This window comes from Neopelma chrysocephalum, unplaced genomic scaffold (assembly GCF_003984885.1).
Source record: "Neopelma chrysocephalum unplaced genomic scaffold, ASM398488v2 Primary Assembly neopelma1_63, whole genome shotgun sequence".
Lineage (NCBI taxonomy): Eukaryota > Metazoa > Chordata > Aves > Passeriformes > Pipridae > Neopelma > Neopelma chrysocephalum.
Genome location: NW_020897720.1, coordinates 10968698 through 11037514, shown reverse-complemented (window position 1 = coordinate 11037514; position 68817 = coordinate 10968698). Strand labels below are relative to the sequence as shown.

At 48.0% G+C, this 68817-nt stretch overlaps 3 protein-coding genes and 1 pseudogene across 5 annotated transcripts in view; 3 read left to right on the top strand and 1 right to left on the bottom strand.

The window, feature by feature from the left end:
- LOC113967250 (neuropeptide Y receptor type 2-like) overlaps positions 1-7252 on the top strand; it is a 7886-nt gene extending 634 nt beyond the window's left edge. Inside the window, exons 1-2 of one of the 2 annotated variants that reach the window (XM_027682696.1) lie at positions 4192-4356; positions 5886-7252. In XM_027682696.1, the coding sequence (XP_027538497.1) occupies positions 4242-4356; positions 5886-7084 (1314 nt within the window). In that variant the 5' untranslated portion in view covers positions 4192-4241 and the 3' untranslated portion in view covers positions 7085-7252. Of the gene's footprint in view, positions 1-4191; positions 4357-5885 lie in introns of those variants that run through there. The other variant, XM_027682697.1, reaches the window with a different exon arrangement.
- Positions 7253-11570: 4318 nt separating this feature from the next.
- LOC113967307 lies at positions 11571-16277 on the top strand (annotated as a pseudogene).
- A 7584-nt stretch (positions 16278-23861) lies between these two features.
- On the top strand, positions 23862-44709 carry HMGXB3 (HMG-box containing 3). Of its 2 annotated transcripts, none has more exons than XM_027682480.1 (20): positions 23862-23932; positions 25447-25594; positions 26026-26200; positions 26623-27186; positions 27875-27973; positions 29508-29639; positions 31721-32127; positions 32486-32661; positions 32961-33058; positions 33617-33715; positions 34231-34380; positions 36032-36333; positions 37683-37810; positions 38377-38508; positions 38774-38958; positions 39526-39745; positions 40803-40936; positions 41330-41446; positions 41852-42061; positions 42757-44709. In XM_027682480.1, exons 1-20 carry the CDS (start codon positions 23875-23877, stop codon positions 43225-43227), a joined length of 4005 nt encoding a protein of 1334 aa, XP_027538281.1. In that variant the 5' UTR covers positions 23862-23874; the 3' UTR covers positions 43228-44709. The 2 variants fall into 2 exon arrangements, with proteins under 2 accessions (XP_027538281.1, XP_027538282.1); XM_027682481.1 differs by lacking the exon at positions 23862-23932 and adding an exon at positions 24158-24320.
- Positions 44710-45072: 363 nt separating this feature from the next.
- Positions 45073-64412, bottom strand: CSF1R (colony stimulating factor 1 receptor). The gene is made up of 21 exons (XM_027682482.1): positions 64214-64412; positions 59397-59642; positions 58320-58604; positions 57445-57581; positions 56601-56760; positions 55551-55740; positions 54419-54534; positions 54046-54166; positions 53228-53418; positions 52518-52630; positions 50965-51091; positions 50374-50478; positions 49934-50044; positions 49572-49734; positions 48948-49048; positions 48685-48803; positions 47821-47943; positions 47588-47699; positions 47177-47276; positions 46957-47062; positions 45073-46470 (listed from the first exon to the last, which is right to left on the bottom strand). The coding sequence occupies exons 1-21, from the start codon at positions 64260-64262 to the stop codon at positions 46339-46341; spliced, it is 2907 nt and encodes a 968-aa protein (XP_027538283.1). The 5' UTR covers positions 64263-64412; the 3' UTR covers positions 45073-46338.
- Between the last annotated feature and the right edge of the window lie 4405 nt (positions 64413-68817).

Genomic DNA, 68817 nt, shown 5'->3' with positions numbered 1-68817 from the left:
AGAACAGTCAGGAGAGCAGGTTGCTCCGGGGGGCTGCAGAACCCAGGCACGTACAGCTCCAGAGCAGTGCACTGCAGGTGTGGGGCTGAGTGTGTGGCTGTCCGAGAAATCCTGATCTCTCCCGCAATTTGCCTCCTCGTGGCTTGGTACAAACCTCCCGTAGCTGCTCCGTGCTGGGACTGCACACACTGCTGACACTCAGTGCTGCCACAGAGCAGTGCCCTCAGAGAGGGAGATGCAAAGGGAGATAGGGGACTGCAGGAGGAAAATCGGTGAGTGCTTTCTCTTTGCACTCATTGATGTTAACCGTTGAAAAGAGAAATCCTCTTATAGTCCCGTTGCAGCTGCATTTCACCTACAGAGTTTTTGGTCTGTCCCAAAGCAGGATACTGGGTTTTCTCTGTGTTAATGAGACATTATTTCCCTCTGCTCCCTTGTCTCATCCAAATTTCAGGAGGTAACAGGCTCCCCAGGTTAACCAGGATCCATCCACCAAGGTGTCTCTGCCTTTCTGCATCCCCAACAACTAGTGTGTCTCCATCACAGTGTCACCTGCTGAGCCTTGTCTCCCAGCCAGCCTTGCTCTGCTCCCGTGGCACGTCCCACAGGGCAGAGGGCCCTGCACTGTTCCCCCCTGCTTTCTGTAGGATAAATTCCCATGAGAAAGCATGCATCCCTGCCAAACAGATCTCTTCTCACCCTCTTCTTTTTCATCCTGTCCTGAGCTGGGTCCTTGCCTCGTCTCCTTCAGAGTCTTCCATGGCTCCAGCCTAGGCAGGGATGCAAAAATATTTAGTGTGAGGAACCACAAGAAATCCCTGGTGCTTCTCCTTCTCCTTGCACTTTGTCTCCCAGTGCCAGTTCTATGCTGGGGCTCTCCGGGAGCAGTTCTGGGTGGCAATCAGTGTCTGATGCCATGAAGTTTCTGTGCCAGTGGGCTTGAGCTGGATAGATAATTTGCAAAGCTGGAACAGATGCTGGGCAGATTAGAGGGTCTTCCCTTCTGCCATAGTGTTGTAACAGGACAATCACCCCTTTACTGGAGATGGAAGGTCCTGGGACGATTTCTATGTGCTCTTTGGCTACAGAAAATCATCCCAGAGCTGCTGTTTGTCCTGAAACCTGCCCATTACACAGAGAAGGCAAAACCCACTCCCCTTCCTCAGTCACATATTCCATTTTCACGTAGTTCCTGAAATCTACGTTCAGGTTTTATGCTGAGAGATGCAGAGTCTTCTCTGGTGGTGAATGCAGGAGGCTGGAGTTAGAAAACTTGGGCTCTGTTCCCAGCCCTGCCGTGGATGTGCTGTGTGGTCTCTGGCAGGCTGGTTAACCTCCATATCTCAGTTTATTGTGTTCTCCTCCCTTAAGTGCTGTGGGGTGCAGGGCTGAATTTTGCTGCCTCTCAAGTGCTGGAGGGGAATGTGAAGGTGGTAAAGGTGGCTTGTCCTAGGGTGACTACCAGGTTCTGGAGGTGAGGGATGGTCTCAGACCTCCTTGCCACGGACACCTGTCTGAATATGGGTCTGGGGATGAGATGAGTCAGTGCTCCTGACTGGGATGGTGGAGATGAAGGGATTTCGTGGAGCTGAGCTGCTTTGGAGGAAGGACACAGCATGGAAGAAACCAGTGAGCCAAGTGATGGAAGTATCCACCAGCCTCAGCCCTTGCACTCCAGCTCTGCTGCAGAAGGTTGTAGCTGTCATTAGCCAGAGAGCAGAGGCTGGCCCAAGTCCCTCCACTGTCTCCTTTCAAATCAAACCAATCAGTCTTGCTATTTGGACAAAAAGGGAAATTCTAATTAACGAGCTCTGTTTTCTCCAGCCCTCTGCCCACCCCTCCAGCCCTGCTTTCCGAACCCTGCCAGGCTTTGCAGGTGGCCCTTCCAGGCCTGGATGTGCCCTGACGGACCTGCACCAGGCTGGCTGTGTGCCTGGGGCTGCAGCGGGGACATGGAGGGAGCTGGGGCATCCCAGGAAGCAGAGGTGCATGAGTCCCAGGGCACCTACTGTAGGCCCCCTGTAGGAATGGATTTTGGACCTGTCACACTGGTCACTGTCCCTCTCAGTCATTGACAGCAGAGTGCTGAGTGAATGGCTCCTCTGTGCTTCTCCCCTTCCCAAATGCTGAAGCCTGCTGGCACAGCCCTCTGCCTCATTGGGAGCCACCCTTGAGCCCCAGTCCTGCCTCAGGCTGAACCTCAGATGGAGGAGAGGGTGACAATTACGGTTATCCTGATACAGGCAGGGCCCTGTTTCTGCATCCCTTCACGGCAGCTCAGCACAGAGGAAAGGGCTTAGGGTAGAATTTCTGCCTCCTCATGGTCTGTCCTGCTGCTTTGTTGTCCCAAAAGTAGTTAGCTCTCAGCTCCAAGGATTTTTCCATCTAGCCTGGCAGGCCTGTTAGGCAGGGGAGCGTGTGCCTGACAGCAGCCTACACATATGCCAGGACTTCCATTACTTGCTGGAACAGACCTCAGTCCACTCCTAGCAGCATCCCAGCGACCTCCAGGCAGCCTCTGGAGTGGGAACATTTATTATGACCATTTTGTCTCTTAATTAAAATGTCTTAATTGATTTGCAATAGTTCCCCTTTAGAAAAAAAAACAAAACAAACCAAATCAAATAGTAACTCCATTAAGGCCATTTTGTTAGGAAGCGAAACAGCTCCAATAATCATGATGTTCCTGGCTCCTCTCAGATGGTGGGTAACTGCCAGTCTCCAGTGAAAGGAAATAGGCAGTGGTGGGTGAGATGGGAAAAAAGGGAAGGCAGTGCCCACTGGTGTTGGGCCAGGACTTGGGTACTGAAGACAAATGGGATGGGCAAGCCACAGAAAAGGGGATAACAAGTGATAAAGTAGTGCTGGGCAATCTGGAAGATATAAAACCCAGACAGAGAGCAAGCAGGGAAAGCACAGCCACTGAAAGTGTGCCCAGCACTTGCTCTGTTTCCTTCCCCAACCTTGCTCTCCTGGCAGTAGGGTTTGCTCTGCCCCAGCTGCAGCACAGGTGGCTGAGGGGTGCTGCTGCTGGGGGTTAGGCTCTGATGAAAAGGCTGTCGCTGTGCCACCTTCCCAGCCTGCTCCCTGGCTCCCCTTTCCACTGCATCCACTGCATGGCATGGCTCTGAAATCCTCTCTCCCTTCTTAGAAGTTCAGGACCTCTCTTTGGTCTTTAGGGTTACCTTTCCAGGGCTGTTGCAGTGATGTTGTGGAGGTCTGAGATCACCCTTTAAGCAAACCCTCACCCCAGAAGATCCACCCATTTCCCCCCCAGCTTTCTACTTCCCTAGTGGTCTCCACTGTTGTGGTATCTGAGCCCAACAACCTCATTTACAGGAACCACTGGCATAAACTGGTCTGCAGAGTGAGATGTTAGGCAAGCAATCAGACACTGGGGGGGGCAGGAGAAAGGGTGCAAACAGTGGTGGTTTTACTGCAGGCAGCTCTTCTTCTGGGCCTCTGCAGGGTCTCAGCTTTGCAGCTGGCTGGGCAGATTTCTGGAAGCAGGTCCTGAGGGGGAATCCCAACCCATGCTCTGAGGAGCAAAGACAGAACAAGCAGCCATTTGTTTTTTATTGCAATGTAATTGCTGTCACCCCCAGTACCTCATCATCATTATTTTAAGCAATTTGTTTAAGTAACCAGCTGAAATGCAGGTGTTCTGCACGGAAAGTGTTCTCCCTTCCCAAGGACAGGCTGTCCTTAAAATTTTGGCTTGCAGGGCACGAGACTTGCGGGAAGGCCACCAGCACTCAGTCAGCAGTGCTCCTGTTCCTCGTGGTGCAAACCCAGACCAGTTCTTCCTCAAGGAGGCTGAGAAGGTATCGAGCAGTCTGCCTCTAATTCCCACTTCATTTAAGCTCTTTGCCTCCCTCCCTCAGTTGAAGGGCATTTTCTTCCCTCTCTGCAAACACATGATGCTCTGCAAATGTCCCTGTTTGGGCAGAGTGATGACTTTTGCTCACTTTTGTTCAAGTCTGCAGTGGGAACGGGGGCCCCACTCACAGTGCGGGGGACAGAGGATATGTGAGGGGCCATTTCCACCCCTTCCACATATCCCAGCAGCAGCTCTGAGCCACAGAGAATGAGGAGCAGCCAGTAACAAAGCTGGCTTTTCTCCTGCTGTGTTTGGATTCGATGGAAACCCAGCCATGACAACACTCTGCTGTTCCAATGGCACCAGGGGTTCCAGGCAGAGTCAGTTCCGGCTCTCAGGCTCCTGCTCCCAAAGCCATCTCATGCAGGCATTTGAGCACCAGGAGGATGATGGATGCTGGGGCTCTGGGTCTCGGGCCTGTCTGTGCCTGGATGCTCAGCGGCAGCTCCACTGGAGGCTTGTTCACAGCTTCAGTGGTTTGTGCCCTGCACGTGCATGTCCCTGCAGAAGCTCCCTCCTCTTCAAAGCCAGCAGATGCCTGGGTGTCACCAACAGTGAGGGGACAGAGAGGTTCTTTTAGGGATCCTTGGCACAGTGGTGATGGCACTAAACTGTGGTTACAACTAAAGCTTTATTTCCTTATCAGGCTATTAGGATTAGTATAGAATAGAATTCATGTTTGGAGCAGCACAGGATTTCTACAAGCAGAATCAGTATAGTACAGTCTATAAGTAGCAAAATACAGAATTTATAAACAACTTAACTTATGATTTCTAATCACTTAAGTAATACAGAATTTATAATACAACTTATTATTTATAATCAACTGGACCCTCTTCAGATTGGGCCAAATCCTAGTACACTTTTGTATCAATATAGACTCAAAAATCCTATAAAAGAAATGAGTCACTCACTGAATCCTCGAAGGAAGCAGAGGACAGTGGAGGTGTCCTTAACCACAGGGTTCATGGGTCTCACTGTCCAGTAGTTCCCTACTTAGGCCTTGTAACTGTGCTCTGTGTGGTCTCACACTTCCCTGTTCTGTGATGGGGACATCGACACCACCTGCCTGGCCGGGTGCCTGTGACCTTCAAGGTCAGCAAGGAAGGGAATAATTGCCTGGTGCTCAGGAACCTTGAGACTGCCAGGGGAAGGAAAAAGAAAACTGATATGTCTACTTGGTTCACAGGACCTTGAGAGCCTGATAATGAGGGTCAGGGAATGAGTATGTGACACCTTTGGTCAAAGAGGGAGGCTGATAAAATGGTGTCAGCTATGCTACCCATATTATCAGGAGAGCAGGCAGTACTGGGTTGATTGGGTGGCAGCATTACTATCAGGAGCAGTGGCAGACTCATGCAGAGACAGGGGAACAGATATTTTCACCTTGAGAGGTGAGAAATAAGAGGCTGAAAAAAACTGGTGCACAATCTGGAAACAAATTGTTATGGGGAGATGGAGAAGAACACCTTGAATTTGAGAGCATCTTGTTGTTTTTCTCCTTTCCTAGTTCTCAAGGAGTTAGAACTCAGGGCATTTTTGTTGGCAAGTAAATCTCATCAAAGATGAGTGACACTATCATTAAGTTTTTCTGTCAGCCCCAAGAGGTTCCAAATGTTTGGCCTGTTTTGCAAAGGCTGGCTTGAAGAACAGGAAAGGCAGTGTGCAAAGAGGCTCCATGCAGGCAATCTTTCCAGTTTGGCCCTGGCTGGTTGAGGGTTTTTTCCCTGTCCAATTCAAACAAACAGAATCTCAGAAACTTGCATGAAAAGTTGCATTTTTTGCTGACATTTCCTTGGGGAACCGGCATTCAGCTCATCATAGGCTCTAACAGGAGGTGTAAGAGAACTGAGGGGCCATTCAGTGTGAAGGGAGAAGGAGGGAGGATGCCACTGCTGCTGCTGTTTAGCCCAAAATGCCATGTGGGACATGCCCTTTGAGTCTCAGTTCTTGCAGATTCTCTCCTATCTCCCGTGCTCTCAATTCTGCTGTGTTTGTGTTCCAGACCTCCTTCTCCTCCCGATGAAAAGTCTCAGGCCAGGCATGGGACCATTTGAGGGAGCCAACAGCACTTTCACATTGGAGACAGCATTAGATGAGAAGCTGCCAGAGGGCTGGCATGACAAGGACTTTGTCACTCCTACCCAGGCTCTCTCTGGGTCCCGCAGTGTTATGATGGACAGCACCAAGATCCTGGGGGTCCAGGTTGTCCTGATCGCTGCCTACTCCCTCATCATTCTGCTGGGGTTCATCGGCAACTCCCTGGTCATCTACATCATAGTCAAGTACAAGACCATGAGGACTGTCACCAACTTCTTCATAGCTAACCTGGCCCTGGCAGACCTGATGGTGGACACGCTCTGTCTGCCCTTCACCCTGGTGTACACCCTGCTGGACGAGTGGAAGTTTGGAGCTGTTCTTTGTCACCTGGTCCCTTATGCTCAAGCTCTGAGTGTCCACGTGTCCACTCTCACCCTGACTGTGATTGCCCTGGACAGGTATCGGTGTATCGTGTTCCACCTGGACAGCAGGATTTCCAAGAGGCTCAGCTTCACCATCATAGCTGTCATGTGGCTGGCAGCAGCTGTCCTGGCAGGCCCTCTGGCCATCTTCAGAGAGTATAGGTATGAGGAAATCCCATCCATCAACCTCAAGATGGCTGTCTGCTCAGAGAAATGGCCCTCTGGTAACAACAGAGATGCCACCATCTACAGTCTGTCCATGCTCCTCCTGCAGTATGTTCTTCCTCTGGCAATTATTTGTTATGCTTACACCAGGATCTGGTTCAAGCTGAAAAACCATGTCAGTCCCACTTCTAGGAATGAAAACCAGTGCCGGAGGAGGAAGACCACCAAAATGCTAGTGATGGTAGTTGTGGTATTTGCAGTCTGCTGGCTCCCCTTCCACATATTCCAGCTTGCCATTGATCTTGATCTGGTTCTTATCTTCCATGAGTACAAACTCCTCTACACTGTCTTCCACGTTGGGGCCATGTGCTCTACATTTGTCAACCCCCTGCTCTATGGATGGATGAACAAGAACTACCGGAATGGCTTCCTGATGTTCTTCCGTTGCCAGGACAAGCCAGAAAGCTTCCACACTGAAGGCTCAGTCAGAGGGAGGTCGTACATCTTCAGAGCCAATACCCTAAATGGGAGCATCAAACAGACTCCTGGCAATGGATCACTGCCCACAGAGGTTTAGGGATGGGTCATCCACCTTCAGGACTGAGGCTCCGGGACTGAGCCCACAGACATTCTTGGGTGAATGCTTTTTTTTTGGACAGAATGTTGTGCTGCCAATTGTAGCTACCACAGCCACATAGAAATACCCCCTGTACCTCTCAGAACAATAAATCTGGCGTATTTCTGTCTGAACAACAGAACAAACAAATGAATTTTTCCTTTCTGTGCGTTCAAGTTACGCACGCAGACGCATGAAAAAAAATAACACGGAGAGAAGGCTTTCATTTAGCCACAAAAATACGCCCTTTTCACTATTTCCACTTGCCAAAGTGGGTTGTTCAGCCTTTCACCCCCTGACACATTACATATTATAAATGTGGAATTGTTATTGTGTGTGATTGTTCATCTGTACCTCTCCTACCCAAAAGCCTTAATGACCCATCTTTAGCTAATGCCTCCAGGGGGAGGGAGACCTGCAAACGCCAGCTGGTGATTGCCATCACTCTGCCGGCCTGGGAAGGGGGAGGGCTGGCACAGGTTGAAGCCGGGCAATCCATGATCTCTTGCCCAGCATTGGCATGAATCTGCATTTGCAACTCACGGGATGAGCTCTAGTCCTCAGAAAGCCCAGGAGGTGGCAGTGGCACTACTTACCACTGTCTCCTTCACAAATGCCGAAGCAGGGCTTTGGGAATATCTCATTAGCCAGGGCTTGTGAGCCAGTGCCCTGGATTTAGCGAGGAGGAGAGCAGGCAGAGAAGCAGATAGGAAAGGAAAGAGCTGGGCCAGCTGATCAAGAGGACTGAAACTGAACCTTAGGGATTGGCAAAGGCAATTTGCTCCAGACCCTAAGATGTGGCTCCTGCCACGCAATAACTTGATAGGTGCCAACATGACCAGAGTGGCAAAATTGCCAATGACACCATTCTCTGAGGCATTCAGAGGGTTCACAGCTTTCCTCTTGCTGAGGCTGGAGGTTGTATGGGTCTGTACATGGGTGCTGCAGTTCAGAAGACAGATGTAACCTGCTTGCATGGTGGCCACAGATGTGGTGTCCTCTGCCAGAAGAAGACACGGAGACAAAGGAAGATGTTTTCTTTCAAACCAAACTATATGTTCTCCTCCTGAAGGCTCTGTCAGCTGGGGAGTGTATTTTTAGCTCTGCCATCAAAGGAGCCTTGATTGCTACTGTGATCTCGGCAGCCAGTCATTGGTGTTGTCTCTAAAAGTCAGTGTTCATCAGATTGGAAAGTAACTCCCAGATGCAGGAAAGAAGCTCAACAGACCTCTTCATTAAAAATAAAAAGAAAAGAAAAACTTTGATTTGTGGGTCTTCACTGGAGCAAGGAGAAGAAGTAAGAGGACCTCCAGTACTGAGTACATCAGCCCAGATCAGGCTGCTGGGCTGTCACATCTGTGTCCTCAAGAGATCAACTGCCAAAGGGTTTATTTGAAAATCTGTCTCTCCTGCCTCCTCCCCAGCTTGACCTGCCTCTGGCCCTTGTTCTCCAGCTCAGCTTCCAACTGCCACACTAGATTTTAATCTCTCTGTTTATTTCTGCTCTCTGATCCTCTGCTCCATTTTCCCAAATAGGTACAAGAAAGTGGTTTCTGGTTCCTTCCTGAAAGACATCCATGCCAAGCAAGGGCTGCAGACCCCACTCCACACTGATTACTAATAACACAGTGGGTACAGTGATTACTAATAACCTCCTCAGCACCTGATGCTGCAGATCACAGCCTGTCTTTCTTCTCAGGGAGCTTCAGGATCTACGAAGATCCTGTCAGGAAGTCATTGATGTTCCAGTAAAAGGGTGATCTGCTTCCTGATGGGAGAACCAAGACACAAGTTAACCTTCCTCGTGTGAGTGCTGTGGAGTGGAAGTGGGAGTTTGTTGTTTCATTCTGATGGAAGGAGGAGGATATTCTTCTCCACAGCACTGGTAAATTCTGTCCCTAATTAACGAGCTGGTCATTTCTACAATCCATCCTCCTGAGGAACTTTCCCCACCTTTCCATGAAGCTCCAAGATACAAGGAAATGTTTGTGTTTCAAAAGCAGCTTAAATGGGTGGAAAGAATTCAACTATTACCAATAAACACTTCAGAAAATGATTTAACACTCAATAATGTCAGAGTAAAATAACAAATTTAGCAGTGCAAGCTTGGAAGCCAATCATGCTGCCAGCCAAGATGGATGAGGAGCTAAATTGCTCTTCTAGAGCCCTTGCCAAAGGTTTTGTCCTGTGACACCACACACAGTATCTGACTGCAGAGCAAGGCAGATAATGACATAATGAATGACTGTTTAATTTTGAGCCCAGACTTTTAAACTAAATATGGATAAATAAATAAACAGATCCAAGCTCTTTACAAATAAACACTGGCAGTGGCATTTACAGGGCAGAGGGGTTTTTATCCTGGAGCAAACTGTGAAGGAGAAACTATTTACTTGAAGTATAACAGCGAAGTTCTTGTTTGCTCTGTTTAATACACTTGTGCAGCTTCACTGATAGATGTGCCTGTGAGCTTGCTGTTTTTTCCTTGCCATTGGAAAAAGTTACAACCTTCCACAGCCACTGTGGGCAAGGAAACCAGCTCTCAGCTGTGTATACATGTCCCTGTGAAAAACCACAATGGTTATTGAGGGAAAGTGGCCATAGTGTCCAGTGCCAAACAGAATAAGAGAAGGTGGAGAGCAAGGAAGCAAAGCTTCATACCAAAGGGTGATCAGAGCAAATAAATAGTATGATATGGATTTTTGTGACTGCATAGAAGACAGGAATGAATTTGTTTCCATGAAACAGAAATCTGTTGGAGATGAAGGTTCCCTGAATATTAACACTCCACTAAAGATGGCCTCGCTGCCACGATCAGCTCCATAAAACCAAAGACCAGCAGCATTTTAAGTTTTTGAACTCTTTAGAGCTCAGGACAGGGTATGACCCTGGTCTGTGGGTGTCAAGGGCAGATCCTTTAGTAGTTACAGATAATCTTGGAGTCATCTTCCCACTGCCTGCTCCTTGCCAGTGGTGCATCAGGGAATGCCCACCAGGCTGGGCTCCTCTCTGCAGAGCCATCCCTGGTGTTACTGACACAGGATGAGCAACCTCTGTCACTGCCACAACAGCTGACAGGGATAAGTTATTTCATTACAGTTAGAAACACAGTGACAGAAATGAAAATGAACAAGTGTTTCATTAAAGCTGGTCTGACAGTTTTGTTCCTGGCGACCAAATGAGTTTCCTCTAAGGGCTCTTCCTGATTCTTCCTGACATCCTTCTCAAAATGCTGCTTCACTGAACTGACCTGAAGATATTTCACAGCTTTTAGGAGAGAGATTCTGAGTTCCCTTTCTTATGCTAGGACACTCCTTCTGGTCATATCATACGAATCTTGTATTATGAAATGTACCACTGAACAGTTCTTAATTGCCAAATGACCCCTAGCAAATTATTAACTTCGAGTAGACACCACAGGTGGGGATGCCTCTAGCTACTCCATGCAGCCATTCCTTGCATGCCTCTCAATTACAAGAACTGCTGAGATGTGGCAACTTTGTAGTTTAAAACCAGCAGCTTCAATAACTGTTGTTCCCTATGACGGGCCGCTCTGAGAGCTCTCAAGACTCGCAGAGTCTCTTATCAAACGTCCAGGCTTGACAAAACACGTGGAAGTTCGCAGAGCACAGCTGTGCTTTGGACACAGGAGCCTCTCTGAGCACTAGAAATGTTGCCTCAAAACCACTTAGTTTGCTCTGAAAAGCCCTCCCCATTTCATTTCCAAAGCATACTCGTCCATAACAAGGTAATGCATGCACAGAGAGCAAAGGTTTGGGCTTTTTAGTTTTGCTTGTTTTAAGGCAATAAAATACAGCTGGCACTTAGATGAATGCAGGGTGAGCTGGGTCCTTCATTCAGGGCTCAGTCAGAAACAAAGACGTGACACACTCCTGTGTTTGCCTGTGCTGCATCCTGTTCCTACAAAGGCCAGATCCAGCCCCTCGTGGCTCTCTGCCCTGCAGTAACAGGTGCCCTCTCCCATTATCCACGGCAGCCCAGGCAAACAATGTCAAATGGCACATGTTTTATTCAAAATACCCACAGATGTATCAGCAGAAACACTGCTCTGAGCTTTGCACAAAGGCTCTGCAGGGAAATACACACTAGGCCAGGAAAGAAGCCGTTCCTAATATGCCAGAGGGGCTGGAGCTCTGTTCTGTTCTGCTGAAGGAGGTCACAGACAGCTCAGCCTTTCCCTTGATATCAGGTGTTAATCTTATCATTGTTACAGCTAACATGGTTGGAAACCAAATCAGCCTTTGGGCAGGAGCTGGGGAGTTGGTGCTGTCTTTGCATGCCTTTGTCTTTCAGCTCTGTTATTGTGTGATTTCACCAGGGTCTCTGAATGTGCTGGATTTTAAATAAGGCCCCGGAACCAGCTACTCTGGTGAACATCAGGAATTACTGCAATAATCCGGAAAAATAGAAAGGATTCTGGGTTCATATGGGTGAGCAGAATTTGGACCATTGCATCTGAAAAAAACAGAGCTTTGTATTCCTTTCAGTTTTCCCTTATCTAGCTTGAGATTCTTTGAGTGCCAAAAATAATATTGTATATTACTGCCAGAACATTTATCTTCTGTCTGAGCTCATTTCAGAGATGGGATTTGCTCAGGAGGGCCTGGGAGGGGACGAAGGCTAGGGTTTTAAAGCACATCCTTATCTCTAGCCCCAGTGTTTTGTAAGTTAAAAGACAAATCAGAAAAAGACAAAGTCACTCTCGCCAGGGGAGGTACCAATTTATCTTCAGACAACACAACCTCTATTTAATTTTCCATTCAGACACCCCAGCACCCTTTGCCAAAGTGTATGTATACAGGGCTGGATGAGGTCGGAGGAGGAAGGCATTTTTCTGCTGCTAATAGCAATACCTTAGTGTCACTCATGATTTACAGCCAGCAAAGAATGCTTTTTTCTGGTCTATGTTCTGCTCAGTGTAATGAATGCAGTAGGAATAGCGCAGATGCCTCATGGAGCTCACAGGAGGAGATCTTCATTAGTCCAGTCCTCTCCAGTGTGGTAGCAAAGACTGGGAACATTAGAAGAGAATCCCTCTTGTTTATAACTAGCTTATTGAAGTGCACAAGCATGGAGTTGTCACTGTGTCACCTGCTGATGTGTCACCAACTTTCAGACACTGTTCATCTTCAAGATTCACAAGCAGCTCAGCTACAAGATGCTTCTTGCTGCTGCATGGAAGGAAGAAGGAAAGTAGGACACAGAATAAGATTTCAAGATATTCAGGAGAGGATGAGCCTCTGGATGAAATTTGGAGGTTAATATAGTTCTTTATGGAACCTGGGGTAGTTTCTTGGCTCTACTGGGACCAGGATGAGTCACATCAAAAGGGGAATGAACTCTGCCATGGTGCAGGAAGAACAGAGCCTCTATCAAACTAGAGACAAGTAAAAAATAACAGCAAACCTGGATCTATCATGTCCAGTATTCTGTCATAGATCCAGGCAATAAAAAATGCTATTTAGGGAAAGCACACTTGCTCGGGCACTTCAGTGGTCCATTCCCCTCATACTCCTTGCAGCAGCCACAACTGTTGCATTAGAGATGCCAGAGGGGACATCCCTGCCCAGGACATTTAGTTGTCCCTCTCTAGACTTTTTGCTTGTGAATTTGTCTAATTGTTCCCTGACTTTGACCATTCCAAATTCCTATTAGATTCAGCAAATGCCAACTGCTTCCAGTACTATGGGACTTCCTGAACAGCAGCTCAACCAGATCTTACCTAGGGCCTTCTTCATATTGTAAACCTTGACGCTGTCCTCCTTTTCCAGCTTTCTCCTCTCCTGGCTCAAATCACAACTCCAAAGGCAGCTTTGTCATCCCTCATCATCTTGTTTGTCCTTCTGTGGACCTCCTTTAGTCCCATAAATAGCCCAGTGAGCTGAATTTTGCTCATAATTCCTGTGAAGGAGTGGGATCTATCAGCTTTGTTCTGGCCTTGCTTGAGATCAACCATGAGGGGGAAGGACACCTCTTGAAAAAAAGTCAGGCTGCCTCTCCCTGGATGCAGCATTGCTGTATTCCTAATGAAATCTCATTACACTGGTCACTGAATCAGTTCAGTGAATCATGAAATGCATCTCCAGTTTTGTTTTTGAAGACAGGAGACAAGAGGGCAGTCAGATCCCTCCCTCACCTTGAACTCTGTATCCAATAGATTTATCCAGGGGCAAGACAGGAGTCTAAATGATCCTGATCCTCAAAAAGTGTCCTAAATCACAGCTTCATCTGTCCATTCCATGAAACAGAAAAATGAGGAATTATGCATTTCAGGAAAAGAGTGATGAGGTTTTGTTACTTGGCAACTGTAGCTCCCACATATTTTGGAAAACTGTGAGAACATCCTGTACCTCGGAGAAATGAACCAGTTTAGGTGAGGAGGAAGAGAGCTGGCAGCAAATCCCCAAAACTTTGAGCTGGGAAGATTTCTCGGGGCTTGTGGAAGCAAAAATTGCTTTATGTCTGCATGCTCCTCAGCTTGTCTCCTCAACGTGACTGTCTGCATCAGTTTCTGGGCTCTTCATGGTGAAATAATCCATTGTTCTGCCATTTCTGTCTCGCAGAGGCATTTCACAGCCATCTGAATGGCCTCTAATCCACCTGCCAGCTGCAATCAGCACACAGCATGGCTGCACTCCTGTCAGCCAAGATCTGAGCACCAGAAACGAAAACCTTCAAAACAGGAATCAGCAAGAAATCTGCATGTGAAAACTGGGGAGGGGGTAGTCAAACCTGAGGGCTTGGTGGGTGTACTCACAGGGACAACAAACCCACATGATGAGGCCACAGTAAAGTTTGACTTGCCTTTTGCAGTGGCAGTTGACTTCAGACAAGAATTCAGACATGACTATTAAAATAATAACTTAGGGCTTCAGTTGCTGGGAGCCAGTCTCCAAGGCTGAGCTCAGCAGATGGTTGTGTCAGTGGACCCCAACTAATGCATTTATGCAGTGGTTCAGCATTTTTGGTCCAGTTTTGTTACTGACAACTTTGCTGTGTGAAATCCCATTTCTCTGTCCTTGGTTGGATATGAGAATCTAGTGGTTTCAAAGCGCAGATCTCAACTCTCCGAGACAACCCTGCAGTAACCAATTAAGTAGAACTAAGATAGCAAAACTAGCATGGCAAGAACTGATTGAAACTGTCTGTTGCTTCAAGGAGTGCAATAACACGAGATTGCTACAGAGGCAAAGATGTCTTATTAAAGCTCGGGGTTCATCAGTCTTTGTAAGGTCTGCCTGGCACTGCAGTCTGCTGTGTGAAATTCCAATTGGCTTCATGTAAAATCAGTGAGAGTTGGGTTGTTAATGCCCAATAGTTTCTTTGGAATCCTGGTTTTTCTAATTATGCCATTAAAAGGACATGAGGTAATCTCCCCATGACATCCCCACCTCCCTCTGCAGCCCCCACAGCCCTTGGCAGCCCCCCAGGAGTGGCCCCACTGCCGAAGAAGAGGATGCTGGTGCTCAGGGACAGAAACTCGTGTGGCTTGAATGAAGAGAAGCAGAAGCCTGATGCCCCCAGTGATGTGATGTGCTGCAGTGACCAAAATAACAGTTTGGAAGTGAAGCCCCATTCCTACTTGGGAGCCATTTGGAGCGGACTGGGAGATCCAGTGGCCAGAAGTTCCTATGGCAATGGGGAGCAGCTGTGTCCGTATGCAGGAGCGTGGCTCTTTGGAGAGCACTGCCTGGACTCCACAGGGACATGTGAGTTGCAAGTGCTTCAGTCTTTCAGCCAAGAACAGAGGAAGGCTCATGAGATGATGTTCATGGCAGCACTTGAGCACGACATGAAGAAGGCCTTCACCTTGCAGGCCAGTCAGGACAAGGTGTGCAGCATCTGCATGGAAGTTGTGTAAGAGAAACCATCAGCCTCAGAGAAGAGGTTTGGGATCCTTTCCAAGTGCAACCACACGTGCTCCTTGTCCTGCATTTGGCAATGGAGATGTGCCAAGCAGTTCAGGAAACCCATCATCAAGCCCTGCCCAGAGTGCCATGTTTGTCATTCAAGTTATATCCAACTTTGTCATTCCCAGTGTGTACTGGGTACAAGAGGAGGAGAAATAAAATGAGCAGATTAACACATTTAAGCAGAGAGTGGGGAAAAAGCCCTGCAAGTACTTTGAACAAGGGAAAGGAAAGGAAGTGTCTTTGGAAGGAAGTTTTGCGGGAACCAAAGGGCTGAAGGAGGTAACAAAGCTCTGCAGAAGTGTTAAGTTCTCTGAGCAATCACTCTGTATACTGAAATGTATAATTGGAACTGCTCTTTTCCAAACACAGTGATTGACTCTACACTATGGCAGGAGACCAGGGTCTTTGTTTCACTGTCAGTGGAGCTATTTCCATGTTCTGACTCATCCAGGGCTGTTTCTGCATGGGTAAAAGCAGCAGCACTTTGCAGTGTTGTTCAAGCCCTCACAGGTGAAAACAATTATGAGGTAAAAGTTGCATCAGTCACACGGGGTTTTTCACCTTGTGGGTGTTGCATTGTGTGTGCAGCTCTGGGTATGTTCACAGTACGACCATGCCTGTCATCCTGTTCTCCAGGACACAGGGACACAAGTGACAGGAGGCCACAATCATCATGTCCAAACTTGCCTTTCCCCAGGAACCTGGTGCCTCGCAAATTGTCTCTGAGTCAACCTCAGGACTATTTCTTGTGCTGCCCGGCACCTTTCTGCCCTGCCCATCCCTGTTGTGAGCGCAACAGTCACTTGTTTACCCCTTTTCATTCACAAACAAGCCCAAGAAACCTTCAAGCTGTGTCTGGACCTCTGCTCTTGGATCCAGTGGCACAGATGGTCTCCAGAGGTCTCAGTCCACAGCCCCACTGAGGTGCCTGAGCAAACAGCTCTGCCAGCAGACCAGCAACACAGGGGCAGTGCTCACTTCTCACTGTCCCTCAGGAAAACTTTAATTGCTACTTCTTCCACTTTGCCTTGAAGAACAGCACTTATACCATATTTTCTTGTGGATAGAAAGTCTAGCTCTTTTTAGCTAGTTCTTTGTTCCAGCTTTGTCAAATCTTAGTTGAGTTGATCTTAAACTCCTGAGCCTTGCTTTCCTCTTCTGTGACACAGGACAAGTGCAGCACCCAGAGGCTTGTAAAACACGTCCTCTGTGCCAGCTGAACAGCGCTGCTGCAGCAAAAAGCATTGTCATTGAACACATGTTACAGTAATTGTGTTGTCATCAGTTGTGTATTGAGGAGGCAGACTTTACTTGGAAAGTGCTGTTAAATACTCAGTGAAAAGCAAATTTTGAATTCTCGGGGATAAATATTTATTCCAGACTCTCAAAATTTAAGTAATGATTTCTGGATCCAGGTGTGGGAGGGTTTTTAATGGTGACAGTGCCTGTAATTCTCTGGCTGCATCTACTGCTTTCAATGTGGAGTGTGAGTATTGACTGCAGGACAACCGCAGGCTTTGCTCCACTGCTCGTAAGCATTTCTGAGTTGTTTGGACAAGAATGATTCTAAAGAAATATCAACATGGTTGTTTTCTGTTCCAAGGAAGCTAATTAAAAATAAGCAGTATTTAGCCAGTTTTTATTGTTGTCTTATGCTTCCCTCCCTGATGATCGCTAAGATGTGAAAGGAAGGAGTTTCCTCTGCTGAAACCACTTTGGAAGAGGGCAAGCTCTGGGCTGCAGCATCTGTGAACAGCCTGGAGAGGAGGATGGTGCTCTCTGGGTGCAGGGCAAATTTACAATGTTGTGCACAACCCTGGCAAGCAGCAAGGCAGAAAAGTAAATTTAGGAGCAGCGCAGAGGTGACCATCACAGCCAGATTAGGAAGCTAGAAATCAACCTTTTGTCATGGCTTTTATGATCAGGTCATGTCTTCAGTAATTTGTGATCCACATTGCGTCAAATATTAGTGGAGACATTTATTTTTCTTTTTTTTTAAACAAAATTCTTGCTCCACGCACTTGTGACTCCTGTATTCAAGGGTCCCAAAGCAGCTCATGTTCCTCAGAGATTCGAGTCTTTTCTGGGAAGTGTTTGAACTGCTCCTTTTGGAAGGTGATCTACAACCCATAGCAAATATATTTGCAAGTAGTTCAGTGGGCCACAGAATGAGGAAAGCCAGTTTTCCTCATGGCCTTATGCCTGCTGCCTGTCTCTCTGGTGTCTAACAATTTGGCAGCTCACACAACTCTCTACCTGCTGGGTTCTTGCACAAAACTTTTCAAACACAACATCACGGAGACCTTGACCCCTCTGATGAGTTTTGCTGAAATTCATCAAGTGGTTTAAAAGCTCAGTGGGGCTTTCTACCCCCACTGGCACTTTGTGGATTTTGGAGCCAGGGGGCAAGAGGGTAATTGGTTTTCTAGGAAACTGTATCTTAAAGTTATCCTTCACCACAGGACACTCCAAAAGATGTCCCTTTTTCCTTAGATGCTCCTATGTGTGTCCCCCCTGGAATTTTTAACCCACTTCTTCACTATTAAAGACAAATCACAAGTCTGAGCTCTTGTTGAGACTTATCATTAACAAGCAGTAACTGTCATGGCATCAGCCACATGGGTGTCCTGTCAAATGGAAGGGCTGGGGCAGAGTCTCCTTGTTCCCACCAGTGCACTCGTTACTGTTTTGTCTCTTCAAGTTCTATTTCAAGTCACGGATTCCCCTTGGATCCTTATGGGGCCATTCCACACATGAATGAGCAGCTGCTTTCTGTTTCTCAGCACATATTTCCCCTTTGTTACAGTGTTCTCATCAGGTCTGGTCATGCCCCCATGTGTTCTGATATATCTGGTATCCTGCACAGTTTTAGGAGAAATAAATGAATAATCTCCTTCCTTGCACGTACACCTTTCTCTGTGTCCACTCAAAAAACAGTTCTGTGGCAGAAATTCTTCCATTCTGCATTCAGATAACTGGTGACCTATGAAAGCAAGTTAAAAATAAGGTTTCTTAACAGACTTTAATATAACATTGTTATTGCAGTGGCTGTTACGCAGTGCAGATTTGATGTTTTCAATCCAGAGTTGCAAGGGTGTGCACTCTTTCATCAGTCTATTTTGATTTTAAAATCCTTATGTCTGTTGTACTGCAGGCATTGGGGTAGCTCAACCTGCTGGGTTAATAAACTGGCTCTTGGATGTCTGTAGCGGTCTTGTACATCCAGGACTTCTTGAGTTTCATGGTTAGCACAATGCTACACAGAGCTCATCCCTTCTATTCCGGGTCATTGTGCTAATAAATAAGAGTTAGGTACTTTTGGCATTAACAAACAGGTGCAGCCCTACCATGTGCAAGGAAACAATTTGGGCTGGGACTTTCCAGCAGTATATTATCAGAGGGGACTGTAGAAACAAGTCAGCACTTGTTGGAAGGAAGCATAGGGATGTGACTTCATTCCTGGTTGTCCTCCTACTTTACATTCCACAAAACCTCTCTAAGAGAGTGGAGCTCTGAAGGCTGGAGGCAGCTTGACTGTGCTGCTACAGGTCTGTTCAGGGACCCTCCAGAGTGATGACTATGCCAAGTCACTCTGAGGTATTATATGAAAAGATACCCTGGTACTGAGTTCTGCTTGTCAGAGACACGCAGACATTTAGAAATGCTGTCGTACAAATTGAGACACAGCTCCAAGTTCTTTTAATTCTTGCAGTCAACAGACAACTGCTGAATGTGATAAGGCAAGGATTTCAGCTCAAAATGGACTAGGGAACAGGGTGGAAGAGTAGAGAGACAGTAGATAGATACCAGGTAGGAGGTGCCAGTGTTAAAGCTTTGATGTTTTCCCCTTCAGAGGAAAGAGTGGAGACGAGATTAGCAGCATTGTGCTCAGTAATGGCATTATGCTGCTCAAAACACCAGGAGATGCAGTTGTTCTGACTGTCACTGAAAAACAGGACCTGTCAAGGTACTTAATTCTCCTCTCAGTTGCTCTGTTTGAAACGAAATTAACATCCGAGACCAGGATTGCACCTTTTATACTTGACAAGTGGAGCTGGATTTTGTTTTCAAGCAAAGTGCCTCCACGCTGGAGTGGCACTTCAGCACTTGTCCCAGAGCAGCAGTGTGGTGTAAGCCAGCAGCTCCCACTGCAAGGGAAGCTGGAGGATTTCAGCAGTCCAGCAGTGATGCAATGCTGTCAGCATCCCAGACATACTCAGGCGTGACAGGGGACAGCACACCTGAGCCTCCTTGTTTACACATACACTGCAGAGCAGGAGAATGAACAAAACTCTGGAGAGACTCGTGTATTCTATATATCCCAGAACAGCTATAGTGGTATCTGAGCTCTTTCCAATGTAGCACTGAGTGATTCACATCTCTCCTGTTGCTCATTGTATCTCCAGGGGAAGATGTGAGTGCAAGGAGTGGTTTGTTCTGGTGGCTATCTCTTAAAAAATATGTATTTAATTATCTTGTGGGAGGCAAGATTGAAAAACCAGTCCCAGTGCTTTGGGACCAGAAATTAATGGAATTTATCATGGATCCCAGGTTCTGAGGGAGCTAATTTTGCATTCCCACCTCAGCTTTGAGAAGACTCTGCTGCTTCCCACCCAGTTTATTAAGGTGACCAGCTGTGCTGGACCAGGAGAGAAGCTGTTGGCTCTTGCTCTCACTCCTGACACTGTTTGTCCACACTGGAGTGAAAAGTGTATGCATAACTTCTGTCAGCCTCTCTGAGGAAGCTTTAATCAGGCAGGGGTGAGGACCAGCACTGCTGGGAGATGGTGAGGCTCAGTCTTCCTGAGGAATCTTACCCCCTCCCCACCCCCAAGCTGACAGAGATGGGATCAGATTTCATCTGTGTGGAACAGTGACTCCAATGGATTTGTGAGATATCCATCTTCAGGTATTCTTTTTAACCTCTTCACTTCAGTTTTTTCATCATTCAAACAGGGATTGAGAAGCAATGGTTTCAGAAAAATGTCATGAGTGTGCCATAGACAGACCATGCAGCATCTCAGGGCTCCACTGGCGTTTGTGCAAGCAAATAGTGAACACAACTTACAGACACTGGGAGAAAACTCAGAATCTGTTTCTTGTGGCATTTTTCTGGCTCACTGGGGAGAGGTCCAGCTAAACTAGGGACAATGCCACATTATTCCTGATGTTCCTGGGGAAAGAAATGAGTAGGACAGAAATGTTTAGTGAAAGAAAATATATTCAGGACCCTATAAAATGTCAGACTTTGCCAAGGCTTCTCCTTTAATAGCCACCAGCACTGTATTCAATCCTCTCTAATAGACTCTTACAGTGATATAAGGCCTCAGGGAACTTTTCCTAGTCCTAGTGGTGAGTTTATTCTTTAAACAGAAGATGTTTAGCTCCTTTTTTTTTTTATCCTGACACAATTTTCTAGATGGGTGCATTATCCACTGGAAGTTCTGGTGGGTTTTGGATACTTGCTGAAATCCTATGCTGCTCTGTGATCAACTGTCAGTAAAGCTGGAGGTATTTCTTCCTGTGAGCTTCGAATGGTTAAGTTTCCATTTCCAAATCTGAACAAAATTAGAATTTCCAGTTTCAAAAGCTCTCCCCTTTCCTTTATCAGCAGTAAAGAAGAAATGAGAACGCTTGCCTGGCCTGTTCTGTACTGTTCATTATTTTACACAAATGTATCACTAGGTTTCTCTTCTCCTTCATGAAGTCTCTACAGATAGGCTTTTTAACTATGCTTCTTCTCATAGCTTTCATTATTTTCAGTACCTAACATATAATACTTTTATGACTCGTTTAGTAGAAAACTGCGTAAAGATCAAATTTCAGTTTAAAATATGAAGGTCACCTCTAACCCCTGTTAACAATTTTATTGAAATAACTAGAATAGAGAGGTAATATGAATCATTGCTCCTCTTTTATTATTTAGGAAAAAAAATGAATAAATGCCTAGAAAATGTTTTCTGTAACCTTTTAAAAAGAAATGTGTTTCACTGGCTGTAAAATACGTGCTTGTTTGACTGCTGTGGAACAGATTGCTTGGATAGCAGCTCAGGAGCCAAAGCAATTTCAAAGAGAGATGGGCTCTGTTTTATAAACACAGAAATCCCAAGTGCTGTGTATGGCTAGAACAGCCTCACAGAGAAATTGAAATTTTTATGCTCCTAGGAGATTAAATGAGAGGTTGGTGGAATAACTAACTATTGGTTTAACAATGCTTTGTTTTGGATAAAACAAGAAGAGACCCTTTGCTGCCCAAATGAAGTGTATCACTTTTGGTCCCTTTTCTTGTTGATTCTGTGCTGTGAGTTACCTGCTTGATAAAGTCAGCCACATTTAAGAGCCCAAGTTTTGTTTTGTAACTCCCACCCCTCCAAAACCTGTGTATATAACTAGAAACACTAAAAATGTTAACATTTCTGAGATTCCTGATGTTTGTTCTTGCAAACAGTTCCCAAACAGACCAGAATTCATCAGAAATACAAGAAGTTCATTTTTGCTTTTCCCCTGGTGCCATTTTAAAAATAGCAACATCTTTATTCCAACATCTCTGAGGGAAAGGGGCTCCTTTACCCTTCGACAGACAGACAGACGCTCCTTCTCTGTCTCCAGCCCTCCAGCTGCTGCAGTTACTGTCAGCACCAAGCCCCCCCAGGGGGCAGGGTGACCTGAGAGCTGGAGCTGATGGTGCAGAGCCACAGGGCTGTTCCCCAGTGTGGTTTCACTCTCAGAGGAAAGCAAGACCCCCTCGCTGCAGTGTCTGAGCAAATGTCTGGGAGGTCTAAATTGACTTGGAAGGACCAATGGAAACTGTCCCTGGTGACTATAGGTGACAGCAGGTCCACCTGCACGCCTCCCTCACCAGAGTAGGTCCCATGGGGGTTTAAGCCCTCCACCTCCACGGTGAACATGACCCACCAAAACCCTTGGCAGTGCGTTCCTCCTTGCTGATATGCTGTCTTAATCTCACATGGCTTTTGTTTCAGGGGACGGGGTCGTGAAACCTCCTGGAAACTGATGCTGTTTGAGGGCTGACACTGAGAGGATGTCAAATTGCTCTCTTGAAATGATGGCACAGCTCCATAGCACTCACACAGCAACATTGTGTTGATTGAATAGGAGCAGAGATGGAGCCTTGGAAGGCTTTGCAGATGAGGGAGTTGGAGCTGGATAAAACTAACAATAATCTGTTAGTTTCTCATCTATTTAAGCAGGCTCTGAAGTCAGCTCTTCAGAAATAAAGGCTGGTACCTGCTGCAGTTCTGCGTGCCTGCCTTTTGAACTCCTTCAAAGAGGCTCTTGTACTTTATCAGGGAAATGAAGAGGGAGATCCCTGTGTAATCTCCATCAATACTTTTCATTTCCTGATGTAATGATGCATAAAGTGCCCTGTGGGGAGAGTACCTTTCCCCTCTGTCACAGTGGGGGCTCCTTTGTAACCCTCCTCGGGCTTACAATAGACACCCCTACACAGCAGCTTCCCCTGATCAAAGTGCTATTACAGCATAGTTAAAATAATTTACATGCTGTTAATATATTTTTTTCTGAGATAAAGCCATATATATGTCCATGGAAGAGTCAAAATGCCCAATTTAGGAAAGAGTTTGAGTTTCTAATGCCACTGACAGCATGCACATCTTCAGAAACTCCTCCATGAATGATGAGGGAAACATGGCTGCTTTCCTTCAAGGTTTTTTCTCTTATTATTTTCAGTTGTTCATTAGTCTTGCAAAGCCAATCAGCCATTTTGACCCAAATATTTGGCTATGTGTTAATTCCAACAAAATTCTAGTGGTTGTGTATTGATCTGAATAAAAGCATGGAGCTTCAGAAAAGTGCAGGAGTTGGATGGTGTTGTGCAGTGTTTGATGAAGAACAGAGTGTTTGCCACCAATTATCACACATAAACACTAACAGAGCCCAGAAGAGGCCGCAGGACTTCAGCAGAATAAATAACCACTTGCAGATTTAATACTGCCTGTCGTATCTCTGCTTTATGGGGTTTATTAATGACTTACTCAGCAAGAGGAGCCCTTGTTCTGCTCCTCCGCCATCAGAGAAGGCACGGAATAGATGTGGTTTACATTTCTCTAAACTTAGAAGTCATGATGTAAAACTCAGAAATAGACATGAATGCAGAAAAAAAAGCCAAAATGTGTAATTTGAAAAATGTGTTCAAGCAAGAACTGCACAATATCCTGCTTCCTGGAAGGTCCAAAGGAGGAGGGTGGCAGGTAGAGAGCCCAGGGGGGCTGTTTGTTCCCTGGGGAAGCAAAACACTTAAGTTTCAGTGTTCATGAAAACAGAAAACAATTACTTTGTTGCCTATGGAAACTTTATCAGCATTTCCCTCAGAGTTTTGAAGGCTAAAAGTTTCCATAGGCAACAGAGGGCGAACACAGCTGGTGAAGGGTCTGGAGCACAAGTGTGATGAGGAGCAGCTGAGGGAGCTGGAGTTGTTCAGCCTGGAAGAGGCTCAGGGGCGACCTTATCGCTCTTCACAACTCCCTGACAGGAGGCTGTAGCCAGGTGGGGCTCTTCTCCCAAGCTGCACCAGGACAGGTTTAGGTTGGACATAGGAAGAATTTCTTCACAGAACGGGTGATTAGACATTGGAATGGAGGTGGTGGAGTCACCATCCCTGGAGGTGTTTAAGGAAAGGCTGGACGTGGCTCTCGGTGCCATGGTCTGGGTGACACAGTGGTGTTTGGTCACTGGTCGGACTCGATGACCTCAGAGGTGTTTCCCAACCTAACTGATGCTGTGACTCTCTGACTGCTGGGACATCACTGGAGCTTAGAGAAGAGCTTCGCCTCCCCCATGAGGGGAAGAGCCAGGCCTGCACCTGCTGCGAGAACTCGGTGTATACGCCTGCCAGGTACCACCGACAGACCTCACAACGCCGTAACACTCCCGCAGCCGAGCCCTTCGCTAATTAAGCACTAATTGCGCCGCGCCCTCTCGGGAAACGGCGCAGGCGCAGGAATCGTGACCCCTCCCGGCCGCCGTCCCGCCCCGCCCTGCCCCGGACGCCGTCCCAGCCGCCACTTCCGGCGGCGGCCCCGGCGCGGAGGCCCCGGCGGTGCCGCGCTCCGCCCGGGCCGGGCCCGCAGCCGGCGCAGCATGCCGGGGCTGCCCGACCCGCGACACCGCCGCTGCCCCCCGCCACACCGCCCCGCGGCCCTGCCTCTGCCTTCTCCGCGCCGCCGCGCCCCGGCGGGGACGTGAGCGCAGCTCGCCCGCCCGCGTGGCCCCGGGGCTGCCCGGTGAGTGCGGGCAGCTGGGAGGGGGCCGGGTAAGCGTTCGGCAGGGCCGGGGAGCTCCGCTTGGCCGTGGGCCGCGAGGGGGGACCAGGCTCGTGTACCGGGCTGCGGTTCTGCCGGGGTCAGCGGGGCCGAGGTGCGGGTCACGCCAGGGCTGCGCTTGGCACGGTGGGTGGGGCCTTTATTCATAGAATCGTGGAATTAGCGGGGTTGGAAAAGACCTCACAGATCATCAAGTCCAACCCTTGAGCCACTAACACCGTGGTTACCCGACCGTGGCACTGAGTGCCACATCCAGTCTCACCTTAAAAACCTCCAGGGACGGAGAATCCACCCCCTCCCTGGGCAGCCAATTCCAATGTCTGATTAGCCTCTCTGTATGAACTTCTTAATATCCAACCTAAACCTCCCCTGGCAGAGCTTAAGACCATGCCCTCTTATCTTACTGATAGTTGCCTGGGAGAAGAGACCAACGCCCACCTGGCTACAACCTCCTTTCAGGGAGTTGTAGAGAGTGAGAAGGTCTCCCCTGAGCCTCCTCTTCTCCAGGCTGAACAGCCCCAGCTCCCTCAGCCTCTCCTCATAGGACTTGTGTTCAAGTCCCTTCACCAGCCTCGTTGCTCTTCTCTGGACCTGCTCCAGGACCTCAGTCTCCTTCCTGAATTGAGGGGCCCAGAACTTCCCGTGTCCTCCCCACGCCCCAGCAGCTGCAGCTGCTGTCGCTGTCAACGGAGGAGCCCTGGGGATGTGCCAGTGGGTGAGAGGGTTGTGAGGCTTCCTGCCTGTCCAGCCTCTGGCCCTGATGTGACACTTTGTAGCCAGGCAGATGCTTGCTGTGTGCACGGCTCGTGCTGGGTCACCAAACTTACCCCAGAGTTCCCTGTGGGATTGCAGCTTTGGAAGTGCAGGTGCAGCATGTCTGCAGTGAGCTGATGGTGTTGAGGTTATAGAAAAGGAAGTGTTTTCTTCTAGAAGTAGGTAAATAGGTGACACACAGTTACCTTGGCTTAATTAAAGTCAAAATTAGGTGCCAGTGATGCTGCCAGTTTGCTACGGTGATGAAAAAAGTCTGTGTTGGTGGAAATGTTGTGTAACTTGTCAAGAGCATAACACAGAGTTTGTGTTTTAGCCATGGAGGCTCCCTATGATGGCGCTGAAGTGACTGTGGTGATGGAGGAGATAGAGGGCACTTACACTTATGCATCACCAGTGCCATGCAAGAAGAAGAAGAAACATAAAAGTGCTGGTGATCATGGAGAAAAAGCCAAGAAGCCTCGGTAAGTCCTTTCTGCCTTCATTCAGCTCCCGAGTAGGGTATTGCAGCAGTTTTCCTTGTTTCCGATATGAGTGAACTTTGCAGGGCACTTGGAACACTTCACAGTGTAAAACATCATATGTGAAACATCAGCTTGACACTTTGGGCTTGCTCTGACGTTCTTTACAGGTGCCACTGTTGCTCAGTCTAGAGTTTATGTACCCCAGAACATTTTGTCTTAGGCTCTTTCTCGGAGGTTCCCCTTTTTTTCTTCAGAGGTTCTCCCCAGAATCTTACTTTTCATTTAGTTAAAAAATGCATTTACAAGTAGAATTGAATGCAAAATGCTTGTCACATGACCTTGAGACAAACAGAAACCTTGTGGATTTATTTTTTCCTAAGGAATTTATGAAGAATGACCCTTACTGTTTCAATTTTTTGGTTGTGTTTCAGATCTGCTTACCTTCTCTACTATTATGACATTTACTTGAAAGTCCAGCAAGAGCTCCCGCACCTCCCTCAGTCTGAAATCAACAAAAAGATCAGTGAGAGCTGGAGGCTGCTCAGTGTGGCTGAAAAAAGCTATTACTTGGAGAAAGCCAAGCTAGAGAAAGAGGGATTGGACCCGGTAAGTCGTCTTTGTGGCAGCTGAAGACAGAGGCCCTTCACTGCTTACACAGCACTGTGTGTCATTTAGCTGCAGATCCCAGTTTGTATTCCTGCCTGTAAAGAATCTGTGTGAGGCCACTGCCTCTTGCTTTTGCCTTCTGTTCAGTCGAGGGAGAATGTTTGGAAATTCAAGATGGATATGTCTAGTACCCGCTCATGGTAGTTATTTTTGTGTTATGTCATCAGAGTGAGTGATGGGAAAGTGGGTGATAAAACCAGGGCTGAGAGGGATTCTGCAGGCTCTGTCGTGTGGAGAAATTCCCAGAAAACTGTTTCAGGAAAACATGTGAACTTTAGGCACTAAAATAGCAGGAGAGAGAGAGAGCTGAATCTCTTCCTCTCCTCATATTCATTTATTCCATCCTCTGGTTTTCCCAACAGAACTCCAAGGCGTCCACGCGAACAGCAGTAGTCCCAGACATTCCAGGCTTCCGCAAGATTCTCCCTCGCTCTGACTATATAATTATTCCCAAAACCACTCTTCAAGAGGACAGGAGCAGGCAGTCGGTGGAACTGTGTGTGGCCCAGAGCCCGGCAGCCCCCGAGGGGTTAACAGCTCCCAGGAACATCTCCGGTGTGTCCCGTGAGGCCGTGCAAAACATCCTCTCCGTGGACTCGGGCCAGGCCGGCGTCTCAGAGCAGTGCATTGCCATCGAGGGGCTGGCAGAGGAGGCTGCAGCCTTTGCCCAGCCCGAGCCTGCCGAGGAAACCGTTGCCTCGGAGGTTCTCTCTCACTATGTTGGCCCCGTGGCAGAGAAAGTGGCTGGAGATATCCTCTTGGATGAGGCTTCTTTGGAAATAGAAGGACAGCCGTATCAGACGGCCCGGGTGGTTATTGAGGAGACTCTTGTTAGCAGCTCCACGGACATCTCCAATGGGAGCATCGCTGTGGCCCGTCCCCAGGTGCCTGATGGGGTGTCTGTGGTGACTGTGGTGACAGGGAGGGTAAGTTTTTCTAGTGACACTCAGGCTCCTGCCAGAGTCTCACCCGAAATGTCCGAGGCCTCTTTGTCACATGTTACATTAAGATCCTGGGTGGGTGCAGGAGATCCTGTGTTGCCCAGTGGGGTGGGGATGCTCAGTGCTGAGGAAAACAGCAACTTTTGTAATCAGTGATACAAAAGTAACTTGGTGACCACGTTGTCTCTGCTTGCAGATTGAGTCAGCCATGTGCTGGTATCACTTGTGCCTCAAGATGACTCCTTGAGTTTTTCTTAATTGTTTCTTATAACAATAGTTGTGGTATTGCAGTGCCAGTAATTGAGTTCTGCAGTTGGACTACAAGATTTTGGGGAGAAAAAATGCTATCTCTGTGGTCCTGATAGGTGTTTTCTTGGTTGCAGAGAGGTAGAAGGGAGTCCTTTTAAGCTGAGGTGATAGGGATCAGTTATAGAAAACCTTAGTCAGCGAAGAGTTGGATTCACTGTTTTAATTCCAAGGTGTGAAGAGTTTGGTAATTTCCAGAGTGAACCTGGTAAGGCCGTTGCTTTTGAAATGGTCACTGCTCTGTCCTGCCTTCTGGTCTCATCAGTCCTTAGGACTTGTGTTTATTGGTGATGTTAATGAGAGGGAGGGATATGGGTCACCATTTCTGTTGTTTTCCGCATGTATTTTCCCTTTTACTTCATTTTAGGATACTGAAGAGAGTAGCCCCTCCACACCTGCAACACAGTTCATCATGTTACCTTTGCCAGCTCATTCTGTTGTGGAGAACCCAGCATCAATTAAATTGGTAAGAAGTTCAGAGTCTTGTGGTATTTTAAGGTTTGGATGTATTGCCATAGGTTTGTCTTGAAGATGTTGGAATGGGAGGGCTTTGATCCTGAATCAGTTCTTAAAGATAATCCAATTTGGAGTCATCATATCAGTTGATATATTCCTTTGTCCCTGGTTTTGTGTCTTGCATAAGCTAATGGAGGTCTCTGACTTCCTAGAGTGTCTCATAGGTTTTGCTGCCTTTTTCTTCAAGGAATTTCTTGGAAATGGGTGGAGTAGATAAAGCTATCACAAAACATCTGGTCAACAGCAGTTTGTATGTAGCCATCTACATGCTCTACTTGAGTACATATTTGTTTTCATCCCTTCATCCCAGCTGGTGTCCATCCCTTTAAGGGCAAGATTGTGCTCTTGTGACAGGAAAACATGAACTCCTCAGTCTTGTGGCTGGCTGTCACTTGGGCCATGTGACAGGAGAGGAGCAGTGACCTGAGGTTTTGAAGCCGTGTAAAAATTGTGTGGCCTGTTGCATGAGGAAGAATAGTATTACTTCCCTAATCAAACCACTCCAGCCACCTGTGTTTCTGTAGTCATTTTGGGACTTCATTGTACAGTCAGCACTGCAGCTCCTTGTGTTGTATAAGCTAGCATCAAATGCTGTTTTCCAGTTTCTCTATGCTTCCAGCTGGTGGAACACTGCAGATATTTATAGTGGTACATAGCGTGATACTCTTCCAGGTGTCCTGGGGAGAATGGAAGTACCTCAGGTTTTTGTTCCTGAGAAGTGTCAGGCTAAAATTGGCTCATTTCTTTGACAGCAGCACTTGCATTTCTAGAAAAATCCGTACCTAGTTAAGGAGTTACAGTACAACAGCTCGCTCGGGAGTGTCGAGAACAGGATATTGGGAAGTGCTGTGCTGACAAAAACTCCCATGTGTTGGTGCAGTTGTCCTGACAAAGATGACAGGTTCTGCTTTGGTTGTTTTTATAAATAGTGCCTGGTGGTGCTGTTAGTGTTTCAGTAGTTCATAGCAAGTTAGTGAAGCACCAGGGAGTCCTCGACCACCGCATACAACAACCAATTGCTGACAAAAGCTGCCTCTGCCTCATGGGTGCTTGTCTTCAAGTCTTGTTGCCCTGTTGTCATGAGTGTTAATCACATCTCGTCTCACTATAGACTGCTGTTTGAATCATTTTTATATCATCTTATTATGACTTTTCCATGTTCAAAGAGAACTGTTGCATCACTGTAAATGCCAGATTAGCTCCTCCGGAGGTTATGTGCATTGCTCATCTCTGCTCTGCAGGTTGATCTTAATTCTGGTAATGCCAAAGGCTCTTGTGTAGACTGAGTTTAGACTCAGAGTAGTTATAGTGCTGAGTCACCCTGATCCAGCTGTGTGGTGGTTGTTCAGTATAAGGAATAATAGTGCAAAGCTGGTGATTTGCTGAATAACGTTTGTAAAGTGCTTAGGAGGAAAAAGGGAGCGATGAGCACAGCTTTGTGTTTTTCAGATCTGTAGAGAAATTCTTTACAATTCTTGTTTCAGACAACCACCTATACTCGCAGGGGACATGGAAATTGCACCAATCCTGGCTGTTCCTTCACTTATGTCACCAGGCATAAGCCACCAAAATGCCCAACATGTGGGAACTTCCTGGGAGGGAAATGGATCCCAAAGGTAAATTTATCTTTCCTTTCCTAACTTTCAGACAAAAAGTGCTGATTTTGTGAGTGCCTGTGATATTTCTAGACCTGTAGATCTAGCATAGGAGGTCAGATATACCAGAACTGATTCTTGCACTTGTGTTCCAGTCCATGTGCTGGAGCAAGTCACCATTGCAGAGGACACTTGCACAAAGTGGGACAGATCTGAAATCACCACACCTTGGGTAAAGATGCTGCTTGTAAGGGCATCAGTTAGAATAGATGGGGCTGCATTTGGTAACTCTTTCATGGAGAGAAGACACATTCTTCTGGCCCTCTGCCTGCACAGTTTCTGTGACTGGAAGGCATTGCCTGTTCTTCCTGCTGTAGTCCCAGCTGAGCTCAGGAATTCATTGAATGATTTGTTTTGTGGTAATTTATTCTCTGCGTTTGGAGTTCTTCTAAAAGTTTAGGTTTTCTGGGGTCTTTCAGATTGTTTTTTCAATAGAAAGGAAGAACAGCTCTCAGCTATAGTAGATGTATGACCCTTTGGGAGTTTATTAATAAAGTTGATGTAGTGGAAACTGAAGTGCTGTTGAGTATTGTTGTCTCATGGCAATGTGTCTGATCATTCACAATGTTCTGACCTTTGGAAGGAAATTCCCAAATGTTGGTGGAGTTGGGAAGCTTGTCTGAGTGGACATGATACCTATTCTGCTTAAGTTATTGGCATCTCTATGAACTGTGCACAGCAAAACCCACTTGCTGCTTAAACCTCGGCACTGTCATGGTAATTAGTCGGCTCTGAACAGATCTGCGTTCATTAAATAAATTTCTGTCTGAAACAAGGCTCCTCAGGCACAATTTAAAGGATGTTCTTAGTGTGAAAATTGGCATTGAAATTCAGTGGCTTTGTGTGGATTTGTTCTGGACCTCCTATGTTTTGTGTCTGGATCCATCAAACATTGAGGTGCAAGAATTCCTTTAGGCAGCTTACAAACTCTGTGGTGTCTGAGGTGATGGCTGGGCTTCCTGCGTGGTAGGATACAAATGGTGATGGTGGTGTCTTCACTTTTGTTTGGTAAAGCTTTTGTTTGCTGAAGTAGAGAGATGGCTGACTGCAAAAAGTGTTTCTGGATTCTGCCTGAACATGGTGTGTCTGCTCCTGTTCAATCCTACATTGATTAGAACTGAAACATTTTAGAAGGAGTTTTCTTTCTGTAGTTCAGGCTTACTTTGTTTTGCTGGGAACACGTTTGCATAAACAGGTCCACTTGTTTTTATGGTGTCATGCCTTTGGTAAAATATGCACTGGCAGTTTCTTTTTAACTAGTAATAGTATCAGTAGAACTGAAACTAAATATATACAAAGCTTCCTGTTCCTTAGAAAGGTTCTAAGATACCTTTTTTGAAAAAACTAGGTTATCCTTCTGAATATGAGCTCTGTAGTGAGCTTAGAATTAATGTGTTTGTCATGCCAAAAACTCTGGATTCCATTTCTGATGTGGTTTTGCATATTAGCAATTCAGTGTTCATTCTACCTTTGTTGGCCCCAGTACAATGACTTCTGTAGCCTTAGTCTGGGAAGTAACATTTATCTTAAAGTCAAAAAACCTTCCTAAGTAATCCCATTTCCTGACTTGCTCAAATGTTTGCTTTTCTGAATGCACATATCCAAAAGTTGCAAATTCTCTGTCCAACTTCCTCTTGGAAGTTTCTCAATAATGTGGAAGAACAGACAGCATCAGAGAGCTGAAGCCATGAAAGAGGAGCGTAGGAGGTGGGGCCTTGGTAGGGAAGGTGGTGGGTGACTTTGTGATGTTGATGCTAATGGTGATATTTGAGGGAGTTTAAGAAAGATTGATTCTCCGAAGTAAACAGTGCCTAAAAATAATACATGAAGGGCCAAGAGGCCAGATAAAGTGTTACCAGGCCGTCTGCTGTTGGAGGAGGTGCTGTCTGTCTGCTCTGGTACAATTCACAGCCTAAACACTTGGGATTTTGCTGTTTTGATCCAGCATTAAATAGGCCATGGGAAACATAGCATATGTTCAGGGAACTTACTTATCTGCGAAAGCCTAAAGCTCTGAAATGCGACTTTCTCTTTGTTTCCAGGAAAAGCAACCGAAAACCAAATCTGAGCCAAATTCAGGCACCTCTCTTAAAACTCCAGCAGCTAAAAGAGGTCAGCAGTCAGTCCTCACGGAGCCGACGGCCGTCAGCGAGAGTCCCTCCAAGTGTGCCTTGGAGAGCTCTGAAGCCGTCAGCCAGCTGCTGAACGCCGTGCCCGCAGGAGGGCAGATGCCAGAGATGGAGTGGGAGGAAGTGATCATCTCTGATGCTCACCTTCTTCCAAACAACGTGCTTGCCGAAGACAGGCAGGGTGCTGTTGGAGTGGTGCTGGCTCAGGAGAGCCAGCGGCAAGGAGACGCTTCCTCGGAGCAGGCGGAGAAAGAGAGCGCGGGGCTGGGGGTGCCACCGTCCTCTGAGGTGCCAAGTGCAGGGGTGAAAAAGCCAGTGGGGTGAGTCAGTTTTTCGTGTTATGGGAGTGTATGATGTCTATTGTGTGCTGATGGAATTAGGGCAAGAAATTGAAGGCAGTTGGCAGTGCTTCCTGTAAGACCTGTTCTGTTCTGTTTGCTGCGTGCTTTGTGTCAGTCCAGGGTTGTTCCTTTGAGACTTTGTCCGTGAGAGCTAATGTTTTTTAAAGTGACAACTAAATTATAGTCACAGGGCAGATGTATCCTTAGCAGTCTCTCTCCTTTTACTGCAATAGCTGTGATCAGTGTGCTAATAAAGCACAGTTCAGGGAAAAGAAGAAAACTGAAGCTGAGGAGGAATCGATGGAATTTTTTTCCACTTGTAGCTCTTGTCTTTCAGAATTGATGCACCAACTGCTACACACAAAGGACAAGAAGTAAAGAGTAAACCAAGACCCAAGCCCTCCTTGCTGGCTGCAGCCAGACCCATGAGAGCCATTCTGCCTGCACCAGCCAGCGTGGGGAGAGAGGCCAGCACTGAGCAGCCGAGCAGCAGGCAGGCCTTTGCCAGTACTGGTAAAAGCAGCATTCTCTGGTGTGCTTTGGGAGCTGTTGTCTTTCCTCACCACACTGAACTCGTCTCTGTCAAATAATAAGATAGGCCTGAAGGGAGGTGGTGACCTATGCTAGAAAAAAAACACCCACTTTCATTCTGCCTGAGAGTGCAGTAAATGGGCCATGAAACACCTGCTTGGGTCATTTCAAGTTCAGAGGAAAGGTCTCACATGACTATGGTGGCATTTACCAAATATGTCAGAATGAAACAGTGCCTTTTTTATCACATTTAACCTGCTGCATCCCTTTCCTCCTTCTAGACAAGCATTCCCCTGTGAGAACATCAGGCTTGAAGCCCAGTACACTGAAACAATTGGGCCAGTCAGTTCTGCAGCCACCAAGTGCTGATGAGAGAAAGGTACCTAATGGGTTGTTTTTTAAATGCAAATTATTTTCCTGTTTTTTGGGGGGGGAGGGTTTTGTCCATATTGGGTTTTTTTCTCTCCCAGGTGAGTGATATGACCTGAGTGAGAAATAGAGCATAAAAAGGCAGCAGCCTTATGATGATAGGATCTGTGACTTGCAGTTTTTATGGTACAGCTGAGAAGCAGCATAAATGCTTGGTGGCTGAGAGATGCTGTTGGCCAGTCCTGTTGTTGGCTGCTTTGAGAACCTCTCAGCTGCTTCCAGAAGATGTTTTCAGGATCTGCTGGTGCTTTGATAATCTGGCATGCAGTCTTGAATACTGAGCTCTTCACCTGTAAAATATGACTGAGTATGCCAAGATGCTGGAATAAATCTGTGTGAATTTTGATGCCTTGGCATGCAAAACACAGTGTCTTGTAGTACTCTGATGTTAAATGAACATTATTTAATTTCTTGGGAGCAGGAATGCTAATAGATATTGATCACAGGATGTATACGTGTATTCAGCAGTAGGTGTCTCATGGGTGTTTTTTCTGCTTTCAATCTCCAGCTCCACAGTGCTGTGGCCAGCAGGGCATCTCAGGTTAAAGTAGTGGAGGTCAAACCAGACATATTCCCTTCCTGCAAGTACAGCTGCACCGTAACTTTGGTGAGAATTTTGCAAACGGTGTGACTTTGTGGGGAGTGTCCTCTCGGGGATGAGAACATTCTGTGACTTTCATTTTACTGACTTGCAGAAATATATCTCATTTTTAACATGAAACACTTGGTATTTTGTGTGTCATCTCTCGACCTAATCCCAGGTGACTGTGCTCTGTTTTGCAGTCATGTTTGGGACCTTGTTAAGAGCTGGATTTTTGTTTGTGTCCTCCTTGAGTTCCTCCAGTGAGGATCAGGGGTTTCTGAATGAATTTAATGTGCTTCTGGTCTCTGGAACCGGCCAAAAAATATTTGAGTGCCAGTTAAAGTACTCTGTGCAAAGTGACAGGGCTTGCTGTTTGACCTTTAAACAAGATGCTATGAAGTGGGGAAAAAATGTATGATAATCTTTTTTAGACTTTGTCTAGAATCTTCTTGGCATAAAATCATAGAATCATTTAGGTTTAAGATCGAGTCCAGCTGTTAAAAGTCAAGGTCAGCAAACATCTTTCTTGTGTCATTCAGGATTTGGGATTGGCAACATCACGTGGCAGAGGAAAATGCAAGAATCCTTCTTGCAGTTATGTGTATACAAACAGGCACAAGCCACGTATCTGTCCAAGCTGTGGATACAACCTTGCCAAAGACAGGACTGAGAAAACAGCAAAATCCCTGGTAAGGTTCAGGCTGGTTTGTTCTATCAAATGTCTCTCGTGGGCTGGGCAGGGAAGAAGCTTAGTTTGCAAGTGCCCATGGGAACATGGTTTGGGGTTTTTTTCATTGTGGTAATCTTTTCTAACAGAATAATGTCCAATTTAAAATACTTGTGATAATGCTTGAACTGTCCAATTCCTGTAGCAGTCGTGCTTCAGGCTGAGAATGAGTCTGAGCACACTCGGTGCTGCCACTGGGTGTCTCCTTAGCTTATAAATGCTTCTGGTGTGTTGGTACAAGCTGGGGAAATCACCCCTGAAGTCACACTTGTTGTGTCAGCTTTGTTGAACTTCAGACTTCATCAAGAAACTCCCAAGTATGCTGTGCTTTGTGACCAGTTTGGGGCTAGTGTCAGTTAAGTTAGTACATTTTGTATTAGAGCTTCCTATTTTTAAGGGTTTGTAGTGCAACTTTGCTTCCTGCCTGAATTTATTTCTGTATGTAGGTTGTGTTTTTCTCTGATGCAGAAATATGTTTTTCTGTTGTCTGTCATGGATGTAAATAATTAATTCTGAGTTTATTTTATTTTCCTTTGAAGTTTCAGGGAAACTTTAGCTTTTCTCATGCAGAATTATCACGTTTTAAGAAAATAAATGAAAAAAAGGAGCTGTCCTGTTCTAAGCTGAAATGCCCACTCAGCATAGAGACGAGACTTTTAGTCTGTGTGGTAATATGACTCTTCCACTTGCCTTTTTTTATTCTGAAGAACATAATTTTGTTTAGTGGTTTTGGTTTTTCTTTAAAAACACAAACAAACTGAGATGGCCTGTGTGAGCACAGAACAGCTGTGTAAGGAACAGCAGTGTGCTTAGCTCAGCTTGCATTTTGAGAGGCATGTGGGTTGTCTCTTCCTCATTTAGTTTTTTTCTTATTTTCTGGTTCTAGATGTGTTTAACATTCCTGTCACACATGTTGTTGTTGTCTCAGGTCTTTGGACTGATCATTTACCTCATTGTTAGACTAGTCAGAAAACCAGGTTGAAATGCTGGCAGGAGAGTTTCAGTGATTAAACAGGTCAGCCTGTTTGTGTTCTTGCTGTTCTCCTGGGACACCTGGAGTTTGGTTCTCTTGTGCTTGTGTATTTTGTCTTGATAGCGTTTGTGTGTTGGAGAGGAAAGTGTCTAAGGACTGTAGTTGATCAATTGTAATTGATAAGTGTGTTCTGTATATCACAGCCCTCGGTTTTTATTTAGTACTTGTCTCTTCCAGCTTCTAGAGAGGTGTGCAGGCTGCTGTGGCTGGCTGAGCCTGTTGTACAGGACACTGTGCCTGATAACCTATGGAGAATGGCAGTGATGAGTGCCAGGGTTATTGAAGTGTTTATATACTTGGTGGTGGTTATCCTCACCCTATCCCCAATCCCTGCACTAACACTCCAGTTTGATGGCAAATCTGTGATGGTCTAGCAGAGTAGGAGTTCCTGAAAGGCTGGAGTGTAATAATGTGTTTTTGGTGAAGTATCTTGGGCTTGAAGCTCTTGTCTAGAATCAGTGATTGAGCAGCAGAGTGCAAAGGTTACTGTGTTTTTACTACCTTTTATGACTTCTTTGGTCTTCTTAGTATTTCATCCCTGTGCTCGCTGAGTTGAATATCTGTTTTGCTTGCTTTCTAGGAGGTCAGTCCAGGTCAGAGCGACGTGCTGAACACCAGCGAGCCCCTAACCCCATCCCAAAAAGAGATCCAGCGTCAGTCCACCCTGCAGCTGCTGCGCAAGGTGATGCAGATCCCCGAGAATGAGTCGGAGCTGGCTGAGATCTTCACCCTCATCCATGAGCTCAACAGCTCGCGGCTCATCCTGTCCAACGTGAGCGAGGAGACAGTCACCATCGAGCAGACCTCCTGGTCAAACTACTACGAGTCTCCATCTGCACAGTGCCTCCTCTGTAACAGCCCCTTGTTCAAAGGGGGACAGAAGTAAGATTCTGTTTTAGACTTCTGAGTCTTTCCACCTCATGCTGATTTTCTGTGTTACAAGTGTGCCCGAAGTAATATTTGCTTTAGCCCCTGCAGTGAGGATGGTGAAAGTAAAACTGACTGACCTACACGTGCATGGAAAGGGTTTAGAAGGTTCAAAGAGTGGCTGCTAAGTCTAGGTGTAACTTTTATTTTTTAAATTGAAACAGAATATTTTTATTATTCATCCCCTCTTTGTTTTCCATTCTGATGTTTTGAGACTGACAGAGGAAAACTTGTGGGTTTACAGGTTATTACAGTGCATTATGTAATTTCCCTTTTCTCTCTCTTCCTGATCTGAATATTTCCTGTGTGGATCTTTTTGCTTATGATGTTTTCATTCTTTTCATGACTTAGTGTGTGCTTGAGTGAATCCTTTCTTGTAACAAATATCCAAATTGAAACCTGAAGGATTTTCAGAAACTCCCAGTGCATTGGCTAGATTACCTTAACTAGGTTTGTATGAAAGCCTGTAGGGTATCTCCTCTCTGAGTCTGCCAGACATCCTCCTGTTCCCACTGCAAAATGTTGGGGAGTTTAAGGTAGTTTCTTTCTTCCACAAAAAATACTTTCCTGATACAAATGATGGATGTTTGCTTTGGTCAGGCTAGAACTAATTGAGGTATTTCCAGCAGAGATAGTTTTTATGCTCAGTAATTTTTTCAGAACAGAGCTGTCTTGCACCCCATCCTTCAGCTTGTGACTTACCAACCTGTGCATTGTAAATCCTTGTCTGTGCTGGGCTGCTTTGCAGTGCTCTGCATGTGGGACTCTCACATGTGCCTGCTCAGGCTCTAATTGAAGCCCTGCTGGTGGGAGGGAGGTGGATTTGACTTTGATTCCTGTTTTCTCAGGTGGACAGCTGTATTTCTGCCACTGGCATTCTCCTGTCTGAACTTCCCCCTCAGCAGCTGCACTGCAGAGGAGCAGACCTTTGAGAAGCTCTGTGTGTGCAGGGACAGGCTGTCGGGTGGAATGTGTTACCGATCACATTTGTTGTCCCACAGCAATAGGACAGACACTTCTCCCAGGGCAGCTGAGATTTTCTCCACCTCTCAAATACTCTGTGCCCAGCATATGGAGCTGGAGGGATGCTGTAGTGCTCTTAAAAGAATTTAAGCAGTGACCCGACTCTGCCAGGGGAATCTGTTTTAAAATATAACTTTTTTTTTTCTGGTGTAAATGATGTGAGCTGGCTTAGACTAACATACTAATGAACTCATCTCAACAAGAATTCTTTAAGTTACTGCAGGGCTGGACTGAAAAACCCATTGGCTTGACTCAGAGTGGTCTTCTGTTGTCTGTTACAGTTCCCTTGCTGGTCCTCAGGAGTGCTGGCTGCTGACAGCTAACCGCTTACAGGTGGTTACAGCTCAGGTCAAAGTGTGCTTGAACCTGCAGTGTCTGGCCCTCCACAGCTTCACTGATATTTACACAGGTAGGAAAGATGTGAGCCTGCCAACCTACAGCATGACTACAGTCTGAAGCCTTGAGACTGTATCAGGGCATTGTCTTTGCACAGAAGGGCTTGTTCCCATCCCCAGTGTACTAAACTTGAATTATTTTTTACTTGCACTATTCTTCCATTTCTTCTGCAAGTAATTCTATATTTGTGAGGAAAAACATATATGAATGCTCTGAGGAAGATGGTGCCTTGATTCACTGGTCTCCTCTGTGTGGATGGTGAATGTTGAGTTCTGCAAGGCAATCCCTGAGGTTGTAGTCAGAGACATCCTTGGAGAGTGCTGTTTCTCAGCATTGGCTAGTGAGGAGATGGATTGGCTGCTGTTCCTTGTAGCTTTTTAAATTCAAAGGCAAGTCTGTGAAAGGAGTTAATCTTTTAGCAGGAAATTGTGCACTTCAGAAGTACAGAAGCACTATCTGTGTTTCAATTATCCTCTGAACAGTACTTATATGAGTGTGTTGTGTATCAGTAAGGAATATGTTTCTTTGTGAGAAAGATCTGGAACTCTACAGACAATAACTGTCTTGTTTTAACTGCAGGCCTTTTCAATGTGGGTAACAAGTTGCTAGTGAGCTTGGATCTTCTGTTTGCAATCCGAAACCACATTAAACTTGGAGAGGATCCCAGAGTGGCCGTTTCCAATATTCTCGACTCTGTTCAGGAGCAAACTGGTGGGTTTTCCTTCTGTTTTTTTACCATAACACACCAAATTGTGACCTGCTGATGATTGTTAGGTTATAAAAAGACAAACCTCACCTATTCTGTTGTGGTATGTTTCTATGAAATCACCTCCTAAATCCAACAGTACCTCCACAACCAGTTCTTTGTAACAATTCTCTGGAGGACAGGTTTGGTTTTATTCTGCACAGGAGTCCTACTACCTCTCCACTGACTTTGGGAAGTGAAAGCTGTAACAGTGGCATGTTTTCTTTTCAGAAAAAAAACTGAGCCCTGATGAGCAGGTTCAGCTCCAGGAACTGCTGTGCAATGGCTACTGGGCCTTTGAATGCCTTACAGTCCGGGATTACAATGATATGATCTGTGGAATCTGTGGCATATCCCCCAAGGTGGAAATAGCCCAGAGGAATGTGGAAAATGTCCTGGCACTGAAAAACATAGAGGTAGGCTTTTCCCACACTTCACATCCTGTTCATGTTCAAAGCTGATCATAATGACTTTTGCTGACTCTGGTTTTCGTGGTGCACGATAAGTACATGAGACCTTTGTGAGTGGTTTTCTGCTGATGCCTGACAAGAGGATGTGGCTGGAGTGTGATGCCTGAGCTTCCTCTTGGAGGTGTTGATGTACAGTTTGGGGAAAAGGAGATCCTCTCTCCGTGGACCACAGCTTTTGTCCAGCAGCCTCAGACAGTAAGGATCTTAGATGAAAGTGGTTGAACTTGGCCTTCTTCCTTTGACATGAAGGCATTCTTTTTTTTCCCCAATAACAGTTTCTTGAGGTGCTGTCTTCTCTAATGGGGAAAAAAGCCCTAGTAGGAGTATGCAGAATGTCTGGCTTTTCCAATGAAAAGTGATTGTAGGGACCTTTAGGAGACTGAAATCATCTTGTTACATTTGGGCTGAGCACTCTCCTGAATTGTTTTCATGCCTTGAATTGAGGCTGACACAGAACTGTCAAATGAACTGTGGTTATTTGTATTTGACCACTGTGTTCCTTGCTCTTTCTAGTTTACTTGGCCAGAATATTTGCCATCAAGTGAAGTGAATGTAGAAGACTTCTGGTCCACGATGGAGACGGAGGTGATTGAGCAGGTGGCTTTTCCCTCCAGCATCCCCATCACAAAGTTTGATGCCTCTATTGTTGCTCCTTTCTTCCCTCCACTAATGAGAGGAGCAGTGGTGATCAACACAGAGAAGGACAAGAACCTGGATGCACAGCCAGTGCCAGGTAACGGCTCAGGTTGTGCTTGTTAAAGGAGTGCTTCATGTGTTGGTGACTTCAGTCTTTTGGTCATGTTTAGAGTTGAGAATTGTTGATTGCATGTCTCTTTAAAAGTTATGGCTGCTGAGAAAAGGCAAGAATGCTGGGGTGGCTTTGGCTGTTCTCAGGCTACTTTGCTGCTCGAGCTTTGGCTTGTCCTGTGAAGCTTGAGTTCACTGGTGTGGTTTGATGCATTTGAGTCATGGGGGACATCAAAGCACTGTACCCCAAATGAGATAGGGTCTGACTGCAGAGGGATATGTGCACATCTTGAATGCCAGTCAGGGTTTGTTTCATGTTGTTTCATGATACATGTGAAAATTACAGGTAGTGCTGGTATCTCAATGTTACAATCTCAGTAAAGGGTAAATAAGTTTTTACAGAACTTGAGAAAAGACTAGGAGAGGGATGTGCTGGTCCTGATCAGTGTTGTCAACATTCAGTGTATCTGCTGCATATTGACTGCATATAACAAGAAACCATGAAAGGAATAAGCTCAGATGTACCAGAGCTAAGTTTAGCTCCCTTAAAAATTTAGGTATTAGGTATAAGAAGGAAAACTGGCTTTGCAAGCTTAACAAGTGTATGAGTTACCTTTGCAGGCAGGGCTGCAGCTGTTCTAGAGAGTTTAGCTGCAGAAGGGCTCCATGGGCTTTCGTGGAACTGAAGCTCCAGAGAAGGAGCCAGGGAGGAGATGTGAAGGGTAAGCCTGGAGCTGCTCAACCCGAAGGCTGCAGTCATGTTTCTCGGTGCTCTTCTGCCAATCACCTAAAGGTTACAAAGTACAAGATAGGCAAGTGCTTGTGGAGTCTGCAGCTCTGCTGGGCTCAGTCTGCTCGCCTCACCAATGAAGGGCTCGAGACAAGTGTGGGCTGTGATGTGCTTTGGAAGTAGGATTGTTCACAGCTTTCTCATGCTGGCAGTGGGTTGTACAATCTCTGCTTCTGTAGTCTTCATAAGAAATTATTTTGGGGACTTCCCTTCCTGAGAATTGAGTGCTGAGACTTGTTTCCTGCCTTTGCAGGTAATGGGAGTGCCTTGGTGAGGCTCCTTCAGGACGAAGTCTTCAGGCCTGAGCTGATAAACTCTTACAGTGAGGAAGAGCTGCAGAGCTTTCTGACACAGTGTGGCATCCCCTGGGAGGCTTCAAATACAAAGGTAATGGTTTGTTTGCCCACACACAAGCCTGCAGGAGTGGAGCTGTTCTTCACTGTCTTTCTCTCATCCACTCTTGCCATTTTAGGTAATTAACTTCTCATCCGACTGCACTAAGGGCAGGGGTGGGTGACAGCAAATTATAGGATAATTTACACATGGTGAAGTAAATTGAACCTTTGTGGGCTAGAAGAAAGGAAGGCTGTAATTACCTTGTCACTGGCTCAGTGTTGTGTAATTGCTTGTCATCCTCATGGTGCTCAGTGTGGGATTAGGAAGTTATTGGGTGAAGTGCAATTAGGATTTGGGAGACCTTGCCTGCAGCCTTCTCCCTCTCTGGAGGAATCCATTAATTTTAGGCACATACAGACTTTTTCTGGGGCCTGTCTTTTCTAGGACCAACTCTGTTACTCCCTTCTTGCCCTCTATGAGTTTGTACAGAATGGGACAAGCATCACACCACCCTCTGCTCATCACACAGGAGGGAAAATCTACAAAATGTGTCCACATCAGGTAAGGGAGGCTGGAGTCAGCAGTGTTATTTTCTTACCTTGCTGTTCACTATTTGACTTACCAGCATGGAACTTGCCTCATTAAATAGAAGCAATGGAATTGGCTTACCTGAGCCTTGGGAGTGAAACACACTGCCTTGGGGCTGGGAGTATGAGCAGTCCTGCAGGAGATCTCACGATCTGAAGCCTGTTCTTTATGTTGCTACTGAAGTGGAATTTAAATCCATCTCTTCCTGAACAAGATAATGTGTATGAGGAAGAAACAGAATATCTTTAGAGAAAGTGACTGTCTGGTTACTGCGTGGTCTGGAATATCTGAAAGGAAGCCTAATTTTTTTAAGTCTAAATTTTTTTCTGTAAATTTTCAGTTTTATTGTGCTGATGCTGTTAATCCTTTTCTTTCCAGGTTGTGTGTGGCTCAAAGTACATAGTAAGAGGAGAAAGTGCCCGGGATCATGTGGACTTGTTGGTTTCCTCACGTCACTGGCCTCCAGTGTACGTTGTTGATACAGCCTCTTCAGTGGCACTGTGTGCAGACCTCTGCTGGCCTGGCCTGACTTCCCAGATGTGGGGGAAAAACCAGGGCTGCTTCTCTGACCCCATGGATCCTCCAGCGGTTAGTTGTGTCTTACCCTTGCTCTCTGCTTTGCCAGTCCAGTACAGAAAAGTTTGAAGCGAGATTTAAAAATGTAAAAAAATAAGCATATGTAACCTGCATGGTGCCTCAAGATCATTTCGTAGAATCACAGAATGGTTTGGGTTGGAGGGGCCTTTAAAGATCATCCAGTTCCACCCCCCTGCCATGGACACCTTCCACTAGACCTGATTGCTCAGAGCCCTGTCCAACCTGGCCTTGAACACTGCCAGGGATGAATTTGACCTGATAAGTGTCTCCTGACTTAAGCTTTGCCAGTGCATCACTTTTGAGCATAGCAGAACCTGTTGCTTGGGGCACTGTGTTAAGTTAATGGTCCTTAACCAGAAGAGCTGTGCTGGGAGTGCATAGTTCAGGTCATGAACTGTGGAGCACATCACTTATTTTGACACAGCAACTCACTTCTCTCAAACTACTGCTATTTCTTGAGAAATGGGAGAGGAAGAGGGTTGCTAATGCCTTGGGATTGTCTCTGAGGGCGTACAAGCGAGGAGGGAGTGTACAGACCACCTTTGTGGTATTTAGGGTCAGCCTGGATCATTTAGCCATTGCTCTGTCCTGAGTCATAGTGCTGGTTGAATTCAGCCAACTAGTATTGTCTTCTTAGCTGCGAGCAAATTGCTTCTTGTTCTACCTGGAGTGTGTCTCTCCCGCAGTACGTGTCCTGCCCTGAGCTGCTAGACCAGCACTACAGCGTGGACATGACGGTGGCTGAGCACTCCGTTCAGCACCCCATCACCAAGTCGTCGGCGCGTCGCATCGTTCACGCGGGGTCGGAGCAGGACAGTTCCCGGGATCCCACAGCGCGGCATCACTGCATCTCCCTGTGCCGGGAGCTGGAGCCTTACAGCACCATCATCGCCGCCATCAGCGACAGCAAAACGAGCAACATCCGCCAGAGGCCCATCACCTTCGAGAACCCCACGCACTATTACCTCTACAACCGCCTCATGGACTTCCTGACCAGCAGGGAAATCGTGAACCGGCAGATCCAGGAGGTGGTGCAGAGCTGCCAGCCGGGGGAGGTGGTGATCCGCGACGCGCTCTACCGGCTCGGCGTGGCCCAGATCAAAACTGAGACGGAAGAGGACGAAGAGGGGAAGCAGGAGGATGATAGAGGTTGCTGAGTAACAAAACGGCCTGTTGGTTTCTCTCTCTGGTTGCGTGGATGGGTGGGCTGAGCCAGCTTCTGCAGCTGTCTGGCTTGAGAGTTTATTTTTACAGGTTGGAGATGCGATGCTGGTGGCTTTGACTGCTGTTACTGACCAAAGAGCTCTGTGCTTCCGTAGTGTTGTGATGGCTGCTGTGAGAGTGGGTCTGTCACCCCTCTTGCTGAAGGCTGCAACCGCCTCTGAGGTTGGGATGGACCTGCTGTTCAGGGGTGTGGGATGGTGCCCTCCCTGCAGCTGGAGGAGGGAGAGGTGTTGCTGGTAGCAGGGAGTGTGCGTGGTCAAGCACACAGGTTTTTTTTAGTTCTGAATCTTGCTTGCTGACTTCTTTGTGCATATTGGTGGCAGGGCTGGGGGTGTGGAAGCAGGCATGAAAAGCAGATGGCTACAAAGATTTCCCCCCCCAAAACATTCTGAACAGATGAATTTAGGACACTGACTCCTGCTTGGAAATCTTGCATAGCTCTCATATGCATTGGCTGCCAGGAGTCTTGAGGTGAGGAGGAGAAGGAGCCGTGCTCCTTTAACACGCTGTGTCTGGGGAGCCTCCCTGGAGGCTGCTCTCTTGGGTCCCAGACTGTGGGTGTTTCAGCTGCAGAAAGTTTCAAGAATTGTTTGTCCCTTCACATGAGCACTAATAATTTAGAAGCCAAAACATACAGTGAGTTCTGCATGGTAAGGTAAGAACTGACTGGGTGAGCCCCAGGGGAGCTGTGCTGGTTGGGGGACAGTATGAGTGCTGTGCCAAAGGGATGGCTGTGGGAAGGGGAAGGACACTCAAAGACTGTCTTTAGGATCAAGGAGGAACAATTAAAGCAGTGTCACCAGAGCAAGCAGGGTTCCATATTCCACCCTCATGGGTGCACTGGGAATGCTGCACACACGTGTGCAATCTTGGCACTGTCAGGTGTCAAACCTGCCCTGCCCGTGTCCTCCCAGTGCTCTGGGGGTTAGAGGAGTCTCCTGCTGCCCAGGTTACCTTGTCAGCTGCTTGAGAGGAGTCAGGCTGAGACCTCTGCTGCTGCAGCACAAACCTGAAGAACACCTTGGCCTGCAGTTACAAATCTGTGCGTGTCACCTGCTGCAGCTCCCTTTGGCCATTGCTGGTGGTGAAGGCGGGTGGATGTTTGCTGTGACCCTCAGAGGAGAGAAGCAGCATGCCAGACTGCTAAGTTGCCATCTTGGGAGTTTGTTTTGCCTGAGTGAGCAGTGGGGAAGATTCCAAGGCTTGCGGTGTAGATGAAAACTCCCTTCTGTGAAGGGGAACCAATCGAGTACCGTACTGTTAAAGTAAATGTTAAAGTCTGAGCAAATGCAGTAATCACGGCTTGGGGTTTTTCTGTTAAGAACATTAACTTATTATAAGAGACGTTAGTGACTTTTTTCAGTCAGTGATAAAGTTTAATAAATTATCTCCAATTTTTGGGGTGAAACTGTGGCTAAGTGACTTGGTTTTTTTGTGTACAGGACCTCTAGGGGCTGCAGTGGGAACGGGCACAAACCCTGTCAGAGTCTCTGCTGCATTTATCCTGCCCTCGGTGTTGCACTTTCCAGCAGTGACCATTGTCAGATGTCTCATCATCACAATTGAAATTGCATCCATGCACAGGGACTGCTTCAGAGCAAAGTGCTTTAAAACCTTGCTTTTAATAAGTTTTTTCAGTACACAAGAATGAGTGATTTTGAAAACTGGTAATGAGGAGCTGGAGCAGAGTTGCAGGGTGAGTGGATGGGTCAGTGCATCACCCGTGCCCTGAGCCATTCCCCTCTGAGAACAGTCCTTAGAGCCCTGGAAGGGACTCATTTTGTTAAATATTTTATTTTTTTTTATAATGCTGACAGATAGAGTTACATTAGCTTTTCATTTAGTAAGGAGGAATGAATCACTTGGTGTTAGATAAAACCAGGTTTAATATAATCAGAAATGGTCCACAGTATAATTGCTCACAGTGTGACAAAGGCCACCTGCAATGCAGTTGTTGTAGTTTGCCTGAGCCCTGTCAGTGCTTGTACCTGGAATACGGATCCTTTACCCACCGAGCAGGTGAAGCTGAGAAGGTTCTTTAGCTACTTCTGGTAGCTACACCAGACTGGGTGGCTGGGGCCGTAGTAACCCTGAGCAAGAGTAGCTGAGAAGTAAGTTGAAGGGCATTAGGCCCTAGCTTATGAAGAAAAATCACCTCAGCTGTTCTATTAAATATACATTTAGGAAATTACATACAAGAGTGTGTCTGTAATCATAACAAAGGCAGTGATTGCTACATGTTCAGTAACTCAGAAGTTCTGTAGGATATGTGTTATGTTGATAATTTTCAGACTTGTTTCAGCTGCCATTCTTTCCTGGATTGGGGTTGTGTTCAGTGCTCACATGAAAGAGCACTGGTGTCTTGCTGTATTTTACCTGAGAAAGAGCTGCCCCTCTGTCCTGTTACTGGGGCACAAGTTCTCATAACCCTGGGGTTGGCTCCGTGGTTCACTTCACCCAAACACTCCCTGCAGAAGCATCAGCTGCAGAGAGGTCGATTTCATGAGGAAGTGTGGGGGTTAATGCATATTTAATGCTACGTAAAAGCTTCACCTATATCTAAACACTCACTCTGCACCATCCAGGGTCAGACTGACAAAGGGAAGAGAGCAGGACCACCAAGAAAGAGGGTTTGTGGAGCAGTTCCAGTGTCAGGACTTACTTCAAGATGTGCTTATAAAACACAAGGGGTCAGTGATTTACTTGGCTGCGACTGGTATTTAAAAAAACCTACAAAACCCAAACTCCCACAGCCTCCTCTGGGGAGTGGTGAGGCAGGTGATGGGGACCTCTGTGTACCTTGTAGAGCCTGTTACCATCCTACCTTTGCTATGGGTAGGGTAAGATAAGACCTTAGGGACCCCATGGTGAGTCGTGGTTTTGAGTCACTTCTTTGCTCTCCTTTTGGTGAGGGAGTCAGTAACACTCACACTTCAGAAAGCACAGAGAGGGCCAAAGCAGAAGGCATCTGGGTCCTAAGGCAGAGCAGAACCGTGAGCTCTGCAGAGCCAGGACAAAGATCAACCCCAGGGTCACGGTCCCAGCTAACAGAACTGGTAGTTGTTGCTCTTGAGGAGGGGCTGCCCACTCTCCTCTTGCTCGCAGGACTCCTCGCAGCAACCAGAGGTATCGCAGCCACTGTCTTCCTCAGCAGTGGAGGGGAGGTTGGTGTAGTCCTTGAAAGAAAAGGAAAAAACACATCACCCCAAGTTGTTCCAGTCCCTTTGATGGTATAAGACACTTGTTTCCATGCAGGTGACCAGCTGGGGATGCTCACTCCACACTACCCCCCTCTGCTGTGCCCACAGGGCATGACCAGCTGGCAGGGCAGGCATGTGCCTGTGCTTTTGTGGACAGCTAGTGCCAAGGGAGTGCCCAGCAATGCCAGGGGAGTGGGGCAGGGTGCTGTGCTGGCAGTGTATCACTGCCCAGGTGAGGTTTCTGCCAAGCAGCCACGTTTCTTTGCCCAGCTCTCTTTGGTCATGGTGGGGAGTGACTTTACCCTTCAGCAAGGGGAAATCTGGATGCTTCTTTGCACTTCCCACCAGCACTACACTGCTCCCATCAGCTAACAGTAAGGGATATCACAAAAGTTGTCCAGGAGCTGTGTTCATGTAGAGGGAAGGCACATCTCTGCCCTTCTCTTCTCCAAAGGTCCTCACCTGCTCCTTATGCTCCTCCAGTTCTTTCTGGATGAAGCAACTGATCTGGTCGAAGGTCGGTCTCCGTGTGGGCTCCAGGCTCCAGCAGGCCTGCATGATGCTGTACCTGCAGGGCCAGACAGGGATAGAGCAGGTTCATGGTGCTGCTGGAGGGCCTGATCCCCAGGCTCTTCCCTGCAGCCCTCAGGGCCCAGTAGTGAGCAGGCCCTTGTCCACTCACATTTCCAAGGGAGCGAAGTCAGGCCTGGCCATCTGGTATCCCTGCTTCACCATACTGTAGAACTTGCTGTTCACCACCATGCCAGGATATGGGCTTTTCCCTGTGGCAGTAACACAAGCAGAGGTGGCTCTCAGACAGAGGCTTTAACACTCCAGGCTTGAGGGGTGGGAAGAGGAAGCGTGGAGCATCACTTGAGCAGGTGCTACTCAGGGAGTTCTAAGTTAGAGCAGATGATCCAGAATCCATTGTTTTTAATGGTCCCTCCGGAAGCATAACACAGTGTTTTATAGCCCTGATAAACCTAGATTTTTGTCAACCTTCCTCCTTTCTTGGAAATTTTTTTTCAGAGACATTAGGGCAGTAGTGAGCCGTGGAAAACAAAATAGGTTTGCAAGCTTGCTTCTTTCTTACCAAGGGAGAAGATCTCCCAGAGCAGGATGCCGTAAGACCACACATCGCTCTGCACTGTGTAAATGCAGTCAAAGATGCTCTCTGGGGCCATCCATTTCACGGGCAGGCGGGCCTGGAAGAGCAGAGAGTCCTGCAGGCTAGGACAAGCTGGAAGCTTATGCTATACTCTGTTTTTCATGTTCCAGCCCCACCCTGCTATTTTACCTTCTCTTGTGCCCATTTTAATCACTTACATTGCCTTTTACAACGTAATTTGAGTCATTCATGATGTCCCGGGCCAGGCCGAAGTCGCAGATCTTGGCTACCCGTCCATCTGATATGAGCACGTTCCTGGCTGCTAAGTCACGGTGGATGCACTGGGGAGAAAAGGCCACAACTGAGACCCAGGCAGCAGCCACCAGCAGTCCCAAATATCTCCCTCCAGCCCAGGCCTGCCACCAAAACTTGTAGGAGCAAGGAGAACACTTGACAGTACTGCTTGAAAAGCCCCTGTCAGAGGCACCGTGTCACGTACAGAATACAGGCTCTCTTGTAAGTACTTCATTTGCAATGTTAAGACACTGACATTTCACGCCATGTCCTTTAATCACTGGTGGGGCTGTTGAGGAGGCTCAGAACCAGGGGCTGTTGACACTGTGTCCTCATCCCTGAAACAGTCACACGGTGACTCTCTGACTCTCTGAGCCAGCTCTGGCAGACAGCTCAACGGCCACTTTCAGTTCCTTGTCCCTGGGGCAGCAGGGACACTGCCAAAGCAAGAAAGCTTCACAGCAAAATCCCTGACCTCATGTAAAAGCAGGGGAGAAAATGTTGAGATTAGCATGATGCACAGCCCTGGGTTCCCCCCTGTAACACTGCCCTTCTGTGATGGCCGGGGGAGACAAAGGCTCTGGAGGGAACACCAGTCACCATGGCCCAGGCTGTTTGAACCCAACAAACAGAGCAGAGAGGCCCATTTCCAGCAGCAGCTTGCTTGAGCTTGGCCACCCCATCCAAAGGCATCCCAAGCCTTCTGCAGACAGGGTGGCTGGCTCCTGCTGGGAGGGACTGGTGTTTCCCAGTCAGGGCATTGAGGCAGTTGTCCTCTTGGCACTCACGTTCTTTGATGCAAGGAATGCCATGCCCTGGGCCACCTGGCTGGAGAACTGTAGCAGGTCAGAGAGATTGAGGGGACGGAGATCCTCCCTGGCTTCATCTTCCTCCTCCAAGCTTCTCCCTGAAATTAAAAGCAGAGATTTAGACTTGCTGCAAACCTGGCGAGCAACACAAGCTGTGGTGTGTCGTGGTTCCCAGAGCTAAACCAAACAGGATGGCCAAAAGAAAGGAACCATGAAATCTCAGAAATGAGCCTTTGACTCACCCCTGACTTGCGCAGAATCTGATGCTACTGAAGATGATGATGACGACACAGGCCTCATTTCAACATATGTTTCCAAACCCTGGCTGGAAAAGCCACTGTCGCTGAATGAGAAACAACAGAGATGGGGGCAGGCTGTTAGCACCTTCCATCCACTGAGAGAAAAAACCACATCCCTGATTGCAGGTGACTTAGCCAGAGGCTTAAGGGCAAAGGGAAAGTTTTGGAGCTGATTCAGAAAGGGGAGAAAAACCTGGCCCTGGTGCCCTGTGTTATGGGGCTCCAAGTACTGCTCCTCATTTTTAAGCTCTTGGCTGAAGGGGAGCATCATCCTACAAAACCCATGTGCCCAACAGTGCAGGAAGCCCAAAAGTTTTGGTTCTAGATTGTGAGAGGACAGACTGGACAAAAACTTGGATTTATTGTGGGATGTTCAATGACTGCTGTCAAAATCTTTGAAAAACTCAGAACTATAACCAGGTCTAAACACATGGAACCCCAGTGACTTTTACATCCTGGTATCCTGCCAGTCCCCAGACCTTAATCTGTCCCCAGCACAGTGCTCTGCACACTTCTACCCAGGCCCTGTGTTGCTCAGCCCTGTGGCTCCCCGAGCTCTGCTCTTACCTGCGGATGTATTTTTTCTCTAGGTCAATGTTTTTGTAATCAGCAGCACTGTCTAAAGAGGTATCCAGGGCAGAATCCTGGATAATTATGGATTCAGCCTTCTTCCTCAGGAAATTCAGCAGATCTCCATAGCGACAGTACTCGGTGATGACAAGGATGGGGCCTGGGAGAGCAGCAGAAAGGGTTCATTAAGAAATGGTGTTACTGTGACCTGTCCTGAGGATTGCTGTCCCTGGGCGGGCAGCAGAGCCCAGAGAGCTCATCAGCTCGCTCTGTGGTGTGACAGGTGAGGACAGGTAAGAGCCTCAGAGGAGCAGGCCATGGTAGGGGTCTGTGGGGGAAGCAGGGCTGTCGGATCCTACCTCCATAGGTACATGCTCCCAGCAGGTTAACAATGTTCTTGTGGTGTCCCAAGTGACTCATGATCTTCAGCTCAGACATGAGAGCCTCCTGCTCATCTGTGTCTGCTGATGCTGCAAGGGGAGAGAAGGACTTTGTGAAGGAGTGAGGGAGGGACAAGCAAGACATGAAGGGGGAGGACGGAAAAAGGTGTAGACAGATATTTGGAAAAAAAGGAGGAGACACACTCAGAGAGGAAACTGTGTCTTCTGTTCCTCTGGCCTCCTATGTCCACAAAAATGACAGTAATGTGATTCCAGCACCTGGTACTTGTCACAGAAACATCTTTAAAAAGTAGATGTTGCAGCCTGGGGGCACCAACACATCCTGTCCAACACACACACTACATCCTGTCCAAAAGGGCTTGGGGGATTTCAGCCTTCACAAATTGCTCTGTGCTTACACTTTAGCATCTTCACAGCCACTTTGAGGACCGAATCTTCTTTGCCCAGCCCAATAGCAGTGGCTTCTACCACTTTTCCAAAGGCTCCTGCTCCAAGAGTTTTTCCTGTAGAGAGAAAAAAAGGTACTTGTAAGATGCTTTATAGAAAAAGATTGAGCAGTTGACCTGCACACAGCCTTGAGGAGGATGCCTGGTGGGTGGGGATTCCTGCTGGGCCCAGGGAAGATGACACATCCCTTAGTCAGGAGCTGGCTAACATCCATGGGGAACTCTGCTGTGAACAAAAATGGTGGGAAAAAGGCCATTTCCAAACATGCCTCACCAGCTGTATGCCTTGGGAATGACCCCATATGCAAGAGAAGGGATAGGACCCTGACAACCTTCCTTGGAGCAATGGAAGATGGCAGGAGGTTGCACCCTACCATTTGCCACCCTGTGGGGAAGAAGGCAGCCAGGCCTGGTTAAGGATGCTGCTGTAATGCCTGGATGCAGCTTTGGGTATTGCCCAGAGCTTTGGCTCTGACCCTTGGAGCATTTCAGCTCTGTGATGAGCTTCAGGCCCCCAGGCAAGCAGCACAGAAGGTTTCTTACCAAACTGGAGGTTATTCCTGGGAAACTCCCATTTTTCATTGTATGGCAGCTGAGTGGGATCAATAAAGATGTAGTTATTCCCTTCACAGGCCTCAATGATCTTCCACCGCACCTGGTACTTGGGTTTCTGTGAGGAAGAGACTCCAGTTACTCAGTGTTCCTCGAGTTTGGAGGGTTCCCCAGCCCCAGCACCCCCTCTAGCTCTCACTCTGCAGGCACAGAGGGAAGACACAGATTTCAGCCCAGCAAATAGCTCTTGCTTTGAACCTGGACTGAATGAGAGAGGCTTTGTCTGGACAGGCTGGTCCCTTTGCTGTTACAAAGTCCCCCCAGGTCATCACTAATGACTGAGGGAGGTTCTCTTGCCTCTTTCACTGAAAGCATTCCATTTGGAATGGCAGAGCTGGGAGAGCCAGCACATCCCACCAGAGCAGTGGCTGACAGTGCCCAGCTGGTGCTGGGGGGAGATGTCCCCACTGTGTCTCCTTCCTTGGTACCCTGGTTGCTGAGCACAGCAGAATGGTGGAGCTGGCCCAGCCCCACTTCCCTTACAGGGGAAAAAAAAAAGAAATGGAGAAAGAGAAGTAAAAATTTCTTCTCTTTTCTAAGAATCTCGTGGCAGAAGTAAGCAGGCAAGGCAGTGCTGGAGCAGAGAAGCTTCTTGAGCCCATGGCTGAGATAGGTAACCATGTTATTTATAACCATGTCCTGCTTCTCTTGGGCTTGCAAGCCCTTCCTAAAAGGTATTTTTTTCAGATATGTGCTTATACACTGATTGACTGTTCTCTCTCTGTCTCTGGACCACTGGCCAAAGGCAGCTCTCCCTGCAAAGCTGTAGATGCTTGTTTGAGAGAGGGATCTGATGGATCATCTGACAACCAGCACCAGAACTTTGCTGCAAAATTTGCAGCCTTGTTAGGCTGTCAAAGGAAGGGTGCCAAAAGGGAGAGCTGAAAACCAGGTGACTTTCACCCACTGATGAAGCAGAGGTGGCTACTGATTGGTTCAGTTTATGGAAACAACAGAGAAGGAATCCAAATTCTGAAAATGAGTCTTGCAGAGAAAATGGGCCAAGTTCTTATATAAAAATAGTGACCAAGTCTTCCTGGAGACAAACTCCTTCTAACATCATCCTGTTTCCCCATAAAGACAGTTTTTATAAAGCAGTGAGGAGAATAAAAAGTGAATGTAAACTGCAAACCATTTTTTTTTTCTTCCTTAATTCAGTCCATGGATTTATGGTGACCAAAGCAAAACCAGCTGCAACTGACAGCACAGAGTGAGCACCTTTGTCTGACTCCAAACCATAACCACACTGACCTCTGGGCTACAGGACTGAGGGACCAGGGCAGGAGAGGTGTTAACACACTGGGTTTGGTGCATGAGCTTTGCCCTGCAGCAGGAAATTCCTGGGGGAAGCTGGGAGGCAGTGGAGGTGTGGGAGGTAGCTTGCCTGGTACCTCCAAGCTGAATGATTCCTGCCTGTGGCTGCCAGTGCAGGCTGTGTGGCCTCTGAGGCTGGACAGCCCTTGCTATGCAACAGGGAATCTGACCTGGTTGTACTTGTAGAGGAGGAAGAGGAGTAGGAGGAGCAGCAGCACCAGTGCTCCTATGCAGGTGGAGAGAACGGGGCTGAAGAGCGTGTTTGGGGGGGCCATGATGCTTCCTGGAAGAGGAAAAAAAGAAGAATGAGTAAAACAGTCCCATTTCAATCCCATCTCTGGGAGCATTTTGCCCAGCTAATCACTTCAGCTTCCCCTGTATGCAACACACCCCAGCACTGGCCTCAGAGACACCCTTTTGGGAGCTACTGGGAACTGAGGGAAGTTCTTGATGCCAAACTCAAGGCCGCAATTGTTCCCCCAGTGCACCCCAATTTCCACGCAAACAGCGCCAGGTGCAGGTCAGACTGTCTGGGGGCCAAGATTTGTGCAACAAGAACAGTCCCATCAAAAGATTCAACCCCAACACTGGTGGGCTGAGCAACTTCTGGCTGCACTGTGCCCTGGAGCTGAGCCCTGCAGTTATAAGATGTTCATGGCATGGCTGAGCCTTTGGTTCCAGGCTACAGCCCAGGCAGAAATTCCCACTTGGCTCCTATGACTGGCAAATGCCAAAGCCTCCCACCACTTGTGAGGGTACAGGGATTGTGGAATCTATTCCACCTCTCTTGCAAGACAGTGGGGATATACATATAGGTCAACAGGCCCTCAAAGCCCCCAGATTGTCCCTCACTCTGCCAAGCTACCAGTTTGTATCTTACTGGTGATGGTGAGCGAATTAAACATGTCAGAAGCGTTGCCTTCTCCATTAATGGCCACACAGCAGAAGGTGAAGTTGGCATCCAGCTCCTGGAAGAGGATACTGCTCTCCACCTCCACCTCTTGGAAGGGCAGCATGCTCACCACCTGGGGTCTGGAGTCATTCCGTAGCAATCTATAGTCCTCATTGTATCTGCAGAGACAGCGAGCAGGAGAGAATGAGGAGTGCTCCCCTGCAGCACAGCAGCTCACAGGTGAATCACTGCCTGTGTCAGACTGGAGAGGAGACACAGGCAATTAGGGTTGCAGCTCTAAGATACATTGCTCTCTGCCCAGCTGAATTCCTCTCCCTGAACACCACAGCCCTGTACAGATAGAGCCTTAGCTGCGTTCTGCCAGCAGTCCCTTCAGTGGGGCTGGTACTGAGACACAGCAGCTGTGTCCAGGCAGCTTCCCGTGATGCTGTAGCTCAGTGAACCTGTGCTCTGCAGAGCCTCAGACCTTTGGAGGTCCCAGAAAGATGACTGGACCAGTCAGGATGTAGCTCCACGGCAACATAGACCAGGGCACTTCTCTAAGGAATCCACATGTTCCTCAGAAAACCATGGGAAGAACATAAATTGCTGGTGGCCAATCTCTTCAAGCTCAAGACTTCAGGAGTGGAATGTGCCCCCTCTACTCAGGCAGTCCCCGGGAACCTCTTCTTTTAGCAGAGCAACATCCCTACTGCTGTTACGCATGTGGTGGTGCTCAGCAAATGCCAGCATGGCAAGGGCAAGTGCCCACCTTGGAGCTGCTCAGTCTCCTGGGCATTTCTTACCTGTCAGAGTGCACGGGGCACTGGTACCACTCAATGCGTGGGGCAGGGTAGCCGAGGGCCAAGCACTGAAGGATGCTGGAGTCATTGGCTGGCACCTTGATTTTGCAGACTGATGGAGAAGCTGTTGGGGAAGTCACATAAGCAGTGAATGCTGTGACCGGAGGAAGAGCACATCCCCCACGCTCTGGTTCACTTTCCACGTGTGCAACAATAAAACAGCAGGAACCCCTGTGCTACTCATTGGCAGGTTTGGGCTGGGGCTGTGTGTCCCGTGGGTGCTGAGCTGGAAGCACCCTGGTACCTCAATCAATTTGCTTCCAGCTGGGAAGCAGCCCCAGGGGCAAGCAGGGAGAAAGAATGGGCAAGCACTTACATTTCAGAGAGATTCTGAAGGTAACTGATGCACTGGTCTCATTGTTGAGGGCATGAAATGTGTAGAGCCCTCCCTCTCCCTCCTGCAGGCGGTTTAGGAAGAGTGTGTTGTTGTACCTGCTCACCAAGAGAGAGTAAAAACAGTGAAGAACACATAGGCTGTGCTCAGTGAGATGCTGCTGCTTCCTGTGTTCTGGAGCAGTGAACACTTCCAGCACTAACCCCAGCTCATGAGGGAGCCTGTTTTTCCTTCTTCAGGGGAAGCAGGGAGGGACTGACCTTCCTTAGAGGAAATTTTTTTTGCCATCAAGTGCACTTCAGCACTTCTGAAAGGCTACAGGTGGGTGAATGCTCAAAAATAATTTAACATCCAAATCATTGCTTTTGAAGGGTCAGGGGATGCCTGTCCTCCTGCCTTTGGCAGAATGAGTTATTCCATGAAGTCATGCTCCCTTAGTGCCTGCTCCCCTCTGCTCTCAGCCCATTTCTCAGCCCCCCCATGTGAGCATTCACCCTGAAGCTGTCACCCTTGCTAAGTGGCACACTTCCTCTTGTGGATTATTTTTGGTTTCTAAGAAAATGAAAGGGGAATCGCCCAAACGCCCCAACAAATGGAATGGTTTTCTCTCAGTCTCCTTTTGGTCTCAGTTGGCTGTAGGCTTTGGAAGAGCAGGCCTGTGCCCTCCGTTAGATCACATCCACATAATGATGCTTCTGGTTTCTCTAGACATGGGCATACAGTGGCACTCAGTACACACTCTCCAGATCTCAGAGTATGGGACAGGTTCAAGGAGCAATGAGGGAATTAAAGTTTTCTGTACTGATCATCCACCTCTGCAATTTCTTCTGCAAGGAGAGCGCAGACTTGAACAAGCGGATCACAAATGTGATACTGAGTTCCACAATGTTTTCTAAAGAGAAGGCTGCCAAGTTAGAGAAGGGTGGTGTCCTCCTTGACCTGATCATACCTCCTCAGTGTGGTTTGCTAATGATATTGAAAAGAGAAGACAGAAATGTAGAACAGTTCCCCTCTTCAAAACTTGATAGTTTTCTGTAGAATGGGGCCTGCCTGTCCCAAGGAAAGCATTGTTAGAAACATGCCATAGCCAGTGTAGAAGACAAGGAGCACATACCAGTTGTTTCCAGAGATCATCTGGCCCTTGAATGTGGTTCTCCCAGAGTTCTTCAAGGGGTTTGTGTGTTCCCAGCCCCAGTGGAGAAGTTTTGGGTAAGCTTTAATGTGGACCTGCAGATTCAGACTCTCTCCCACAGCAACCTCCCGGCTGGTGGTGTTCCCTGGGGTCAGGAACACATAACCTCTCTCTGCAGGGCGGAGAAGAGCATGAACATCAACAGGCACATCCAGAGACCTGGAACAAGCTCATACCAGCTTCATAAACAGATCTTTATTGGAATGGGCAGCCTCAGCTAAGAGACTGCAGGAGGGAATGAGACACTACACAGGTTATGTTGCCAATAGAGTACTTTTAAACTGCTTCTTTGTCGTGGCAGCCTGGTTTACACTGCCTGAGGAGAGCTAGAAAACCTTAGTGAACTCTCATGGGGAAAGAGGTTTTACATGCTGTATCCTAAGAAGTGACGAGGCTAAAACGGTATCTCCTAATTGTTCATAAAAGACAGGCCCTTTTAGCTAAACTCCTGGCTTCTCACTTGGAAACTACTCATTCCAAGCTCTCTTTCTGAGCCATGGTATGCAGCAGCTTTGGATCAGCAAACCCCAGCCTACAAACTGCAAGGATAAATTTTCCATCTTGAGATACAAACAAGTGTATAACAGACCCGAATCCTCTTATGTGGATCTGTGACTGGAAGTGACAAAGATCCATACTTTGCTCATATGGCTTGCCCTTCCTTCTAAGCCTTTCCTGATCTTCAGCACCACCTTGCCTCTCTGTTTATTGTTTTAAAGCTTTTTATAAACTCACAGAGGCTGAAAAGAGCACTTCAATTTTTCATCCAGAACCCAAAACATGTCCTCCTGCTCCTCAAGATGTGAAAGGAACACCAGTTCCTTTCCTAGCAGTTCCATGCTTGTCACATGAGCCTTCAGGCACAAGCGAGAATTATGTTTCCAACAACTAGGAACAGGATGGAGGCAGAAGCAGCAAATACTCAAGGCCAGGTGTGATTCAGTGTCCCTGGTCTTCTGGGGAAGCACTCACCTACCACCTGAAGCACTGCTGAGGCATTCCTGGATCCTACTGAATTGTTAGCTATACAGATGTATTTCCCAGCATCTTCCATGGTCACGGCTGGGACAGACAGGGTGTCATTGATGAAGTAGTTACCATTTCCAAAGTCAAGCCTTTTACTTCTCACAACCTGTCAGGCAGAGAGGGAACATCAGACATTGGAAGGGCAGAGGATGAACTGAACATTTAAGACAAACACACACACCCACTCTTGTGCTGGGCTAGAGAGTACCTCACTCAGAGCAAACTGTGTGGAGATCCAGAGGAATATTAAACCTAAGTATCCAGGGCAGATATTCCACAGCAGTTAGGCTATAGCTATTGTCAGCCTTCTGATTGCAACTTGGCCTTACACTCTGTGATCCAAACAGTCCTTGTGTGTTGTTTCAACTCCTTAATAAAGACATCAGACACAATAAGGACTTCTGGCAAACCTTGTCTAACCATCTAGCAGTTAAAAGTCAGCAGAGATTTTGAAACGCATTCCCTTTTTTCACCCGTGTCTTTTCTCTGGAGAGCTGTGTGTCCTGAACACGTTTGCTGGTTTATAAGCCCTGGCAGGGCTGGGTGGAGAAATGTTGCCTTAAAAGGTACTGTGGCTCCTGTCCAATGAACTCAGCTGAAACAACATATTCTCCTCCTCTCTTGCAGCAAGATCCTGACAATGTCATCCCAAGGAAAGGATATTCAGATTTCTACAGCTCGGGTAGTTCATGGCTTTGCTGCGGGTGACATGGATCTGGGCAGTTCTTACCACCCTACATCCCCCAGTTTCCAGAAAAGGCCTAAACCCCATTGAAGCTGCCCAACTTACCCTCTTTGCTGCTGTCACCCATCTGATGTTATACTTGTGGGAAGGAGCAGTTACACTGCAAGTGACCTGGAAAGGTTCACCCACGATTCGCACATGGTCTGGAGGGTCTATCACCACCGACACAGGCTTCTTCAGTGCTACAGAAAGGCAAGCAGGGAAAGACTCAATGTCAGCTGGTCCAGTGATTCCATGTACTTTGGACACTCCCCAAGACCTGGCTACCTTGGATGGTGAGGCACTGGCGCAGGTTGCCCAGAGAAATTGTGGATGTCCCGTCCCTGGAAGGGTTCAAGGCCAGGTTGGATGGGGCCCTGAGCAACCTGATCTAGTGGGTGGCATCACTGCCCACGGCAGTGAGTTTGGGACGAGATGATTTTTAAGGTCTCTTCCCACCCAAACTATTCTAGGATTCTACTTTATGATTCTACCTTCTCCTTTCCATTCTCTTTAATCTCTTTACCCCCAGCCTTCTCCTTTCCCAGTGATCCCTTTTGTGCTTGTGTCTGTGGGGAGCAGTAGAGGTGGGGGGGAACACAGCAGTCAGCACTGTGGGTTGGAAGGGAAGGGGAAGCTTCTGCTGTGGTTACAGATGGAACATCAAGGCCTGAGGACTCACAGAACATTGGAGAAATCGGTGGACATTTTTCTCTGGCCTGTGATAGTGCCTGCAAAGATTTGAAGACTGCTGAACCCATGGAAACCCAACTGAAGGAACCAATTTGCCAGAGGCTGATGGAATTTGGCCTCCATTAAACACTTTAGAAACTGCAGGTCCAGAAGGTCTTTCCTGCCACCAGTAAGGAGCTTTTCTTTAAGTATCTACTGTGATGCTGCTATTAGTGGCCCTGAGGACAGCAACAACCCCAATCCTTTACCTTCTTCCATAACCAGTCTTATTCTTGGTGATTTCTTTATTTTTCCATTTATCTCTGCTTGGCATCGGTAATAACCTTTATGCTTGCTTTGTACATTGTACAGTCTTATTCCTCTCTCAGCACTGAAAGAGTAGTTGGTCCCAGGTGGGAGATGAGAGGCATCATCCATTATCAGAGTCACGTTGGATCCATACTCAGGGGCCGTGATGAGACAGGGGAGATCAACATTGCCACCTTCAGTCCCAAGGACCCGGAATTCCGGGGTGTACCACACATTATCGGGATCTGGGGGGGAGACAAGATAGGCTTGAGAACGGGATCAGAAAATGCATCGAAGCTGAGAAACACATTCCAGACAAGGCAGGTCTCCAGCATTGCTTCCCAGTGGGAGTCTGATGCTGGGGCAGCCCTGCTCAACGCCTGCCTGACTCAGCCTCCAAACACTCACACGACAAGCCCAATTCCAGCTAAGCTATTTGAGGAGGTCACAGCAATCAGCTCACAAATGTACATAGGCAGGAGAGGCTGAGAAGTATGCTTACCTCTAATTAAACTTTTCACCATGGTTTTATTTATCAGACCTCCAGCTTCCCTGCCCAGGACAGAACCTCTGGTACAAGGGAAGGGATGAAGTCAAGTGGTGGAGCCACCACAGCATAAAATTCTTCTGGGATAAAATAATACTTTCAGTTCATGTAGTCAGGATGTGATCCATGTGACTCTCTCCCTTGTCTGAGGTGCTGGCTACATAGTTCTCTGATTTGCAGATCTCACAGCTCATTACAACACTGAATGGACTTTTATCCCTGGTTTTTCAGGAAGGGAAGCCACAGTAGATAGAGGGAGAGATCCAGGACATTCCCAATTATGCATGAGATGCAGCTCTTACCCCAGTGCTTCAGCCATGGGCCCCATTTTGTGTGGACTTACATGGCTGTGGGTGAGCCACTGCCCCACCAGGAGCCTACACTGCTCCCCAAACACACACACAGCCAGAGCTGTGGAAAGGAGCTGTGTAATGGCTGTGCTCCCTGGAAGGAGGCTGTTCTGGATGTGGGAAGAGAGAAGCATGGTTACCTCTCACAAATAGGTGGAGAGCTGCAATGCCCTTGTCACTGCTGTTGACATGAGCACAACTATAGGTGCCAGTGTTCCTGTAAGTGGCCTTGGGAATGCTGAGTGTGCTGATGGTGTGGTTGCTGAATGCATTCCTTTGGTTAATCCATTCAACTTCAGACTCTCCTGAGCAGCGCAGGGTGACTGGATCACCCGTGTTGACAACCAGAGCAGAGAGGTCAGGGCTGATCACTGGGGATGCTGAGCCTGCAAGGGAAAGAGAGAGTGAGGATGCAAAAATGATCCCTAAAGAGGAGTTCACACTGCTGAGCACAGAGTATCTAGCATCAGGAAAAGGCTAAGCTTGGCATTAAGACTGGCTTTTTGGCTCACATCACTCCACTCATTCTCTCTCACACCAGACCAGTGTGGCCTGATACTCCAAGGAAAGAATTTCAGGGAAGAAACACCATCCCCTGCCCTTCCCCCTTTCCTGCCATGTGAACATTTAGAGCTCTGGGACAGGAAAAATAATCATCTGGAGCTGATTAGGGCAGATGTTATCTTGGAAATTGTTCCTGTTGGGTTTTGCCTCTTCTCGCAACAGTTTTCCTTTTGTGGTAGAGCTGGAGCTGCCCTGTGAACTGGCTTAGCCCATAGCACCATTTGCTGGAGTTTAAGTCAAGTTTGGTGGATGGGGCTCTCTGTTTGGGAAGACTGGCTTTTTGTCGCCAAGTGCTGGATTTTGAAGGACGTCTCCTTATGTGTATCATGGAGTCACACACAGCATTCTCCTCACAGATACCATCAAAACATTATGAAGTGAGTCAGCATTATTATTCATATTGGGGAGAGGAAACTGAGGCACAGGAAAGCTAAATAGCTGAGGAAAGCCCATGGACTGCAGTTGTTCATGGAGCACATCAGTCCTGCAGCAGCATCACACCCAGCTGGATTTCTGATGCCAACTCCACTTTGAAGATGGTTTCTCTGCTGGCTGAATAAAGGGGAACCAGGGTCCTACTCCAGCCCTCAGTGTCAGAAGGAAATATTTTTCCTTGTTTTGCCATGTCAGCGAGTTCTTTGAGTCACCACCTATATTTAGGGTGGGGGGAAGCGCGAAATGAATCAGTGTCGTGGGGCCAGGGAAGAAGTGGCGCTGCCACCCCCACGCCAGGCCTTCAGGGAGGACAGGAAACACATTGCAAATGGCTATCTGTGCTCGGGGGGCTCTGCACCCTCCTCCAGCCCCTATCCAGGGCTATTCTCCCACTTCTGCTTTCCTTCCCAGTTGCTAACCCGTCCTCACATCTTAAAGGGACATACACCCTGGTTCAAATTACACTAAGCATAAAGGTAGCTGTGGAATTTATCAGCTCATTGCTCTTTGTAGAGGTCACTGCAGGCAATGATCCTCCTGCCATGGACACTGCCCCTGTAACAGCCAGAACACCCCTGTCCTCCTCCATCCCTGCTCACAGTTCATTTGGTGAGGAAGACTCTGATGGCCAAGGTAGAAACGTGTGTCCTGTGCTACCAGCTATGTTCAGGGCTGTAACACCCAGAGCCCACACATCACAGCCCCAAAAACATCATTTAAGCTGTCTGGGGCTGATGCCTCCCTCCATGCAACAAAGGGTTGAAAATATAAGACTTGAGGCCCTGGAGAGCATTGCTGGTGTGTGACAATGACACAGTTGTCACGGGGAAATTCAGACAAGGTCTGGATCAAACTCACTGGCCCTCTGGGAAGAAGCAGAGGACAAGGATCTTCAGAGGATGGAATATTTGACATTTTATCTCCCTCCCCCTCCTTTTTTTTTTTTTTTTTGGTGATGTTTTTATCTACCTGTGGAAAGAGGAAAAGCCTCATTTATTCCCAGAGTGGAGGAAAACATATCCCAGAATCATTTGCAAAGCCACATTTTCCACATATATTTGTGGCACAACATTCCTCCCCTTTTTGCTAAGCTGTGATTTCTACTGGGACTCGACATTTCTGTTGCTTTAATTCTCTGTCAGTGGATCCTTTTCCCTCACCTACTCTCCGCTTTGGCTCTCCCTCCGCATCCAGGGCTTCAGCACCATTTCATGGGGAGCCAAGCTCTTTGACTCTTTGACTCACAGCTGCTTTCAAAGTGGTTCAGGGAAAGACTGTGTTGTAACTGGTCTTTGGTTTGCCCACAGCAGGAAAAACCAAAACAAACAAGAGTCATATCACTCTGCATCCTTGTTGTCATCAACTTACACTTACTACCGAGATGCCGTGGTCAGAAGAGGCTCTGGGTAGGTGCTCTCCAGAATACTGAGGATGAAGCCTTCAGGATGACACTGGAGACTCCCATCAACAACACAACCACCAACACAGGTGGAGTGCAGACAGACAAAGCAGAGACAAGGCGAGGTGAAGGTCACCCAAGCACCCACTCCTTCATGTGTGCTGGGGGATGAGTCAGACCAGCAGGACCTTTTCCAGAATGGGGAAGCAGGGCTGCTGGGGAGGCTCTCTCCCTGCTGACCAGTGTGCAATCTTGCACGAAGCCCAGGGATGTCTCTCTGCTGCTCTCCAGCAGCTTCCGCAGCACTGCCAGTAACTGCTGGCCAGAGGTTTTGCCACACTCGGGTTGTGTAACCCTGATCTCTCCTTACAGCCACAGGCTCTGTCCCTGCCTCTCCCATGTCAGCCAAAACATTGCTTCCCTCTGCTGAGGGTTTGGTGAGGAAGGAGAAGTGAAGGCTGGTAAGACAGAAATGCTCAAGACCTTTACCAAGGAATCCAGTCATCAGGATCTTGAGTTGGTCCTGAGGAATCACTAGCCTAAGGTCTGGCCCTGAGAGGGACCCATATGAGACCTGAGCTCCCCCTGTCCCACCCTCAAAGATGGCAAGGAAAATTTTGGTTTTTAAGGACCCCTTTGCCAGACTGACCTACAGTATCTGGGGGCCAGGGGAGAAGGAAAGTGTGCTCATCACAGCTCTGCCTGGGTTTTCTACCTCAGAGGTTTAGATCATCAAAGAAAACAAAAAGAAACCAAAAACCCTGGGAAGACCTCTCGAAATGACCAATAACACAGATGTGAGATGATCAGGTTCAAAATCTTTTCTCTGCTTGATCTGAATCTGGGATTTCGGCCCCTTACACTCCCTCAGCAAGAGCCCAGATCACAATAGTCACACCACATCAGCCCTGGGTAATCTCAGAAGATGCATTTGCAATCCAAGAGGTAGGAGAAGGAAGTCAGGCTCTGACTCCAGCTTGAGGCTGTTACTGTGGAGAACCTTGGGATGATGCAGCTTTGTGCTGCAGATGGCCAACAGTGCTGGTACTCCCACAAATGTGCGTCCAACAGCCTGACATGGCAGACAGTTCCTGATGAAGATGTCACAGCTGGTGACCTGCATTTCCCATTGTCTCAAGAAACCTTTGGAGAGATCCTGACATCTGATTGTTATGATCTCTCACAAATGTGTATCAGACCTGTCTAGTTCCTATAACATTAAAAAAACCACTTCAGAAATTAAAAAATTAAAACCCCTGCAGCCTTCACAACTCAGTTCCCAGCACAGCAGACCTGGAAAAAGCCTGCTCAGCATGTTGAAGACAGGACTTGAACTGCAACAACGTGCAGTGCAACAGTGAGAGGGATGCAAATTTCCTGGGCTGAAAACACGGGCACTGCAGTGGCTCAAGAGGGATACACTGCCTCCCTGTCACATGCTGAATTCTTTCCCTCCAGGTTGCCTGTTCCAGGGAGGACCTCACACCACAGTCTCCTTGTCTCCCCAAGCAAGCTCAAAAGGAAAATGAAGGACAGTGGACCTGAGAGGCTGCCAGCACTTCAAAATGCAAGATTAGTAATACTGGTTTCCATCTGATTGCTTGTAAACCTCAAAACAGGCTTAGTGACTTTTGAGGTTGATGGGTTATTACCTCTTGGCCACCTCCACAGCCTCAAAAAACAGATGTGTTCACCTTTCCCTTTGTGGCTGCCTGACTTCTGTTTCCATCACATCCTGGCCCTGCACCCCTGCTGTGCACCACCAGAAATCAGCAATCCTCAGACACTCCAGCTGGGCATGAGGTGCTTTGGGAGGTGCCAATGCAGCTGATTTTCCTGACTCTTTCACCTGCAGACCAAGCACCTCCAGCTCTTGCTCTGTTTAAGCAAAGGATAATTTCGGAGACAGCTTCTCTCAGGCCACACTTTCTGCTGAACCGTTCCTTCATCCTAAACCCTTTCTCTAAAGAGAGAGAAGTTTCCCTTTCCCATCTCCCCACTGCCAAGGCTCTTCCTATGCTACGTGCACCTTTTCATCCTCCTTGGCCTTACCCTGGCAGTGCTGCAGCAGCCAAGGGTGAGCCCTCAGCACAGCTGGGCTCCAGAGGCAACACACCCTCTTTCCACCACTGCCTTCCCTCTCTAATTGCAGCCAGCCCTGGATGGCCTTCAGAAAGCTGCTACAGCCAAGTCTGCACTAAATACCACACTCTGTGGCACAGAGCAGATATGTTCTCCCTACCTGTGCTGAGGCTCCTTGAACCTGCCCACAGCAGTGGCTGCTTCATGCAGCAGCCTCTGGAAACAGGGACTGTCCCAGCCCACAGCAGCCTCCTGGGAGACACCACTGGGAGCCCAAATTCACCCTCCACCTCCAGGTGCTGGGCACCTGTTACTCCAGCCTCAGCACTGCTCCATCCCCACCAAGGTTGTCACGACTCCTCACCTGAGGAGGGATGGAGCACTCGCACCAGACACCCGGGAAATCCTCAGCACATCCCAAAACACCCCTGGAGTGACATGGAGGCACTGGGGGGCTTTGTGAGTCAGGGTACCTACCATGCCAGAAGCCAGCTGTGCTGAGCAGCAGGAGGAGAGCAGGACACATGTCCCCAGGGACCGTGGTGTCCCCAGCGTGAAGGGGGGGACGGACGCAGCTGAAGGATCCTCTCGAGCAGCGGGTGCCTCTCCTCGCGGGCACCGTCCCCAGCACTCCCTTGGCAGGAGCTTCTCCTTTCTGAGTTGACCACAAGTTAACAAATTCCCTATTTTGTTTGTTTTTGAAACAGGAGGGGAAAAAAAAAAAAAAAGGCAGACAATGCTTTGATACGTCACCGGTGTCACACCCCTGTGGCAGAGGGGGGGCCATGCACGAACCCCACTACAGGGACCCCCTGCTGTTTGGGGTCACCTCCAGCCTCAGGAAAGGGTCCAACCCCACTGCAGTCCCCAGGGCTGGCAGGGACCACTGCACTATGCTGGGGTTCGGGGCAATCCCAATGTGCTCTGGCTACTACCACCCCAAAACACAGGGACTCCTACACCCTTTCCACTTGCATGGGGACACAAAGCGCCTGACTGGGACCTGCCTCGGGGGCAGTGGACTCTGTTTCACCTCAGCAGGACACATTTTACCTCAGGCCCAGTGGCTCTTGCTGGCTTTGGGACCTGAGGACCCCACGGAATGTGGCAGACCCCCTCACAACAGGCACGCAAATGCAATTCAGCCTGGAGCAGCTCCCAGGTGGGAAAAGCCCTGTGAAGATGGCAAATTATTTTGTGTTGATCAAGAGTGTGATCCCCAGTGCAGACAGGGGTCCTCTGGCCACACAGGATCACCCCCAATGCCCATGCCAACTCCACTACCCTCCCCAGCAGGGACACATGCTGGAGTCCAGCCTGCAGACCCCTCCCTTCTGGGCTGGGGGAACACACGGGGACCCCATCAGGAGAGCTGGGAACCTCTCAGCACCTCCAACCCCGGAGCTCACAGCAACCCTGTCAGCACCAGGCAGTCCCAGGGCTCAAGCAAAGACCCTCCCTCCCTCCCTCCCCCAGAGCCCATCCCACCCAGCCTTGCTGCTTCACTGGTGGGGCAGCTGCTTGAAGCTGTTTTATAACTGAGAACCTGGCAGGCACTTTCAATCAGTAATTAGGCAGTTAGTAAGCTAATTAGCAGTATTAGTAATTAGTAAATTAGACACTTTGTTAACCCTCCACTAGACCGTGGCCCTTCCAAGACAGAGGTGAAGGCAGCCTTGAGGCAAACCAGTTCTCCCAGGGACACTCAAGTCAACAGGATCAGCAGGTCCAGTCAGACACGGGTGCCCTTTTGCTCTCTGCTCTGTCTCTGGATAACCTCATGCTGCAGCAGAAGTTCAGGGATGTTCACAGCAGCTTTGGGGTGGGAAGTGACAGCCACCACCTGACAGTGCTGGGAAGGAAGCACAGGGGAGGAAGGTCCAGCCGGGGGGGCTCTGCCAGCTGCTCTCAGCTGCAGCCCCGGCAGCGAGGAGGTGACCAGGACACCAGCATGGGCAGAGAGAGAAATGCTGCTCCAAAATGCACAGAGGTGGCTGCTGAATCTGCATTTGCAGTGCCAAGGCGCCAGGCAGCAGGGACACCCTGCACACTTCCACACCACAGACTGCAGGGGAATGGGCTTCTCCAAAGGGAGCAAGACAAAGTCTTGGGGCCAGGAGATGAGAGCATGGCTGACGGTGCTGGAGATGACTAAGAGTCATGGGGATGTGGAGAGAGCTCTTGGTTTTGGCCAGAGAATGGCTGGAGAGTGTGAGGGAGTCCAGGGAGAAGGAAAGACAGCTTTTGGCCATAGAACGTTTCCTCTCAGCAGTTTTTCCTGGCAGGATGCAAGGAAGAAGAACACCAATTGGAGGCAGAGTGGTGCTCTGGGGGGCTCCTGCGCAGAGCTGGGGGCTGTTGAGCAGCTGGGCCACAGGAGACATCTGCCTGATTAGTCTTTCCTCCTTTTAAGCCAAAGGGGCTTTTTAAAGGATGTTTATTTCCCTCTTTCTTCTTTTCAAGTCGTTCTTTTATTTTTGTTTTTTTTCCAGGAACAAATGCCAGCTCAGACATAACTGACTCACCAGTGTGAACAAGTATTAAACCAGACAGGTTTAATACAGAGAAGGGAAACAATCCCTCAGCCTCCCTTCTCTCTGAGCGGGCCCCTTGCAGAGCATCTCTGATGGCAGTGGTCCCAAGGTGACAGCCTGGACACCTGGGGATTCTCACTGGGACAAGCTGTCTGCTGGGGTCCCTCTCTTTTTGGTGGCTTTCTCTTCCTGCATGCAGGCTGCACTCCAAATCCTGTGGGTGCAAGCAGCAGCTCAGCCACAGGAGTGCTGATGGGGCTCATGTGCCCAGGCAGCTCTGAGCATGGGGCAGGGACGTTCTCAGAGGAGCTGCAGCCTTACTTTGAGCCACTTGAAGCCCAGGAATGTCTGTGGAGGCCCTGATGGCCAGGACAGACTTGCTCAGTGCCTGGTTAGCCGCAGCCTGGCTGTGGAAGGGGGAGAGGAGGCTGCTGTGAGCCCTGGCTGGGAGCACTCAAAGCTCAGGCTTGTTTCCCCCAGTTGAGAGTGGGGCTGGGCTATTCCCCTGCAATGAGCACAGCTGGCCATGAACTGCCTGCCTGAACTGCCCTGCAGCAGTCTGGGGACACATGTGGGACACCCATGTCCTGTTGGTACTGAGCTGTCAGAGCCCAAACAGCTACAAACCCTGGTTACAGCAGGCCAGGGTTTGACACTGCAGTCTGAGGTTCTCTGCTTTCCTGAGCTCTTCCATGGGATCCCTGTCTCATCACTGGAGAGGAGACTTATTTTGGGGTGGGGAAAATGCCCTGCTGGGGGTCCCCATGTCTACCTACTGCTTTCTAGCCCTATAACCCCCTCCTCAGTGCATTCCAACATGCTAAAGGCTTGCTAGGCAGGGATCGGGCAGTGGGAGCCCACTGGGTTCAGGGCTGAGGTCTATCAATTCCCCCTCTCTGCTTCACCCCAAGCCTTTGCTGCAGCTTCTCTGGAGACGAGGTGATTTTTTTTCCCCTGCTGATTCAGCTCCTGGAGAAAAATGCCCTGACTGAGCTGTGCCAGGTGACTCAGAGCATATCTGTGGAGAATCAGCCTGAGCTGGTCAGGGAGCCTGCAAACCTCCTCTCTGGCAAAATGAACAAAGGCAGGAACACAGGACAGGCTATGCTGGAAAGGGGAGCCTTGCTGAGACTGGGATCAGACTCCTGCAGTGGATGCCTTGGGCCCTTGGGTACACAAAGGGTTTCCAGGAGCTGAAGGAGGCACAACTTTTGCCAGTGAGAGCTGCATCATGCAGCCTGAAAAAAGAGCCAACATCAATATGTTTGAACATCAGGTCAAAATCCCTCTTCACAGCAACCCTGTGCTTTTCAAGCACATGGCTCAGAGCAGCTGCAAACAGCTCTGCTCTGCAGTCTGGGGTCGTTTTTGGAGGAGCAGTTTAATTGGACAGGAGAGAGGAGAACACTGGACTTAGGAGGTGCCTGTCTGCCATGGGGCTGGGGCACTTCAGCATGTCTGGAGGAGTGACTGGGGAAAGGTGAGGGCAGCGAGGGGACCTGTGGATCTGAGGGAGTGGTCATGTGGGAGCCAGTACTTTGGAGTTGCATCCTTTAAGGTTATCAGCAAGTTCTAGAGGGAGGGGAGGAGAGTTGGACTTGGGGAGCCCTGTGTGCTGCCATGTTCTGCTTGTGCCCTGCCCCATTGCTACCTCCAGTCTCTCCCACTGCCCTGAGACATTAAACTATGAGGAAAAATCAACAGTGCTGTGGTGTCTCCCATCTCCTTCAGCCCCGCCACTGTTCAGCCTGGCATCTCCTGCATCTCTACCCTGATCTGAGCACAGACCCAAGGAGCATGTCAAGTCCTTAGTTTGGGGCTGCTGGCCCAAAATCTTGGCATCGGGGATACACATGTGAACAGCTCCCAGTATCCTTCCCCCTATGCACCTGCAACACGACCCACTGTCTGGTCAGCTACCTGAGAGGTGGGGCAGACCCTGCCCTGTTTGCAGCCCCTTTTCCTTACCATGTCTCTGGGCTCAGCTGTTCCTTGCTGTGCTTCTCTCTGCCTGGCTCCCAGCTTGGCTTTCACTAAGCACTGGGGTCATGCACAGCGTATTAACATGCTTAGCCTTCACCCACGACATGGTTAAGCTGTATTCCCAGCCCCGCCTGAGTGGGAGCAACCAAAACCGGGCAAATAAAAGGAAGAGATGGAAGTTTGCAAAATGAAAAACACCTTTATTTTTAAAACTCTTTTTTTTTTTAAACTGTATTTGTAAAAGTTTACAGCATAAAAATAATATCTCACGGCTATAGATGTGACATAGTACAAATCCTACAAATACATCTGTAAACCTAGAAAAATGTTAACTCTTTGGTACCTTAGTCTGTACTCTGCTTTTTCCCTTTGCCCTCAGGATGGTTTCCGACAGAGTGTGGAGGCAGGTGGTGCAGCTGTTCAGAGATACTGCAGAGTAACAGCAAGTCAGCACAGAAGGAGTGGGAAAGGGCACTCTTTGGGCAAGGTCTGCAGTTCTGGTGCAATCAATCCACGAAGGAGGAAAAGACAGGAATGATGGGATGCTGCACGCCTCCCAGCACA

What these genes read in the sequence shown, in the direction of transcription:
- HMGXB3 (XM_027682480.1), top strand. Translation starts at nt 23,875, where the DNA reads ATGAGGGGAAGAGCCAGGCCTGCACCTGCTGCGAGAACTCGGTGTATA. An exon ending in AGAAAGAGGGATTGGACCCG is followed by an intron (nt 26,201 to 26,622) that starts GTAAGTCGTCTT and finishes TTTTCCCAACAG; the next exon opens with AACTCCAAGGCGTCCACGCG. An exon ending in CTTCACTGATATTTACACAG is followed by an intron (nt 37,811 to 38,376) that starts GTAGGAAAGATG and finishes TTTTAACTGCAG; the next exon opens with GCCTTTTCAATGTGGGTAAC.
- CSF1R (XM_027682482.1), bottom strand. Translation starts at nt 64,262, where the DNA reads ATGTGTCCTGCTCTCCTCCTGCTGCTCAGCACAGCTGGCTTCTGGCAT. An exon ending in ATGATCTCTGGAAACAACTG is followed by an intron (nt 54,535 to 55,550) that starts GTATGTGCTCCT and finishes CTTGGTGAGCAG; the next exon opens with GTACAACAACACACTCTTCC. An exon ending in CATTCCTTGCATCAAAGAAC is followed by an intron (nt 47,944 to 48,684) that starts GTGAGTGCCAAG and finishes TTTTCTCCCCAG; the next exon opens with TGCATCCACCGTGACTTAGC.